This window comes from Ascaphus truei, unplaced genomic scaffold (genome assembly GCF_040206685.1).
Source record: "Ascaphus truei isolate aAscTru1 unplaced genomic scaffold, aAscTru1.hap1 HAP1_SCAFFOLD_561, whole genome shotgun sequence".
Taxonomy (NCBI): domain Eukaryota; kingdom Metazoa; phylum Chordata; class Amphibia; order Anura; family Ascaphidae; genus Ascaphus; species Ascaphus truei.
The window spans coordinates 65366-135000 of record NW_027456893.1 but is presented as its reverse complement, the minus strand read 5'-3'; the positions used below and the strand labels follow the sequence as shown (position 1 = coordinate 135000).

Here is a 69635-nt window from a genome sequence, read left to right as displayed (position 1 = left end):
GTGAGGCGGCGGCGCCGAGGAGCGGGCGCCTCTGATCGTGGGTAGTGTTGCTGGAGGCGCCGGGGAGGCTGGGGTTTGCTGTGAGGGGGAGTGGGGAGGGGTGAGGCGGTGGCACCGAGGAGCGTGCGGTGATACCCGTGGGTAGCGGTGTCAGTGGCTGGTGAGTGTGACCAATGAGAGGTGTGCGGGGCGGGCGGGCCAAGGGAGCAATCTGATTGGCCAGAGGCTGAGTGACAGACCGACGGACCAATCAGATTGCCCCTAGACACAGACATACAATGGTTTAAAAAATATAGATATATATATATATATATATTCATTTTATTTTTTAGCATTTCCAGATATTTCTATTATCATCTGTTTATATTATTTTATATTCATACATTCATTGTTAGAATCGGAGGCCAAGTGAGTCACCCCACCCTGTTTATATTTGCTCATTGCTATTTCATTATCTTAGCGCAAACATTTACAATAGAAGAGGTATTCAAATTTACAGTTTGCTGCACCATTTAATTTGCTGTCTCTTTGTTTCAATTTTTTTATGAGGCATTGATACAACATACAGTGTGAAAAATATATCTTGGCCTAATACAGGGTTTTGTTTTTTATTGACACAGTCTAAACATGCCCCCGGCCCTTCTTCACGGGCCGTAGGGGGTAGCGAGAGGGGGGGGGGGGGGAGGAAACAGAAAAAGAGAGGGGGCAAGAAGGGGGAGAAAGGAGGGGGGAGGGGGATGTCCCATCCTCCTTAGTGTCCCGTATGGAATCTCTCCTTTGTCTCGTTTCTCCTTAGTTATGGGGGGGGGGGAGGGGGTGTGTTTTCGGGCAAGGTTAATTTGCTGTACGAGTCAGCCATGGCTCCCATACTTTGTAGAAGGAAACCGTTGTCCTTTTCAAGAAGGCTGATAGTTTCTCCATGCACATTACCTCTTGGATTCTTTTCTAGACTGTTTGCTTGGGGGGGGGGGGGGAGACACCTTCTTCCATGAGGCGGCCACCGCACATCTAGCCGCCGTGAGTATGAAGGAGATTAATTTCCTTGTTGGGCGGTCAATATTCTCTATTAGCCTGGCCAACAAGTAGGTCAGCGGATCAATGGGTATGGTGAGGTCTGTGACCTCTTTAATTATAGACTGTATGGTTTCCCAGTATTTCTGAATTTCTGGACATGTCCACCAAATGTGTGCCATGTCTCCCTTTTGTCCGCAGCCTCTCCAGCATAGATCGGAGGCCAGGGGGTAGATTTGATTTATTCTGACTGGAGTAAGATACCAGCGGAACAGTATTTTATAAATGTTTTCCTTGATTGTGGTTCATATGGAAGTTCCTGAGGCTGCTTCCCAAATACTTTCCCAGTCCTCTCGGTCTATAACTATGTTCAATTCTGCTGCCCAATGTAGCATGTAATCATGGTTGGGGGCGTCTGATGCCCTTTCCAGTTCCGCATAAATTTGTGTTATAAGACCTTTTTGGTGGGCTGTTTCCCTGCACAGCCGCTCGAAATTAGTGAGAGGGGGAAATTCCAACGTTGGGGATAGTGTTTGAATAAAGTGTCGAATTTGGAGGTACTTGAAGACGTTCAGTCCTGCCATTTCATATTTGTTTTGTAGCCTTTGGTAACTCAGGAACTGCCCAAAGCTCAGAAGGTCGGCAACTGCTCTGATATTTTTAACTGTAAATTGGTCAAATTGTCTCGGCTCACAACCAGGTGGGAATTTGGGATTTTGAATAATTGGGATGAGTTGAGATTTAGAGGTCGTGAGCTTAAATTTAAGTTTGCATTTCGTCCATATCTCCCATGTGTGTTTCATTAGTCCCAATTTGAATTTACTGGTCTGCACATCTTCCCTGCTCAGGGACCAGAGGCATGCTGGCAGTGAAGGCGTGCCGGCGTATTGCGATTCTATATCTAGCCAGCAATATTGGCTCGGGTCTGCGTTCCAAACTACTACCTGTCTCAGCTGGGTGGCTTGGTAATATCTCGTAATGTCTGGGACTCCTAGACCTCCTCTCCCCCCTTGAGGCGAGCAGAACTGCCCTGGTGATTCTAGGTTTCTTACCCTGAGATCTGTTTTTGTTTATTCTTCAGTTCTGAGCTGAGTTCTGGATGTGGATCGGGAGAGTCTGGAAGAAATATAACAATCTGGGGAGTATATTCATTTTAACCGAGATCATTCTACGATCCATGATATTTGGTATCCTCCCCATTTATCAAGATCCTGTTTGATTTTCCGAAATAAGGGCGGTTAATTATGTTGGTACAGAGAATGGTAGTTCCTTGGTATCTTTACTCCCAAATATTTGATACAAGAGGAAATTTATAGCCTGATATTTTCCCGAAGTCTTTGAGTTCTTTTTGGAGATTGGGAAGGGAAATTTGGGGTTTGGAGAGTGTTAAGATGATATCGTCCGCGAATAGAGATATCTTATATTGTGTTTGTCCTATTTCTATTCCTTGGATGTCCCTATTATTTCGAATTGTGGACGCCAGGGGTTCTATGGTGAGTGCAAAGAGGAGAGGGGCTAAAGGGCATCCCTGTTTTGTGCCATTTTTCATATTAAATCTCTGGAGACTGCCCCCTGGTAATTTTACCATTGCTGACGGATCTTGGTAGAGTCTACGGACCCCTTCTAGATATGCGTCTTTAAAGCCGAATTTACGCAAAGTATGGTCTAGGAAGAGCCAATCAATTCTATCGAACGCCTTCTCTGCATCTAGGCTCAAAAGTATTGCTTTGGTTCCTGTGAGGTTGAGATTGTCTATAATATTGATTATCTTACGAGTGTTGTCTGAGGCTTGCCTGCCCGTGACAAATCCTACTTGGTCTATATTTATAAGTCTCGGTAAGATCGGGTTTAGCCTATTTGCCAGTATTTTACTGTATAATTTGAGGTCATTGTTGAGAAGGGAGATTGGACGATAGCTTCCACATTGCATCGGGTCTCTGCCTTCCTTGTGTATGATAGCTAGGTTTGCGAGAGACATCGAGGTGGGGATTGGATTCCCCTCCATAAAATGATTGAACATTTTTAATAGATGCGTGGATAGTATGGGTAGGAATCTCTTGTAGTAAACATTGGTGAAACCATCAGGACCAGGGGACTTAGAGAGTTTGAGCATCTTGACCGCCTCTTCTAGTTCCTCTTTTGATATCTCTGCATTGAGGACTGTATTTTCCTCCTCCGTTAATGTAGGGAGGTGACAACTATCTAAGTATTGTTTTATCGATTCTGATGCTATCGGTTCAGGGCGGCCATTTTTGGATCTTAGGTTATATAAATCAGTATAGTATTTGGTGAACTCTGCTGCTATTTTGCTATCGCTATATTGTATCTCACCAGACCTATTTTTGATCGCCGTTATTTGGGATCTCTTCTGTATTCCTCTCAATCTGCTAGCCAAAAGTCTGTCGGCCTTGTTGCCCTTGTCATAGTATTGCTGATTTGTCCACTTTAGGGCCTTTTCTACATCTTCCAGCTGGGCTTGTTTAAGTTTTGATCTGGCTGCCGTTAAAGTTTTATAGACTCTCTTTGAGGGGTTGGCTTTATGAGCGTGCTCCAGCGTAATAATATTGTCTGTAAGCTCCTTAATCAGTTTTTGTTTGACTTTTTTCCTATGGGATGCAATTGAGATGAATTTACCTCTAATTGCTGCCTTATGGGCCTCCCAAAGGATTGCTGGAGATGAGACTGATCCAGAGTTAAAGAAGAAATAGTCCTTAAGTGAGGTTCTGATCTCTCTCTCTATCTCGGGATGGTTCAGTAATGAGTCGTTTAGTCTCCAAGAGTAGGATGTAGTTTTTTCAAATGGTACTGATAGGGTCAATAGGACCGGGGCATGATCTGACCAGGTTATCGGGCCAATGTCCGAATCGGTGGCTGCCTCTAGGACATTTTTGGTTACCAGGAAGTAGTCTATACGAGAATAGGTCTGGTGAGGCGCTGAGTAAAAAGTGTAGTCCCTCTGGCCCTGATGCTGGGATCTCCATATGTCCACCAATGAGAATTCATTCAGTATTCCCCTAAACCATTTCCCTATGTGTTGGGAGTGGCTGTGCGGGGGTGACCCATTACAGTTGATCTGTCCTCGGTGGGGTTTAGGACCATGTTTAAGTCCCCGCCTATTAGTACCGATGACAGGTAATCCGGGTCGATGCCCTCGAGAACCCTTTTTAGAAATTCCACTTGGTTCTCATTCGGGGCATAAACATTTATCAGGGCAATTGCTGAACCTGCTAGGGAGCCTTATACCACCAAAAATCTACCCTCTGGGTCCACTGTTGTTTTGACATGATTAAATGGAGTGCCTTGTCAGATCAGTATGGCCACTCCCCGTTTTTTACTACTAAATGATGCGAAAAAGCACATTGGAAACACTTTTTTGAATAAATTTGGTGGGTCTTGTGATGTGAAGTGGGTCTCCTGTAGGAATATGATGTCTCCTCCTGATTTTTTCATATCTTGCAGGGCCAGTCTCCTCTTTCTGTTATTTTGCAGGTCTTTGACATTTAGTGATAGTATTTTAATTCGGGCCGTGGTGGCCATAGGTTTTTTTTGTGGTGTAGGACCTTAGGACCCCTCCTTTCCCACTGGGGGGCGGGAGTCTTGATTCGTTTTTTTGGGTGTACGTCGTGCCCCAGCAAACATTTAGGGCGGGTGTATTTTTTTTGTGTATCGAGCCAGGTGTACTGAGGAGGTGGGAGGGGTGGAGAAGGGGAAAAGGGTGGGGTAAAGATCTGCTGGGACAGAATCAGCAGATAAAAGATAGAGGTGATTAGGTCCACTTTAGGGCCTAACAAAAAATTGCCAGGTCCGTGGGCGATTGGCATATTGGCTGGTGTGCCCTTCGGGGGTGCTACCGGCGTCGATGACCGGTGGGCAGCAGAGGGGGCCAGACCCCTTGGTGCCTTTAAGTGACACATTTCCTCCCCTTTCCCTAGGTAGTCTGAGAGTTTCTTGACGTACTCTCTTTGAAAAAGAAGGGGAAAGAGGGGTGGGGGGTGGGGAGGTAGGGGGCATGGGGGGGGGGAGACGGGGAGGGAGGGATGGAGCGGGTAGAGGTGTGGAAGAAAGAAGGGGGAGGTTAGGGGGGGGGGGTAGGGGGGCCCTATGAGGGATGGGCCTTTGTATCTTTAAATCTCCTGTTATTACTGTTTCAACATTTGGTATTGCAGCGTAACACATATCAAACAACCTTAGATGCAGTGCAGCACAGTATAAAACAGGATTACATGCAGTATAGCACAATGTCCAACAACATTACATGTTGTGTAACACAGTATGAGGCAGGATTACATGCAGTGTAGCACTATATCCAACAACATTACATGCAGTGTAACACAATTTCAAACAACATTGCGCCTTTACGGCAACTTAGCCCGTGAACTTGGGGCCAACCACAAGATTAACTAGGGCTACAGTGCCCGCTCAGCGCTCTGAGTCCTGCGTCTCAGTGGATGTCAGAAGCAGTTTCTTTAACTAAACGCTCTGATTTGCCTTGGTGGCTTTCTGGGATGCCCCTCTGGGGTGGGGGGAGGGGGATCCTGAGCGCTTGTGCATAACCCCCTTTGGGTGCTGATAAGGCATGAGGCGCTTTCTCTTCCTAATCGGGAGGGGGGAGAGGGAGGGGGAGGGGGGAGAGAGGGTGGGGGGGAGAGGAGGAAGGGGGAGAAGGAGGGGGGAGAGTGAGGGGGGGGAGAGGAAGGGGGGGGGAGAGGGTGAGGGGGGGAGGGAGAGGGAGGGGGAGAGGAAGGGGGGAGGAAGGGGGAGAGGAAGGGGGGAGGGAGGGGGGAGAGGGAGGGAGAGTGAGGGGGGGGAGTGAGAGGGAGGGAGGGGGGAGAGGGAGGGGGAGGGAGAGTGAGGGAGGGAGAGCGAGGGGGGGGAGAGGGTGGGGGGGAGAGGGAGGGAGAGGGAGGGGGAGAGAGGGAGGGTGGGGGGAGCCCTATAAGCTTATGCCTGCCATATTACACAGTTTTCAGCACAGTCTGAGTTAAAGAAGTGCATAGTCAGGGGACAGAACAGACATGCTCAGTGCATCAAAGTGCAGTACTACAGCCATAACAACTGGGAGCGTACCCCAGGGTGGCAGAACGCAAACTCAGGCTCCATCATGGTCCAGTGCATTCCCGTGTATCTGTCCTTCACAGGACAAACACTACACTTGAAATGAGTCAAAAGGCAGAGAAGCCTACTCACAGCCAGCTGTTTCCACCTTTTGGGTCTCAGTATGAGATTAGGCCTTATAATGTGAAGCTGGGAGTGGTTACAACCAGACCTAAAATTAGTTATGGTGAGTTTTAGGAAGATTTCATTTACCATCTTGATTGTGAATGAAGGATGTAGACCGCTAAATAATGTACCTAGTGTAAAAAGTAGTCTAAACTCCTTTCTTAACAAGCAGAACATGTGCCACAAATATCTAGAACAGGGGTGCGCAAACTGGGGTGATCGCCCCCCAGGGAAGGTTGTGATTTTCTAGGGGGGGGGGGAGGGTGCAACCTTTACAGAGGTCCCGCGCTTCCCCGAAGGCATTTAAATTAAATGACGGGGACTGCGTGAGGCCTCTGTAAATACCCTTACCTTGGCTTCCAACGACATGTCTCTACGGTAGCCCGGCGTCAAATGGGTGAATTTACGTTACCATGGCAATGTGTCGTCACATGACCCCCACGGCATCATTTGACGCAGGAGCCGAGCAGGGTGGGTAGCAGGCAGGGGGGCGCAGACGTAAAAGTTTATGCACCCCTTGTTCCTAATTGCTGTATTGGGGATCGTCACCAATTCTGCATAAAACACACCCCTTTGATTCCATTGCATGTAATGAAAAAGCTGGGGAGAAGGGTCAACATTTGGTCTAAAAAAATGATGGGAAAACCTTTCATTATTTGTTCTGCAAAAACATTTGCTCTTTTGTGGCTGAGCCACTGATTGAGCCACCTGCGCTGAAGCAGGGATATCCTGAAAACCTGAGGACTGGAGTTGGCCACCCCTGATCTAGAAGCTAAGATGCTAGGAACACATACAGTACTATCATAATTATATAGTTGGCATATTTCTCTTCTTCCATTCCCTTACAGTGTTGAAATAAAAACAGAACAGTTTTCTGATCGTGCTGCAATAGGATTTATTGCAAATGCATGAGCACAAGGACACAGAATGATAGGAAGTACAAGGTGCAGGTCCACCCAAAAACCAACTCCGAGCTGAACACATTGTATGAAACAATGGTTAATTATTTCCCCCAAAAAAGAGAAACGTTTTAAGGCTGTATTAAGGTTGTGATTTCCTCTCCCAGAGCGCCCTGATTATCGCATCCTCGCTGTTTATTCGCGCTCCCTTCTAATTGCAGGAAGTGACATCGTCAGACTGGAATGAAAGCATTATTTTATTCTATCTGCCACATCTATCCCAGATGTAGAACTCTCCACTGGGACTTTGGTCCAGTCAGAAAGTCCAGGGAACTTTAGGGGAGGCATGCAGAAATGTCATGTAGGGGATGCCCTTTTAAAAGGAAAGCATTAGCAAAAAACGTTTAGCGTAGGGTTGATTGTACTTTTACGTATCATGGATCATACTCCAAATCAGACATGGTTGTAGCATTTTTGATGAGCATGGTATTTTAAAACTGCACGTTGTTTTTACTGAAAAATATATATTTTTCTTTCAAGACCTCAGACCGGAAATGTAATAACCCTTTACCAATACAAATAATGCATGTTTAACTACTTGATTGGATCTTTAATTACCAGCTTTAACATCACTGATCGTCATTGATCAAGTCCTGTTGCTACACGCGGTGTAGCAAGCGATATGTTACTGCCTGGATATCGATAGTCCATGTACCATCAATGCAACTTAACGACTCATTGACAAAATGATAATGGATTACAGACTGTATGGGGTGGGGAGTAATTGTGCCACTGCTGTGTACGAAGCACAATGAAACTCAGAAGGATAACAACACTTCGGTTCTTCGGTCAAGTGTGTGTGTAGTGTGTATTGCACGTACAGTTTACAGTACAACAAGCGACAGAGAAGCCCAATGCTACATCCAATATGACAAAACATACACAGCTCAATAGCTCTCCTATTTGACACTTATATACATATATATTTTGTGGGGGCTCAGGGGATCCCAAAAAGAGCTTGCTGGGGTTCTGTGTGTTTGCACGTACAGTATAAAGGAAGAAGGAATGGACAAAATACCACCTGAAGCAGAAAAAGGAGACAGATAGTGGAAAGGGACCGCTTGACAATAAGAAAGATTAAGTGAGTGCTGCAAACCTAGTGAGAGATCCCTTTACCAGAAGCAAAAGAGTTTTTAACAAGATTTAGGATGCAGTGTCTGCTTCTCTGAGCCACTGTTCTCCATCTTCAGCCTGCAAGAAGTCATCAATAGAGAGTTAATCACATATACACGGAATTAGATTTCTCAGGAGGCTTTCACCTCAGCCTTTAATAGAGTTAATTTGTATCCAAATGGCTTTAATGCGTATGCACAGGATAAAGGCTCGTCATATGGATGGAAACCGGTATGTCTAGTGTGCTACAAACTATGTATGTAATGGATAGCGTGGGCAAGGCTACTTATAGTTTTCCTATTGTGGACTGGGAAGGTACAAATAGTACATATTTAGGATGACGTGGTAGAGACTTGTGTAACACTTACAATAACAGGTCATAAAAAAATGTTTTATATCATTTGTACTCAATTTAGTAAGGCTGGATTAGACCGACTTTGTTGGCATGGGCTGGTTTCAACTAACTTTGTCTGGATCCATAAAGTTTTATATCCCGTATTCCTTGAGGAAGGAAGGTAGCCTAGCAAACAAAAAGTAGTTTTTTTTTTTTGTGTGCGTACATTGGCAAAGAAAACAAGATTTGCTAAACACATTTATTGGTGGAACAGCTTTGTCCATCCTCTTTCTCCATGATACACACATAGCTGTACAGTGAAGGTCCCATCCAGAAGGCGATGAGAGTATCAGGGAAGAAGAAGGCGGGGGAGAGGTTGCTGGTAAAGTTGCAGCAAAAGGTCTAGGGAAAGCCAACCTTTATAAGCAGAGGCAGGAAATCAAGAGCGCAAATACTCCAAAAAAAAACGTGAAAAAACAAGAGAATATATTTCAATATTGTACAGCAACTTAATCAGTACAGTGACATTTCATAAGTATCTCACTCACAATTGTGAAGATAAATTCAGGCGCTGCGGTTGTTCCGAGACACCAACTCAGGATAGGATTCTTCAAACAGATTTTAAGTTACAGGCAGTCCTCGGTTATCCAACGGAATCCGTTCTGGAAGTAGCGTTGGATAGTGGAACCGTTGTAAAGTGAATCCCATGTTAATCAGTGCCGGGGAGCGTTGGATAACGCATTCAGGCGTCGGATAACGCATTCAGGCGTCGGATAACGGCCCTTAGGGTTGCATTGTAAAGCGTTGGATATGCCATTCGTTGTAATGTGAAACGTTGGATAACGAGGACTACCTGTACATCACGCAGGAGCAGGAATAGATGTCCATATGTAGAGGAACAGAAAAGAGAGGACACAAATAGTGAAGTTTGTTTTTTTATATATAAATATGGGCCATCTATTCCTGCTCCTGAGGGATGTAACTTAAAGTCTGTTTGAAGAATCCTATCCTGAGTTGGTGTCTCGGAACAACCGCAGCGCCTGAATTTATCTTCACAATTGTGAGTGAGATAGTTATGAAGTGTCACTGTACTGATTAATTAGCGGTACAATATTGCACAATATGCTCTTGTTTTTTTGGGGAGTATTTGCGCTCTTGATTTCCTGCTTTAGTGACCTGTTTTGACTTTGGATCGAGTCCTTTATCTGGAGCTGCACTACTTCCATTTGTAATATACTTTTTTTTTACTATATCACAAGTGTGTTCACAGGGTTTTCACATTAACAGTATGTGCGCTGGAACTCTCTTTTGTCCTATTTATATGCAGAGGGAAGGCACAGCTGTGATCTGTTAGCAGCGATTTACATAAAAGAACTGGGAAACCAGGATTGGAAACGCTACTTCCCCACACAATAAACATTTGGCACATGAACAAAGGTACATATAATAAGTACATATTTGCTACGGGGGGCCCTGTAACACATGCAATTTACTCTATAGTAAAATGAGGACAATTAGCATATATGGATATATTTGTATTTATACTTGTATACACACACAAGTGAAGTTTAATTTCCCCAAACAGATGATCTTTATCAAATCAGTCATCGATCTCACATATATTTTCATTAGTTGAAGGTTCCAAACTTCAACCAGTTGCAGAAATAGGTACAGCTGTTTTTTTTATACGTTCAGGATATTAAAAACAGTACCTGTTAAATCGTTACAGTAGGAGGGTTTGACTGCAGCCTCCCGATTGTAATTATTTGAGATTGACCGTAAAGTTTTACAATGCCTGTGATTTTCCGTCCTTCTCATTAAATGTGTCAATGCGTGGAGCTTCCTGCTACTGTTTGTCGCTTTCTGAGTCTGTTTGTTTTCTTTAACAATTGCAATTGTTTATTTATTATCATGTCACGGCAACTGTTTTCTATTAATAAACGTGCTGTGTAACCAGTGAGCGATGTTCACTGTCAGGAAGGCATGAAACAGAACGTTGATTTGCTGATGGGCGCAGTGGTGCTCAAACCAGGTATGTGTATCAACCAACCCTTGGGGAAATCCATCCCTTTCTACGCGTCAGGCTGCCACGTTTACAGGATAAGGTAGAATGTGATGCTCCAAAATTAGAAAGAGTTTCATCTGTAACAGATGTAGCCAGGTCCCCCTCTGCCTGTCGCCCCCGCCCCCCCCCCTCACCTTGCTGGCGATCGCGGGTGCCGCCGAGCCCAATGGCGGACCCGTCGGCGTTTGCAGGAGGGGGGCGCGGATAGGAAAGGAGTGCTGAGGTTGCCGGGGACGCGTGCGGCCGGTTGTTAGGGCAGCGGTCACGTTGTTAGGGCTCCCGGCGCTCCAAGGTGAAGTGCTTGATAAAGTGCTGTTGCACGAAACGCGTAGGTGCGTTTGTGTGGTCCTTTTATTGTCTTTTTAGTCTGCAATAAACCTGACCTCATTGCTATTTTGGAGTTGCTTGCTTTTTTTCCCTCTTCTTCATCTCTCATGTTGGAAGTTGGATTTCCTTGGCTGTGCTCCTCATCAACTGCTGCTATCTATTGCCAAGTTTACAAACTACGTTTGCAAAAATATTTTGCTGAGCATATCCACGGTAGTGGGCACCAAAGGGTTAAGTCCCACCTTCCAGCTGGGCTAGGACAGATTGAATATACCGCGTCACGTGACCAGGTTATTAACATTCTGCAGGGGATACCGGCACCCCATAAAGGGGCCTGTAACTCCTGAAGTAGGGAGTCCTCTGACCTGAAACCAATGCGGTTCAGCTCAGGAGACCCCCTGCACATGTACACTAGTATTAAAACATACATAACAATAAACAATAATTCATTACCGTAGCGGCTATCTGATATGGTAATGAAGCAGCATTAATGTATGTTAAATAATAGTCTGCTTCCTGAGTTACAGGCCCCGGTATGGGGCATTGGGTGCCAGTGCCGCCGCCATCTTTATAGCGTCCAAGAAGCGACGTGGGCTCTATAAAGATGGCGTCCGCACTGGCACCGATGCCCCAAACCAGGGCCTGTAACTCGGGAAGCAGGGGGTCTCTGAGGCAGAAATCAATGCGGTTCAGCTCAGGGGACCCCCTGCTCCTGCACACTATTAATAAAAATACATTAATGCAGCTTCATTACCTTAGCGGATAGCCGCTAAGGCAATGAAGGGGTTAAGGCACATTAGCATGTTTATTGGGGACAATTGCCCCCAATAAACAACACACATCCCCCCCGCCCCCTAACACATGCAGTACTGTAATGGGCAAAATTACTATTATCCACATATGGATAATAATGCATTTGCCCATTTTAAATACATATAAATTACAATAAATACAGTCAAAACATTTAACACTTACGTTTTACAGGCACCCACGATGAAGGCCGTCTTCAACCTCATCTTCATTCTGCCCATGCCCCTACGGTGCTGCAAAACATGCACAACAATTACAATAGCCAATGTAATGTCCCCTAACTCCTTAATCACCATAGCGGTTATTAACCGCTGCAGTCATTAAGGGGTTAACCCACCCATACCCACCACTCGGGAGGCCTACATACCCTCCAACTCTAACCCCCCACCCCGTGAGGCCTAACCACCCTCACCCACTACCCACAAGAGAGGCCTACCTATATACCCTTGGGGCCAATACACCCCCCCCCCAAACACATACAGTACAATAATGTGCAAAATAACTATTATCCAGATATGGATAATATATTATTTGCCCATTATGAAACACATAAAACATCCACAAATCAAAACATGAATTTTTAATCTTAAAACCACCACATTGCATGTTAAAAAAAATCCAGCAGCCATTGCAAATATAAAAAAACCAAACTGCAGCTACACAAATGTCTATGAAATGTCACACAATTGCATTGAGTGTGTACATGATGCAATTAATCAGTGCATCATATAACACTAAGCAAAATATATGTAACACTAAAATACAATATGAACAATGTCCCCTAACCACCAATGCCATCCTGAAAATCAATTAGAAACTAACCAACATCAATACAATTAGCATCAATCAATTAATCCATTTCCTCAAACAATTAAAATACAATACAAATCAATTATACAATTCCCTATTCAATTGCTAAAGCCAAACCATTGCCAAAACAATTCTAATTTAAAGTAACCATCATCATTCTAATCTTACTACCATAAAGAAGCCATTTGCTAAATACAAATTACATTATTCACAACAATGACAAAATAAAGATGCTAAATACATTATCCATACATGAAAAGAACCTAAACATGAGCCAAACAATCAATTATTATCCCTGTATATCTATCCATACAGATAGATAAACATAACATACAGGGGCAATAATACAGCATCAAAAACAATGCATTTACATACAAAATTCACATACAATACACCCATTCAGTGTCCGTGAATGTATTATATACATAGATACATTAACGGGCATTAAATGGGAGTGAAAAAATAAAAGACATGCATGAAAAATCATAAAAACCTGTAAAAGTAAAAATAATAAACTTTTCTTTTGTTTACTCACCATTAGATGCCCACTCACCCAAATCCAAGCGACCCGGAAGCACAGGAACCAATCCACAGGTAACCATAAAATAATAAAACCATAAGAAATCCACGTCTGTGTCTTCTTTCTTCTTTGGAGTCTTCTGGGGTCTTCTTCCATCTTCTTTCGGCTTCTTCCGTCTTCTTAGGCCACGCCCTTCTTCTTTTCTTAGGAGGGGAGATGTTCCCTCCTCGGCGACTAGCTTCAAATGAGGCGACATAGGCTTTTATGGGCCTATGACGTCACATTTTGGTCAAATGTTTCCCACGGTCCTGATTGGGCCGTGAAAAACATGTGATTTGGCTGATGGAAAAAAAAATGATGACGTCATTTAAAGGCAATGAAAGCACAGCCAATCAGAATGGCTTTGCTTCAATTGCCTTTAAGATGACGTCATTAAAAGAAACATGGCCGGTCTCACATGGTACGGTAGCCAATCAGAGCGTGGGAAATACATCCCAACTCTGATTGGCACTAGTACCATGTGACAGGCTTTCAACGACGTCACATCCGTTCTCCCCCAAGCCTCTGTCACATGGTCTACTAGAGCCAATCAGAGATGGGATGGAGTTCCCACGCTCTGATTGGCTATCGTACCATGTGAGACCAAAGAAGAATATAGTATTAAAAAGGCGCCGGCAGTTAAAGGATATATTCACCAACAGGAAGAACCGAAATGGATTCCAGGCTGTAGAGATGTGCTTAAAAGAAATATAAAAAAACACAAAACATAGTGTAATACTGTAAATGTAAAAGACAAACAACATATATTATACACAACTACTACATTAATATATATCAGCTGAGATCATAGGTGATTAGAATTGTTAAAAACATTTAATAAAATTGATTAAAAACACTGGACATAAAAAACATATACAAATCATATAAACAAAAATTATGAATAATATCATATATTAGGACAATCGGTATGGGACCGGTATTCAGCTTCACCAGATGAACTGCCCACTCACCGGACGAAAAATAAAAGCAGGCGGTGGATATATCTGAGAGTATCCCCTCTCTTTTCAGCTCACACAGCTACTGCACCGGATCAGGGCCAGGATGATGGTTGCACACGCCAGGCTGCGTGTGTTTACTCTCCCTTGGCGCTCATTTCTCCTTGCAGCTGGTGGCAGATTCACCGCAGCAGATTCGTGCTGATCTTACAATGAGTTTGAGCCGATAAACAGCAGATTCGTCTCGGCACTGGGAACAGCTCAGGCGTAGCGATCTGGGTCCTACCAAATTAACCCTACGCGTTTCGTAGTTTTTCCAGTTTGTCTGCCATTTCTTGTATATCATTTTTTACAGTGTCAACTACAATTGGAACTTCATCATCAGAAAATATACGATTGATATCAATATTTCTACTTACTCTTTGTGCAAATAGCAGAGACATAGTGTTATACAGAAAGCTGCTAACCTAAGGGGGAAACAACAGATACAAACACAGGGTAGGTAGCGCTAACTATATAAGAAAAAATTAACCCTTATATGAGAAATAACCCTCACATAGGGGGCTGCCTAAATACTAAAACTGACCCCCTGGTCAGATAACAGTGACAAAAGAAGAATATAGTATTAAAAAGGCGCCGGCAGGTAAAGGATATATTCACCAACAGGAAGAACCGAAATGGGTTCCAGGCTGTAGAGATGTGCTTAAAAGAAATATAAAAAAATATATAAAAAAATATAAAAAAACACAAAACATAGTGTAATACTGTAAATGTAAAAGACAAACAACATATATTATACACAACTACTAAATTAATATATATCAGCTGAGATCATAGGTGATTAGAATTGTTAAAAACATTTAATTAAATTGATTAAAAACACTGGACATAAAAAACATATTCAAATCATATAAACAAAAATTATGAATAATATCATATATTAGGACAATCGGTATGGGACCGGTATTCAGCTTCACCAGATGAACTGCCCACTCACCGGACGAAAAATAAAAGCAGGCGGTGGATATATCTGAGAGTATCCCCTCTCTTTTCAGCTCACACGGCTACTGCACCGGATCAGGGCCAGGATGATGGTTGCACACGCCAGGCTGCGTGTGTTTACTCTCCCTTGGCGCTCATTTCTCCTTGCAGCTGGTGGCAGATTCACCGCAGCAGATTCGTGCTGATCTTACAATGAGTTTGAGCCGATAAACAGCAGATTCGTCTCGGCACTGGGAACAGCTCAGGCGTAGCGATCTGGGTCCCACCAAATTAACCCTACGCGTTTCGAGAGCGAGCTGCTCTCTTCCTCAGGGGTTCTACAAATGTGTCCCATAATGTCCTCTTTTATAGGAGTCCAATTGAGTCCAATAATCACCTTAATTAAATTGCTGCACATGCGCATTGGGTAATATGTGGAAAGCAATGTCCATTTGTCAGCACATGCGCAGTGCTGCTTAATAGCAGAAAATAAAAATACAAAGTTAAAGTAACGATCTCAGCTGATTAACTAACATATAACAACAACTAATGTGATGAGTGTATTGACAAATGTATGTGCTATAAATAAATGTACTATAGATGAATAATATGATAAATTAAAAAATCTAATCTAAGCTATGTTATTGTGATGTGTATATATGAACTAAATATGAGAATAAATTTATTTATATCTTGTAGTTGATGGTTAGACTTAATTCTGTGATATGTGTATATAACTAAACTAGTGAATGAATTAACGTGATATGATTTATACTTATTAATATACTTAACAAATATTAATACTAAGTGTAATGCCTATATTTTTATGTAATTGATTTTGTTTTAAATATGTGACTTTGGATAAGTGTATAATAAAAAGGTGATTATATTACTGTTAAACCTTTAAACCAAGTGAATAAAGTGCTTTAATAAGTGTCAAATATTTACTTGTTTTAATAAAGTGGTTTGTGCTTACAAAGTGTGTTTTGTGTTACATACATTTAACATTTACATATTTAAGCACTTAGACAATAATCCATATTAAAATTATCTGGAATCCAAAATTTATGTATTAAAAATTATTATAATAAAAGAACTTTTATAATAAAAGAACAAATTGGACAAATGACATCTTGAATTAATTTACAAAAAAGGATTTTAAGTCGAAGTCAACGTTGAGGCCTAGTGGGGATAGGGTCCGTAGTTCGTATATCCAATAGGACTCACGTCTCCCCAGTAGGCTCACAGCGTTTCCTCCTCTCCAATTTGGAACGATGGTTTCAATTGCCATACATTTCAAACCAGTGGGATCTTGATTGTGCACTTGCTGAAAATGATGCGATACGTTGTGCGTTGTTAACCCTCTCTTAATATTATATATATGTTCATATAGGCGTCTTTGGACAGGTCTAGTTGTCATACCCACATATTGCAGACCGCATGGACATTCCAATAGATAAACTACAAATGAACTTTTACAAATGATGTGTTGTTGAATTATATAATTTTTGGATGTGTTGTTTGATGTGTAGTTAGATGTTCTTATACTATATTTGCACGCAGTACACCTATGACATGGGAAATATCCTTTATTTACTGCACCGACACACTTTATTCGAGCAAATACCCGGTATGTACCTGGCAGATACCTGGAATAAGCCACTACTAACCTCTGACAAGCCCCGTTGCATTTGCCTTCCCAGCCTGGGTTCATGCCTGGCTGATGGGCGGCTGATCTGTTAAATGATAATGATTAGGATTTAATAGGCTGCAATGCTTCGCGTGTCTACCAGATGGCATAAATTCATGAATTGTAATGCAGTTTATATATATATACTGTGCAGTATTGCAGCCAGCGGGAATAAAATGCTTCAATCCCTGCTTGGAAAATAACTCAATGTACTCGGGCAGAAAACAGTCACAAACCTCAATACACCCGGGTATACCCGAATTCGTGGGACTAGCCAAGCTCGAATAAAGTGTGTCGCCAGTGTATGACAGTATTACGTAACTTGGTTTGTAAAGATGGGCAGCTAGGAGCTAATTTGCGTCCGATGTTAGGTGCTCCAGTAAATACAATCTGAGGATGTTCTGGCAAAATGCCCTCAAGTTCTTTATCTTTTTTTAGAATAGGCCAGTATTTTTTAAATATTTTCCTTATATTTGGTGCCATCTGATTGTATTGTGTTATAAAACTAAGATTAGCAGATTTATTTATAACCTTTTTTTTATACTGCAAAAGATTAGATCTTTCCATTGCTGCCACTTCAGTTATCGTTTTGTCAAGATCTTTAGATGAATATTCTCTTTCCAGAAATTTTTTCTTTAAATCTTTAGCTTGATTATGGAATGTTTCGACGCATGAACTATTTCTTTTTAATCTAATAAATTGTCCTTTGGGTATATTTTTAACCCAAGATGGGTTATGGTGACTGCGTGCATGTAGGTAATTATTTGCCTGAACTGGTTTAAAGTAAGTGCTAGTTTCTATTTGGTCATTAATAGCCGAAATGAGTAAATCCAGATATTCTATAGATGTCGGACTAGAATTAAAAGTGAATGTCAAATTATATGTGTTATTATTCATGTACTGTTTAAATTTTTCTAAGTGCTCTAAAGTGCCTGACCATATAAAAATAATATCATCTATGTAGCGCCGCCACAGGACCAAATTCGCTCCAAAAGGGCAACTGGACCATATATGATGTTCTTCCCAGCTGCCCATAAATAGATTTGCGTAACTGGGAGCGAATTTGGTACCCATGGCGGTGCCACATACCTGTAAATAATATTGTGTATTAAAATTAAAAAAATTGTGATTAAGAATGAATTGAATACCAGAAATTATAAATGATTTTTGTTCTATTGAAACTGTCGGATCCTTATCTAATGTTTCAGAAATAGCTTTACATCCATGTGCATGGTTTATAACAGTGTATAAAGAATTAACGTCGGCTGTGACAAAATAATAATGTGACTTCCATTGGATGTCCTTGAGGGTCTGCAATATGTGGGTTGTGTCCCTTACATAAGAGGGCAACTGCACAACGTATGGTTGGAGTTTATTATCAATATACTGGGATAAGTGTGAAGTTAAAGATTGTATACCCGATATTATCGGTCGGCCGGGGGGAAATTGCAAATTTTTATGAATCTTGGGTATAATATAAAACAAAGGAATTCGTGGATATACATTATAAAGAAAATCAAACTCCTGTTTTGTGATTATTTGTTGATCTAAACCTTTTGTCAAAAACTTACAAAGTGATTGTTGATATTGAATGGTGGGGTCAGAGGAGAGGGGTTGGTAGGTGGACATGTCTCCCAGAATCCTAAGAGATTCTTCGATATAATATGATTTGTCCATAATAACCAAACCCCCCCCTTATCAGCAGGTTTTATAATAATCGCATCATTTTCCTCAAGTGCACGTAGGGTGTTTTTATCATCTACACTGAGGTTATCATGTTTAATTTTAAAATTACGGCTTTGAACTTCAATATCATCAGTGACCATTTGGGCAAATGTGTCCACAAAAGGACCACTCACAAATTTGGGGAAGAACGTTGATGGATTTTTGAATATTTTATTCTTTGAGGATGCGGCAGAAATGGGTAGTTGACTATTTCCATCTGTTCTGGTTAACGCATCCCTAAGAAAATATTTCTTGAGGCATAGCTTTCGTACATAGCGTTGGATATCTATGTACAACTTAAAGCTATCAGGGCCTGTTACTGGAGCAAAAGATAATCCTTTAGATAATACATTTTTCTCTTTTGCTGTAACAAGATATTTACTAATATTAAATATGTTATTATGTGTGGATTTTGATTTTAATGTTTTGCTACCTTTTCCATTCTTTCGCCCTCCTCTCGTTCCTCTAAGGTGTTTTTTCATTTTTTGTTGTGTGCGTCCCTTGTGGGCCCGTCTCTCCCCAATAAGTCCCTTATTGCTTCTTTGGCATTTTTGGTATCCTTGGACTGTCTCCAATCTAAAAAAGAGAACGTTGCTCTCTCTTCTTCACGACCAGAGGCAGTAGGGTGACGTTCTCTATCTAAATCAATTAGAGGCTGGTATTTATTATGGTGATTATATTGATCAAAAATATTATCCATATCCCTTTCTAATTGATTTTGGGAGCTAGTGGGTGGAGCTTGTACATTAGGTCTAGATGTTTGTCTAACCAAATTGGGCCTAGGTTGTGTATGTGGTTTCCTTTGTGGTTTGGGTGACACAAATTGCACTGGCTCGTTAACAGTAGTTCTATTACTAGGAATAATTTTCCTGTAAGTGGATGGAATTTTGTGGGAATAATCTTTTGTGTATTTATCTTTGTTAGATTTAGATCTTTCAAAATCTTGTTTAGATTTTTTCCAACTTCTATAACAACCAGTAGCATAATCAATTTTGTCACGTTGAAACTTTATTTGTTTAGAAGTAATAGTTTCATTTTGTAATTTGTCCATTTTGTTCTTGATTCTAGATTCTAACATGGGTAACTCACTGTGGTCTTTATATTTTTCAAAATATCCTTTCATGTCATTAATTTCCTTATCTAATGTTTCAAGGCATACTTTACGTTTGGATATCAAAAGACGCATTAGTTCAAATGAACAATTGTCAAGGATGCGATTCCATTCAAGAATGAATGATTCACTTTGGAAATCGCTTGTGGGTTTTTTAAATAATCTAAGCCCACGTGGAATGCGTTTTTGTTCCACATATTTTTCTATTGTAATAGCATTCCACAGTTGCTTATTCTCATTGATGAGAAGTTTTTCCAGTTTGTCTGCCATTTCTTGTATATCATTTTGTACAGTGTCAACTACAATTGGAACTTCATCATCAGAAAATATACGATTGATATCAATATTTCTACTTACTCTTTGTGCAAATAGCAGAGACTTAGTGTTATACAGAAAGCTGCTAACCTAATGGGGAAACAACAGATACAAACACAGGGTAGGTAGCGCTAACTATATAAGAAAAAATTAACCCTTATATGAGAAATAACCCTCACATAGGGGGCTACCTAAATACTAAAACTGACCCCCTGGTCAGATAACAGTGACAAAAGAAGAATATAGTATTAAAAAGGCGCCGGCAGGTAAAGGATTTTTGTTTGCGTTGCTTAGTGCATCGGGTTGAGCCAAAAAGCACGATCGAAGAGCACTTTGCGGTCTAAAAGTGACTTAACGGAGCTTAGTGCATAGCCCCCTGAGTCTTTGCTTTTATCAAACATATATATATATATATATATATATATATATACACAGTGTTCGACTTATAATTATAACCACACGCCCGTGGCGAGTGGATTTAGGCCGCTGGCGAGCCATGCTGCGGCTCTATCAATTCCCCTGGTCGTGCCCAATTTGTTTTTGTTTTGTTTTTTTAATAAATAAATAAATAACCCTCCTCCCTGATTGGGTTAACGCGGGGAAGAGGGCCGGCAGGCAGCTCTGGGTTAGCCCCTTCCCCCGATCTCCTCCCCCTCCTGCCCCTGATCTCCTCCACCTCCTGCCCCTGATACCCTCCCCCCCTGCCTCCGATCGCTGCCCGGGGGTGTCCGCCTCTGAAGGGGGTCCGCTTCCGTTCCGGGGGGGGCGTGCTGCGGCGTCGGCCGCTTTGGGGGGGGGGGGGGGCGTGCTGTGGCATCGTCGTCCGCTTCGGTGGATGGGGGGGTGCTGTGGCGTCGGCCGATCGGGGGGGGGGTGGCGTGCTGCGGCATCGGCGTTGGTGTCCGCTTCGGGGGGGGGGGGGTTGCTGTGCTGTGGCAGTGTCCGCGTCTGGAGGGGGGGCGGCCCCTTGCAGAGGCCCTCCTGCCGTGCGGAGGCCCCCGCTGCCATGTGCGACCCCCCCTGCCGCGTGGAGGGCCCACTGCCGTGCGGAGGCCCCACTGCTGCCATGTGCGACCCCCTGCCTTGCGGGTGTGTGTGTGTGTGTGTGTGTGTGACTGACTGGGTGACTGTGTGTGTGTGTGTGTCTGTGAGTGTGTGTCTGTGAGTGTGTGTGTGTGTCTGTGAGTGTGTGTGTCTGTGTGTGTGTCTGTGAGTGTGTGTGTGTGTGTGTCTGTGTGTGTGTCTGTGAGTGTGTGTCATCACCTTGATAAAGGTCCCGCACGCGGACTGAAACGTTGGAATGATGTCTTGTTAACACAATGTATTCTTTTGACAACCATTTGTAGCGCTGCCTCTGATATTCGTCATCATACGGTATCATATTGCCTATTTATACCATACAGGATTTGCACCCACCCTATTGATTTCCCAGACGGAGTGCCTATTGTTCTTTATTATATGCTATATATATATACAGAACGGTATCATCTATTTTTTTTTTATTTTTTTGATTATATATATATATATTTTTTTTTTTATGCTTTACTGTGGAGGGTTTTTGTCACTTTTTTTACCCACCATAACCTTAATAATTGTGGTGATTACCTAGTCTATAGTCTCAAACCAGCTTAGCCCTTACAACCAACCTCACACTGATGATACCCATCAAGGTTGAAACATGTCTGTGAGTGGGTTTAATGCCTTTGCATCTCATCCCAGCCTCTGTCTAAAAGCTGTGTTTAAAACAGCATGCATTGGCTTGAGGATTTGCTTGTGTAATACGAGCTTGAGACAAAATGTGGCACTGAGTGCTCATTTGCATGTCATTTCCCAGAATCACTTGCTGCAGTGGAAGCGCTGTATGCTGGGCAATAATGGGGAAAGACAGGGTTGCAGACTTGTCTAAGACATGCAAATGAACATACAGTAATATTTACAGTTGCTATATACTGTATATATATATATATATATATATATATATACATATATATACTGTATATATATATATATATATATATATATATATATATATATATATATATATATATATATATATATATAATGTATCCTCCTACAGGTGCAAGTCTGTAATCTGTCCTAACCCAATTTGAGGATGAGATTTAACCCTTTGGTGCCCACTGCCATGGAATATTACTCAGGAAAAGAAAATTACAGTAAGATTGTGAAGCAATTTTCTATTTTCTTTAAATATACAGCTCAACCCCGTTATAACGCGATCCGTTACAACGCGAATCTGCTTATAACGCGATGCAAGCGTGGCTCCCAATGTTTATATTTATGAATACTTTACAATACGATTATTAGGATCTTAAATACTTTACTGTACAGTGCATACAATTGTACATTATTTCTAACGCGATCCGCTTATATCGCGATGTGATTCTTTGGACTCCAAGCACAGCGTTATAAGGGGGTTGAGCTGTAGTTGCCTAGTGTGGAATAAAAAATATATTAATTACCCTAAACATGACACTGCCATTTGTTCATTTTGGTCCTATACTGTACTGTAATAATCCACCCTCCACTGCATTTCCTTCCCCGGCACTCTTCTTACCTCTTTGCAATGCGGGTTGGGTATTTTCCATGGTGGGGACAAGAAGGCATTCAACTTGTGCATTGTGTACCGGTTTGTTAAGATGTGGGTACAGACAGCAGTCACAGTGTGTGGTTTAACCAGTTACAGTGAACTATGAGTTAATAATATAAAAGGAGGGAATAGCACTTATAGTACTTATTACAGTTGTGTTGATCTTCTGTCGATCTTTTGTGGTGGGGTGCCTGTTGACTGACCTCTTGCTTCCTTTGTGGTCCACAGCATACAATTGACAATAAGATTAGTCACTGCGCTCCCCTGAAGAGTGCGGTGACTAATCTTATTATCACTTAATTATGAGTTAATATAATATGTAGTAATTATAGCTTAGTATAACAACGAGAATGACTTGGTATGAAAATGACAGCGAGTCAGCATTAAAGTTGATGGGCAAGATGATGGAGGCTCCGTGTTAATAAGAAAGACTTGATAGACCAGAATAATATATCCAACAATTAACCCCTTGCTGCGGCTTGAAATGCATCGCTTTGCACAGGTTAAACCATTTCCATTGTAAGCCTTTATGACAGTGAATAACACATCTTCACTTACATCATCATATAGATCTACTATATCTGCTCATCCACATGTGTGGGGTATAATGCAAGTGGGTCGCAAGTAAGATGAATTTATAACGAGTAACCTGTAGTGCGTAGAATTTAATAGTGCTTAAGCGCCTGTTTGAAGCTGTAAACTTGAAGTCATTTATAAGACTTCGGAAGGTGGACAACTTAATAAAGCCAGGCTGGTGCTGGGAAAGCTGAGACTAACACCAGGGACTAAAATGGTTTTGGCAAAATTACATGGTCAGAAATTTGGAAAAGAATTAAGAACTCACAGGGGAGACGTCTCTTCAATCAAGATATGATCACAGACTTCTGTGCATCGGCTGTTGAGGAGAATTGTGTCGTGCGTCAAGTGTTGGTGCTCATGTAGGATGGGGGTTAAGACATCAAAGGTAAAAAAAAGCATTGATTGTATGTTGTTTAATTGTGTATTTATTTTTTAGGTTGCCCATTGACTGCCAATGTATTTTTATCTTTGCTGATTTTGGACTATAGATAAGCACAGTGACAAGCAATGCATTTTTTGGCAAATGTTTGTTTTTATTTAATTGTTATGTATTGTATTTTGTGATTTGTGTTATAGGTTGTCCATTCTTTGTCAGTGTGGCAATCCATGCCCATATATTGTGGGCATGGTTTACCACACACAATCAATGGCTTTATTGTGAAATGCTTGTTTTCTTTAAATGTCATGTGTTTTATTTTGTGCCTGTATTTTTTTATACCTTGCCCATTCATTGCCATAGTGGCAAATCATGCCCATGTTATATGGGTATGGTCTACCACTTTGCCAATCAATGGGTTTATTGGATTTTTTTGTTTCAGTGCTTGTTTTTTTTTTATTGGTAGATTGCCCATTCATTGCTATAGTGGCAAACCATGGTTTACCACTGTGCCAATCAGTGGGTAGCAGGGGGGAGTGGGGTAGGGGTAGTTGCCCCGGGGAGGGTGGTTAGGCATCTCGGGTGGGTAGCGGGGGAGGGGGTTAATCCCTTAATTACAATAGCGGTTACTAACCGCTAAGGTGATTAAGGGGTTAGTGTCCATTAGTTTGTTTTTTGATTGTAATGATGCTGCCCACGGAAGACAAGGATGAGGAGAACAGTGATGAGAATGGGCTTCATCTTGGCAGGGGTACGTGCAGCTTTTATTTACTTTATGCTGGCTGGATAATGTTTTATTTTGTAATGGGCAATGGCACTATTATCCAGATCTGGATAATAGTTATTTTGCCCATTACTGTACTGTATGTGTTAGAGGGGGGGGGGGGGTTGTTGTGGGTAGAGAGGGTGGGTAGTTGGGTGCCCATTCATTGTTATTGGGGTTATCTTTGCTCCCATTGAGGGCATAGGTAACCACACTGGAAATCAATGGGTATATTGGCTATTATTGTGTCTTAATGTTTATTGTGTATAGTGGGGGTGGGTGATGGTGGTATTTGGCCCATGGTGGGTGTTTATGCCTACCGGGTGGGTAGCGGGGGGGTTGGGGGGGGGGTTTAACCCCTTCATTACAGTAGCGGTAGTAACCTCTGAGGTAATGGAGGGGTTAACTTCTCCCGCAACCCTCCCGCAAGGCCTAAACACGCACTATGGCCAAGTATCACCTTCACCCACTCCCGCTACGCACAATAAACCGGGCACTTTGTATTTAACCCCTTCATTGTTTTAGCGGTTAGCCGCTAAGGTAATGACGCTTCCTGAAAATGTATTTTTATTGCATTGGATTGAAGCCGGGGGTCTCCGGAGCTGGTATTAATGTGCATCAGCTCCGGAGACTCCCGGCTTCCATCCGATGCAGTAAAAATACATTTCTTTTTCTAAGTCCTACTCACAAATCCCAGCTCGCCACACTTGGGGTGGCGAGATGAAATTGGCGCGTAGCTCGCTAGGTGGGAGCCACGATGATCTCGTCGGAGCTACTAGAATAGGGTCATTTTATTTTAAAAAAATGCGAGTTTTAGCTCTTTTTGAGCTCCCGCTTGGTGTGTTTGAGCCACAGGGCTACCGCTCGGGGAGATGCACTTCCCGTACGAGTTAGGCAGGTAATCGGGGCTTTCTGAATAGCAAACTTGCCGTATCGTACAGGAAGTGCTCAAAAAGCTTGATGAGTTATTTATCGAAGCTACTAGAATAGGCTCCATAGAGTGAGAGACTGAGGGGTCACTTGGGACCTCTTTTTTTTCTCCTTTAAAGTTTAACCCATTGCTTTGCGATGTGCTGCTGGCCCTTTGGCTGAAACGCAATTACATGTAACATAACACGTTTCAAAGTAGTCTCCAACAAGCTCTGCTCCTTTGCTGAACTGTATTCTGCGTTCTTGTTTTTGAAGGCACAAGACCGCTGCTTTTACAAATGCTCTTCAACTCCTGTCTACAACCCGCAGTGCAAGCTGACATCAAAGCTGTATTTAACACCACCATCATCATTCAAGTCCAAAGCCGAATCTTTGGGAGTTCTTCTGCTATAACAAGGAACAGTAATCCAGCTGGAAACGTTGCCAGAATATGTTCCTATATTTTTGTAGATATATATATATTATTGGGGAATAAAAACTGCTTTTATGTATAACAGCGTATGCGTTATGGATGTAGAATGAGTCACCCTAATGATCGCCGCTGACCATGGCATCAAAGGGTTAAGTGTATTCTTTCATAATGTTCTTAGAACCGTTTAATGAAACAATCTGAAGTTTTCTTGACATTGTTACAATGCATTTGCTTTGTACAGATACAGTATAATGGGCAGTAGATTTCTTGTTACCTGGTCAAAATCATTACTTACATTTAGGGCCTCATGCAGAGAACAGCGCTAATAGCAATCTCGCCATTTTCCGGCGAAAATCGCGCTAAAAACAGCCGAAAATGGCGAGATTTGAAAAAAGCGCCATTTTTTTTTTTTCCCCTTGAAATTCGCCGCGCGGCTGGAGAGTTTCTAATCTCTCCAGTTTTTTTTCCTGCCGTATGCAGAGAGCCGCGAGCGCCATCTAGTGGCTGTTCGCGCCAAAAAAATGGCGCGATTTTCAACATTTTTCCTCTCCACCAAGCAGCTGGCGCTCCGCGGCCGGTGGAGAGGAAAAAAAAAAAAAAACGCGATTTTTTCCCCACTAGTTTCAACAGCGCTTATAGCGCTGGTTGAAACTCTCCATATGCAGAAAGGCTTGTAAATGCAGTTTTCTGCCCTTTCTGCATATGGAGAAAAAAACTCTCCAAAAAAGCTAAAAATTTTCCCCCTCTCCAATTCTAAAATTCGCTGCTCTCTGCATGAGGCCCTATATGAGTAAGCCACAACCTCTCTGACATTCAATACTTACAGTATAATTCCACTCTACATTCTGTTAATCCTATATTTTTATTTTCTGGATTTTTTAAGCTTTTTTTGTTCTGTTAGCTTTAAATGTGTAAAACGCTTTGAGTCCCATTGGGTCAAAAGAGCTATATAAAAAAAGTTATTATTATTATAATTACTACTATTTGTATGCTTCCTCTATGTGTAAAAGGTCTGTTTGTTCAAGATATCACATCTCTCAGGCTATATGCGATGATGCAGGATGAATACTGATAATAAGTGGCATAGTAGTTAAGATAGTCACTGCCATGCAATGTTCTAAAGGCAGATTTGTTGAACTGCAAGAAGCATGTGATTTCTTAGCCTCGATCCACTCTTCCTGGCTGCAGCCTTTGACTACCAAAAATGTTCATCGTTTTTTGGCCTCTGCTGGGCCAAATGACACAGCATCAAACATTAACGAGTGTGGTAGCCTCGGAGAGTACACCTCCGACAGTGCAAATGTTAAGTATGTTCAGCCCTGATGGATAACATTGGGGGGGAAAGCACTCCAAATGTAAAAACGTTATTATGGAGATGGAGAGGGGGAGGGGGATGGAGATGGAGAGGGGGAGGGGGAGGGGGAGGGGGAGGGGGATGGAGAGGGAGAGGGAGTGGCTCAGTGAGTAAAGACACAGACTGGCATCAAGAGCCTAAAGCAGGGGAACCTGGCTCAATTCCTGGTGTCAGCTCCCTGTGACCTTGAGCAAGTCACCTTATCTCCCTGTGCCTCAGGCACCAAAAACATAGATTGTAAGCTCCATGGGGCAGGGACCTGTGCTTGCAAAATGTCTCTGTAAAGTGCTACATAAAACTAGCAGCGCTATGCAAAAACATGCTATTATTATTATTAGATAGAGAGACCTTAGTTGCAACAAAATATGTTTGAATGACTTTTATATACCATAATTGGAATTTGAGATTTTGTTCTCAGCTCTGCATCATTCCATTTTTTTTTACCCTTTCTCCTGTCAGTGGGGAAGGAGATGATGACGCCCGGACTTTGGCTCGAAGGGCGGTTGTGAAATTTCTCATGGGGCTGTGATGCAAAAGCCTGAGCCAGCGTGTGCAAAGCTAAGCATTCAATGGCAAGAAAATACTATACAAGCCCATTCATGTAATGCGCCGATCCACACACTGATAGGACTCAACTTCTCCGAACGATGCATTTCAGATGGACGGCTGGATGCACTTAGGTGGTAATAGAGAAGAGCAAATAAAATGATACATATGTAACCCATATTCCCCCCCCCCCCCCAATCGCAGATAGGGTGTATATGAGGGGATCTATATGCATTACCCAGTGTGGTGCTTTACCTGTTAGGCTCACAGGAGGCCTAAGCCTCCGCCACGGAGAGCCTGGGGCACGTATGACACAATATGAATAAACTCGTACTTGGTGCAGCGCTTCCACCTGCGATGGCTCCCACCAGAGGGGGAGTGGTTCCTCGCAGGACACTATATATATCACTCCACACACAGTATAACATATCAGAAAAGATTGAACAATTCAAGTGCACAATCTGCAGTAAGTTAGCGGGACTGGAGAGATGGTGGATTTTTTAAGCATACTTTTGAACGGATGCCATGCTAAGAAGGAGGAGTGTAATAAGACACGTGGGTGAAAGTATTTGACCTGATATAACAGAACCGGTGCTTGAGATGTGATGTTGTTGGCGGGTTACAAAGTGAAAGGGATTCATATAAATGTTTAAAACATTAAATATGACATATACCTTTTCAAAATGAGTTTCCATTGGCTAAAACAAGGGTTAGTGGACTGGATCTGAAGCAGTTATACTGAGAGAAAATATACTTTTCTGCTAAAGGGGCAGTAGATTTATTTATTTATTTATTTATAAAATATTTTACCAGGAAGTAATACATTGAGAGTTACCTCTCGTTTTCAAGTATGTCCTGGGCACAGAGTAAGACAAATAATACATGGTTACAAGTACAGTTACATAAATGAACAAGGTATACATTATATACAAGACATTGCATGCACAGTTAAAGAAAATATATATTATGAGCGTATGAAACAGTTACAGACCAGATTAAAGTGTGAGATAGCCTTAGATTTGAAAGAACTTAAGCTGGTGGTGGATGTGAGAGTCTCTGGTAAGTTGTTCCAGTTTTGGGGTGCACGGAAGGAGAAGGAGGAACGTCCGGATACTTTGTTGAGCCTTGGGACCATGAATAGTCTTTTGGAGTCTGATCTCAGATGATAGGTGCTGCATGTGGTAGGGGTGAGGAGCTTGTTCAGGTAGCTGGGTAGCTTGCCCAGAAAGTATTTGAGGGTGAGACAGGAAAGGTGAACTTTGCGCCTAGACTCTAGTGATGACCAATCTAGTTCTTTGAGCATTTCGCAGTGATGTGTGTTGTAGTTGCATTGGAGAACAAAACGACAAATTGAATTGTAGAGGATGTCAAGTTTGCTAAGGTGGGTTTGAGGAGCCGAGCCATATACTATGTCTCCATAGTCAATAATTGGCATTAGCATCTGCTATGTGATACGCTTTCTGACCAGGAGACTTAGGGAGGATTTGTTCCTGTAAAGTACCCCTAGTTTGGCATAGGTCTTGCCAAGATGCATTGAGCAAACCCCGAGCATCAGTTAGAGGCAAAACAGAATATTTACAATATGTTTCTTACATTGCACAGTATACAGAGTGCTGTATAAAGGACTTTGCAGGCACAATGAGTCCCTCCTAATAGGACTGACAAAGTAATGTTGCTGCTTGAGACACAGGGAGATAAAGGGGCTTGCTCACAGTCACAAAGAGTTGCATTGTACATTTCCATGTTACTACAGTACGTGATAAAAGTGCAGATATACACTTCACTGACATTTAACTCTTACTGTGCTGACATTGCAACCATGTGACCATGCCGGTAGCGATCACATACAGTAGCCGCCACCTGCCTCCTGATGACACAGATATAGGTGGAAGCCCTTCTTTTCCATTCAGATCACATTCACAATTCCCAGAGAGCTGTAAATGGGATCTCCCAGAGAAATGGGCAAAATACGCCATAGTGCCAGCCCCTTTTGACAACCTTAATGTTGATGTGGATGCTGTGCTGTATAAAGGTAAACCAGGCAAGAGCATACTAAGGCAGGGGGGGCCAAAAATATACAATACTTAGGAGCCGGACATCATTTTTAGGAGCCATCGTTTTGTTAGGCGGTTGGGAGGGCTCTGTGTCGCTGTGTGAATCAGTGTGTATCTGTAACAGTGTGGCACACACACACAATGACACAAACTGACTAGCTCTGCCCCAGCCCTCGCACGCCCTCTGCCACCTGCTATTCGGTTTGACCCCCACTCAGCCTCACCGCTGCTGCCGGTCCCAGTATTCCAGATTCGGCTTTGATGACGGTCGGGAGCGCGGTTTTTGGTCGCAGCGATGATTGACAGGTCTGTCATCACTGCGTGTAACAGAGGCGCCAGGGGAAATCTCTTAGGCACCCAGGCGTCCCAGTTCCCGGGATTTTTCCATCCCTGTAAACTAAGGGATATGCTTGTGGATAAAATAATACACTTCTCCTGCACTGATATTAAAAACAATGAACAGGGGATAAAGAGATGCATGGCAATGCATTGAAGCTACAGTAAGCGATGGAGAAAGACCCTCCCAGTAAAAAAAGGGGGTGCACATGGTCAGGGGGATTGTTAGACCTCTGGTCAGGCAGGGGTTAATATTTAAATGCAGAGGGGGGAGGTGGATACACTGGTGTGTATATATATTTTTAATAAAGCCATTTCACCCCATTTTTTTTGTTGCGGTAGTTCTTTAAGAGGGGCGTATGGAGGCTCCACTTGGCCATGAAAATACCTATCTTTCATAGCAATTTTACAGCTGAAACAAATGTGAGACTTTATATGAGTGCTACATATTGTAACTAATGTATACATACTGTAGCTGCTGCTCCATTATTTGCGTGGCATAAGAAAATGTCATCACTCATTTTCTCTCTCTCGCATCTCACATTTGGAAGATTAGTGCTCTACACACTTTATTCTAGTGTTTCATTAGTCCTTCTTCTTATGGCTCAGCACTCGCTGTGAGTTCAGTAAAACAAAGAAAAAGTCACCTGAAAGTCATGTTATACCGGACACGAAACGCGTCAGAGGTTTCTTTGGCCCTTTTTACTCTGCATATGCCACGACATTAATAAATAGGTTTTTTTTTGCTGTAGCCCGGTTATTGCAGGGCACTGTGATTTTTCCACTTCTGTGGATAATTTTTCTCAGAAACTGGAAGAACCTGCTTGATACACTGACGCACAGACGCAAGATGAAAATAACACTGCATCAATTTTGTACCACGTTTGCCTTTATACTGTACCTAGCCCCATTGGTTTGTTGCTTCCCCGTTAGATCCTACAGACACACACACACCATATGCTTGAAAAAAAGCTGCAGGTACAGCCGAAACGTTGGTCCTTTCCGCTGAATACATTATTTTGCCATCAAAATCCGCAGCGCCCTTTCTTTCTGTTCTATGGGTCTTGATCTCAAGGACAGCTGCAGGGCTGACCGTGGGGAAGCAGCACCGGTATTTATACAAAATTAATAAGAACTGTTTATATAATTTAGGAGTGTAACAACATTTCTGATTCCTCATGAGTCACCCATAGAACATAATGTGATTGGCTTTGCCTGATTGAGAGCGTGTCATGCAGTAGGGCAATGGAAGAACTGAATGCTGCTTCTCAAAACTAAATGTCCAACTTTTATTTATATTAAGTCCAAGCCACTTCCACTTTCAGGTCTACAGTGGCGGCCTCGTGCGGCCGTTTCAGCGCGATATTTAAAACCGCAGGCAGATGCGGCAGGTTCCGGCCGTTTTAGGCGCCGCGGGCGGTTTCATTGTTTTAGCGCTATTAGCGCTATTAGCGCTGTCTTACCATGAATGCGGCTGAACGCGGCAAAGTGCGTGACATTCGGAAAACATCCCCGAAAAAATTCGGGGATGTAGGAGAATAAAAGGGGCCGCCACAGTACATCTCTGAAATGCCGTAACCCAGGGGTGGCCAACTCCAGTCCTCTAGTGCCACCAACAGGTCAGGTTCTAAGGATTTCCCTGCTTCAGCACAGGTGGCTCAATCAGTGGGTCTGTCAATGACTGAGCCTCTGATTGAGCCACCAGTGTTGAAGCGGGGACTGATTGAGTCACCTGTGCTGAAGCAGGGATATCGTTAAAACCTGACCTGTTGGTGGCCCTTGAGGACTGCAGTTGCCTACCCCTGCCTTAACCCCTTCCCTGCTGCCCAAACATCTCTCCCCATAACTTGTTCCATTTTACAAAATTAATTTCTGGACGTTTTCTTTAGTCCAGTTATAAAAAAAAAGACTTTTTTACAAAAAGGTGCGTGTGCTATTAACATTTGTATTTATCTGTCTATTTGTTAATGTTGTAGGGCAGTAAATAGTTGGAGATGCACATTTCTGTCACATTTCAGTGATACCCCACAATGTGCATCTTTCCAGGTCAGTAAGGCCAAGGTGAAACCTTTCTCCCCTATCCCCACTTCCCAATACATTGCACGGATACTTTATAATCGTTTAAAAAAGGCATTCGTCTCAAAGACATTGATACATAGCAATGTACTATTTTCAAAAGGTACCAAAGGAAAAGGCATATTGTTGCCAACAAAAAAAAGGGGGTAGAAAGGAGAGAATTTTTGTTTACAAAGCATTTTTCACAAAGCTTGACACCTATTGCTGTGATTTATACCTAATTTGGCGAACTCCAGTTCGCAAGGGTCACCAACAGGTCAGGTTCTTAGAATATCCCAGCTTCAGCACAGGTGGCTCAACCAGTCGTTGGCTGAGCCACTAACTGAGCCACCTGTGCTGAAGCAGATATATCCTAAAAACCTGACCTGTTGGTGGCCCTTGAGGACGGGAGTGGGTCACCCCTGATTATAGGTTGTGCTCAAATGTATTTTAACGCTGATTTTGCATAAGATTTGAAAGATAGAAGCAGAGCAACGACCTTGTAAACCTCACAGCTCACTGACACATGCTTCTTTATTTTCAGGCCAATAACCAAACATTGTGCAGTACAGATACCCTTGGTGTTAATCTTTTAACACAACTGATAGAAGAAGCAGAGGTCCCAAAATGGGGCCGGCGCGCCCATAATGGCCTGTGCCTCCAGGGGGTACTTAAAGTGCCTTCCTTTCCTTCCCCCCACCACGAGGCTTGGTGGATTTGCACGCGAATCAACAAGGGGAGGGGCTAATGGGGCGGGCTATTTAAACCCTGCGCTTGCAAGAGCTACTCACTGATTCTGTTTTCTTCTCTCCCTGCAGGTACCTGTGAGCGTGTTCCCCGACCGACCGCAGCATGGATCCCATCAGCACGAGGCCGATGAGCAGCATCCAGGCTCCTGCACGCGATCGCAGGACATCCCGTCCGGCGGCCCCACGGAGGCAGTGGCCCGGGGAGGAAGCACAGCAGTCGCAGCCCTCTCTCAGCCGGAGAAGGAAGCAGGCTGCCAGGCAGGCTGGCTCCGCCCCCCAGCCTCACTCCGGTGCCTGCTCGCAGCAGAGCAGGGAGGGGAGGGCTGCTCTACCCCCCCTCATGGGAGAACACATTCAGCAGCACCCTGCCGCTCCAGTCCCCACTCCCCATGCTGCCCTGGTCACCTCTCCCCATGCTGCCCTGGTCACCTCTCCCCATGCTGCCCTGGTCACCTCTCCCCATGCTGCCCTGGTCACTCATCCCCATGCTGCCCTGGCCACCCATCCCCATGCTGCCCTGGTCACCCATCCCCATGCTGCCCTGGTCACCCATCCCCATGCTGCCCTGATACCCTCTCCCCATGCTGCCCTGATACCCTCTCCCCATGCTGCCCTGATACCCTCTCCCCATGCTGCACTGATACCCCCTCCCCATGCTGCACTGATCCCCTCTCCCCATGCTGCCCCGGTCACCTCTACCCATGCTGCCCTGTTCACCCCTCCCACTACACAGTACATCCCCCCCATGCTACCCACACCATCCCCCCTCCTGCTGACCAGACCACCCCCCCATGGCTGGGCCGAGCCAACCCACCGCCGCCGCGTTCATGGTGCCTTACCCCCACGCGCCTTACCCCCACGCGCCTTACCCCCACGCGCCCTACGCCCACGCGCCTTACGCCCACGCGCCTTACGCCCAAGCGTCCCAAGCCCCCCTGTACACACCAGCATATTATACGCACTGCGCCGTATGCACCTGCCCCCTACGTGCCATACCCACCGGCGCCGCTAGCACAGGCACCCGCACAACATGCCCCCGCGCCTTATGCGCCGGCACCAGCCTTGGATTCAGCAACAGCAGTCCCACTGCCCCTGGCTGCGGGTTGCCCCCCAGTGTCCCGGGCCCCTCCCCCGGTGGATGCGACGGCGCTGGGAAGCGTCGCCGATCCGGGGAGCAGCAACAGAAGTCGTGCAGCGGCCAAAAGACCCAGGACCGGTCACCCAGGTGCACAAGCCGCAGGATCAGGTGAGCATGAAAATGCAGCATTGGAAAGTAATGAGGATGATGTTGATGTTAGTGATGGGGGGTCGGTTAGGTCAGGGTCGGACTGTGAGTCCCAGGGGTCAGACAGCGAGGATAGTGAGAGCGCAAGAGCGAGCAGCGAGGCAGACGCAAGCAGCGGCGCAGACAGCGACGAGACCACAGAGGTAAAGCACATAAGGAAACAGGTAGAGGCGTTGAGCAAGGCGGTAAAGCGGAGCAGGACAGATGAGGGAAAACGCAAAGCGCGCAAAAACAAAGCGGCGGCTTCCACCCACAGTGGGGAGGATTCGTTTGCAGTAGAGACTAGAGCCCTGTACACACACCTGCCCAGGAGAACACAGAGAGACATAGGTAACAGGAAGTATGTGGATATGTTTAAGCTGTCTGTAAAGGGGCGAGCAGAGAGGAAACGCGCGCGAGAGGCGGGCGAGAAAGGGCAGGTAGTGAGGAGTAATGCGAACTGGATTATGGGTTTCATTGTGTTCTGGGACTGTTTCCTTTCAAAATATCCCAAGGAATTGCATAATGTGATGAAATACATGAGTGTGATACAGAACATACATGACGAACACGAGGGGTCAGCGTGGCAGGATTATGACGAGCAGTTCAGGCATAGGTGGCAGGGGGATACACGGTTGAGTTTGGGGAAGATGGACATGGAATTGTGGATGAAGTTAGTGGGACGGGGGAAGCAGGGGGGCGACGCCCCCTTTCCCAAGGGTCCAGGCGATCGGCCTGGGAGTGATTCAACAAGCAGGGGCAATAAAAGGGAGTGTTGGGCGTTTAATGATAAACACTGCAAGCTGGGGGCGGGTTGCAAGTTTAGACATGTGTGTAGCCGGTGCGGGGGTAGCCACCCCGTCAAGAAGTGCTTCAAAGGCCCTGGGCAACCGCAGCCAGGGGAGAGTGAAGGTGCTAACACCGGTCAGCCTTAGCGATGTGGGCCGTTGGCTAAAGGGGTACCCCGACCGGGAGAAGGTGGGTTTTTCTTGGAGGAGGGTTGAGAAGGAGTTTTTTCACATACCAGTGGGGGGGGGGGGGGGGGGGTGAGTTAAAGGAGATAAAATTGGGATGTATGGTGGGCCCATTCACATCCCCCCCCCCCTATTGCTCAGTTAATTATTTCCCCGGGTGCAAAAAAAATTAAAAAAAATATTATATTCAGGCTAATACAACACCTGTCATACCCAAGGGGGGTATGAGGCCATAGACCCAAGTTACGCCGGATACAATACCAATCAGTCGACACTGCCATAAGGGATAATTAAGACATACAGTATGGGGAGGGAGCACTATTGGTAAAATTCACATACAGTAGAAGCAGCCTTTTCGGCTGTTACTCTGGGCCCCCAGCAGCTTCAGAGGCACAATCAAATGCTTAAAAGGGGTACATTAGGGCCCGGCAGGCGAGTAATTAGATAATCTACTAACATGTTTTCGGTCTTCACAGCGGGGGCCCCTCGATATTTTATTAATAACATGCGTAGGCCTTTGCAAGCGATCAGCAGTCAGGGTTTAGGGTCACAGCTTGGGGTGTGGGGTGAGTCCCCAGTAAGTGGCCTTAATGGGTCCTCCGGGTGGTGGAACTGTCAGGCCAGTCATCATAGGGACACCGTGAATACCCGAAATGGGGCTCCATCCGATGCGGATGGGCCACCAGGTAACGGTCCCCCTGAAAAGATTGTGCGGGCTGGAGGCGCCGACGCAGGCGGTCGGGCGCTGTACCCCTGGCACCAATCTTAGGCAGCTGGGCTCTATCCTATGTGGGTAGGCCCAGGCGGCTCTAATAAGGGGGACCTAGGGGCCGTGGAAAGTGTCTCTCGCGGTGGAGAGTGTCTCTCCCAGTGAACGGTAGACGGGGCCGTGGAGAGTGTCTCTCGCGGCGGAGAGTGTCTCTCCTGGTGGACGGTAGATTAGGGCGGGTGGAGGAGGGCTCCCCCCGCCGGAAGATACCAAGAATAGGGATGACAAGGGACTAAGTTTATGGCTGACAGTTATTTGCAGGTATTGTTAAAACAATAAAGCTGTGACCATTTTTACTTCCACAAAACTGTGTCGTCTCAGTTTGTTAGGGGGGTGTAAGTAAACCACGCAGTAGGCACACTAAGCCGTTAAAAGCAGCTGCATTCTTTTGCAGGCAGCAGAGGAGTGCGATTATGCGGACAGAAAATACAAGGCAGAAAAGCAAGAAAAAGCCGAGCAAATAGGATATCCTGGTTACTTTCACTCAGACAACCATTGAAACTGAAGGCAAATAGAGACCGTTTGACCCATCTATTATCTACAGATCAGCTTTCAAGACATCACATGTGACTTCTACAGAGGATATAATTAAACTCTCCCTAATACACTCCAGAGGACAAAATATGCAAAAAGTTTTATTCACACATGATCGACATTTCGGTCATTAACTTAGATCTTTGCCAAGTCTTGGCCGAAACGTCAATCATGCAGGAATAAATCTTTTTGCATATTTTTCTAACAAGTCCTCGGAGTGACGTTTTTTCCCCGCGTTTGGGAGGGGTTCTTTATTGCTGTGCACACCTGATTTGTGACGAACATGGCACCGGAGGCGAATTCTACCCGTCATGTGGGCGAATCTCCTTTGCCATCCACTTCTGCAGAAGAGACTGGTGAATCGTGAGGTCCTGAAAGCTCTAGCTTGTTGGTGCATTAAATGGTATCGCCACCTGCAGAACAGTGGGAAATATGCAAATGGAAATATGGAAGTAGAATTTTTAGGGATAAAAAAAATGGTGCAATGTAAAACATTTGATGCAAAAAGACACTTTCTTCATGTACTGTATGGTAGGTTCCACATAATTGTGTTTAAGATTTTTTTTGCAACAAATATATAAGCATAGCTTCTTTTTTTTTTTACAGGCCTAATATAATTATGGCAACTCATCCTTGCTAACATTGAAACCGTAGGCCCTACTTGATCTAGGCTCTTAATACATATTTCCTAATATCATTGGATTCCATTTTCCCAATACTTACACGCCACTGATATTTTTATATTATCTTTTGGGTCTGTCCCATGTGCATCGTCTCGTATGGTGCTAAAGTGGTGTGATAGGGATTTAAACATTACCGCTCTGTTCCCATAGTGTAGAATTAACACGTTTTGGTTTTTCCTTTGCTGCTCCCTATATTGTTAAATGCTTAGACACATATTCAGGACTTTGTGTGCGTGGCCACCTCCAGCACTCCAAGCACCATCTTTCAGTTAGTCTTGCATGCTAGAATCCTGCCTTCCATTCATTCATCCATCTTTATCACTGTACTCTTCATCATTGTCATTTCATTGCTCTGAGTATATGTCCTGCTTGTCCATTAGAGATCATCAGGTGGCTTTTCAGCCACTGTCAGATGTTATGTTATGACATCTACTTTTTCATTTGTTGTTTAAGATAGGGACCCATGTTAAAATGGAATAGAAGCAGAAGGTGATGCTGTGTGCTCATTTGCTCATTTGTAATTACCCAGAATCCCTGACCGCAGTGGGAGCACTGTATGCTAAGAGATGATGGGGAAAGACAGAGTTACAGACCAGTCTGAGACATGTGAATGTGCTCACAAGTGATATTTTTATTTGCAGTACATTGTTTAAGAAACAAACTCTTTTTATCAGCCTTTTTAAACAAGATATTGGGCAACGTATGAAGCCAAAAGGTTTGATTCTAGATACAAAACAAAAAAAATATGTTGCCAAAGGATTGCTGAAAGAAGAGAGGTTTAGGCCACCTCGGGACTAGTACATTTGTGATGACATTTTAACAATCTCAAATTAAAAGCAAACACAAAAGGTGCTAAACCAGCAAAAGGATAGAAAGGGAGTTATTTATCTCTGAAGAATAATACTGGTACAAAAACAGCATATTCATCTATGAAACTAATCCCATTGAAAGCATAGTGATCTCTTTGTTAAATGAAGTGCAACTTTATGGCAGTCTTTCAGCAGGGACACTTTGATAATCAACGCACAAAATATCTTTTTACAGTGATACTTTGAAATGTCTGTTCAACATGCCCCTCAGAGTTATTACAGTGTCAAAATGAGCTAGATACCTATCACCTGTACTATTCTGACTGGTTTGATTTGGCAGGGAAACCTTTTAACGCACTGACGTCAGTTTTCAACATACAGTAAGTGTTTAGACTTCCGTCTAATTACTTCGTAGCCAAAAACGTCAACGAGAAACTCATTCTAACCTTGTGAAATACACCTTTTTCTAACACCACTGTATATATACTACGACACTGCGTATCTTCTAGTGTCAGAGGACCTGATGAAAGTCCATATGGGACCTGAAACATTGTTCCTCCTCTGTTCTTGGCTGTTACAATAAATGAAGAATTGCAGTATGAACTTGTGAGTAGCGGTGTACTCTGTACCTCTGTCCCAGAGGAGACCTGCATATTGAAGAATTTGTTTACAGGTCTTAAACTACTGCGCATCAGAAGCGCGGGGCAGAAAAAAAGGATTTGGAATGATACGGCTTTATTTTGATTTTATTGTTACCACATAAGAATAAGACATTAGGTACCAGTCATACACACATAACTCCTAATGTTTATATTTTTAAGACAGACTTTAAAGCTGCAGTTCAAGCAGTATCCTGCATGTGGTTTTTTTTTTTTTTAAATAAATCACTTCTGTATTAAGAAAAAATACTTTTAGCATTTTCTGTTTTAAAAACAACAACTCTGAAAGACCAATTTTCTTGTATTCTATTTTAATAAGCATGTTGTTCCTATAGCAACCATTTGCTAAGGCACAGCCCCTTGATGTCCTGTCACAAGCCCTGGCACACCCCTTTGTGAGCCCTGCCCTCCCTCTTGCACATGTCAGTGGAGTGCTCATGAATATTCATAAGCATTTCACTCCCACTGAAAAAGGGGGCGTTTATCAGACACCAACTTGTAATGATGTCACCAATCTTCACTGATCAATCAAACGAGAACGGATTGACCTGCAGCTTTGATCTTCAGTAGGTAAATTGGTATTACACACATTTAACTATTGAAGTAAAAAAACAACACTTTAAAAAAGAAAAACGGCAGCTTGAACTGCAGCTGTAAAACACTTTTTTTGTAGTGTAGACTTCACATGCTACAGTGAAGGGCTCATATAATGCACTCTAATCCCCACTATATGCCATTGGGAAGTCGAAGGCACTTGCCTCCCTTTTAATGCACCTGTTATAGCTGCACAAAGTATGATGTGTTGTTGGGGGCTAGACTTTTATAAACACCTGAATTAAATAGTGTGCTATGCTCTGCTTTTTATTATAGTATATGGGTGAGACTGGCTAAATCAATGGTATCTTCCAAAGTGACATTCCTCCCCCCCCCAAATGGGAAATTACAGGAAAATTGAAAATATGTGTAGCCCCCTGTAAACAGCATGGGCTATATATCTTTCTCCTACTGTGGTAAGTCCTGTTAAGGGCAGGCGCCAGTAGTAATCATGGGTTATTCCCCCTTCAAGCCCTGCCTTGATTGATAGATTCAAGCCCCTGACTCTGCTGCAGGCCTGAGACAGAGGGGCGGTTCTGCTGACATCATGAGGGGTGGGGCTGACTAAACTTAGTTGCAGTTCCTGTCTGTGTGCAGTTCAGTTAGTGTTGGAGTGTCTGACTGGACAGTCAGACAGGGAAGTTAGCTAGGTTCCTGTGGAGTAGGGCCTAGTTAGCAATAGGTGGACCAGTGCCCCTCACCCTGCTTAGTGGGTGAGGGAAGAACTAGCCCCACCCTCAGCGCCCTGGGCTGAGGGTGGCGGCAGGGAGCAAAGACCCCACAGACCATCCAGTCGGAGTACACACTTGGAGGGAAGGAGAGGAGGAAAGGCCTGTACAAGGGTAAGGCCTGTATAAGGGTCCTACCCCATATCCCTGGGAGTTATAGAGGATGGAGGCGCTGCACCACCACTAAAGACAATGAGGCAACTACCCCAGAAGCCTGGTCCTGTGTCCCCAACAACATCGAGGGAAGCTCAGGCCCTCCTGTTCCTCACAGGTACGCACCACCCACGCACATGTAATCCGCCCTCACACACCCTAGATATAACATATGTGTCTGGGGGGGGGGGAATATGGGTTACATTTGGAGGCGCTGCTGAGAGCCAGAACAGGACAGGCTTACAGCGAAGCGGAACGGGAAGAGTGATGTGCACTCTCCGTGCAAGTGCTGAGGAAAGTAGGGCATATCAGACCGGGGGTAGTCAGGGGAGTGTGGACCGCCACTCCCGCACAGTATGCCCTGGGTGCCCTAAGCGGGTGGCGTAAGATGGGTGCCTAGCTATAGCTGTCCTAGTCCCTTGAGGCAGATAGTGTGAGGCAACTGGGGGTGTTAGCCTGCTAACGTGTCCAGGGACCATGGCCCAAGGCCCACACTATGAGTGGCCAAAAGTAGGGATGCCCGTACTTAGGGAGATGTCCGGTACACTAGCCAGCACCCACATAAAACGCCCCACAGAGCACTTGCCGGAACAGTCACTGAGTACAGTGCACCGAGAAAGAGTTCTGCCTAGCCTGGGGTATGCCACCTCATACTAGTGGGCAACAGAGAAAGCATGCAGAGAGATGCAGAGAGTGTCAGTGAGTACAGTCAGTGTCTAGGGACGAGTTACACCGTAGACACTGAGAGTAGTACACATTTACATGTGGTGGGCTCATCGAAGATGGCGGCCGTCACTACATGTGCTCCGCGGAGCAAAGAAGGATCCAAAATGGCGACAAACGTGCCATCAGCGGCCCAGCACTTAGCAGCCGAACTAAAATTGTGATTCCCGCCAATCCTGGAGCACGCATGTGCCTCGTGCAAAGAGACTGTACGAGAAATGTGGCGGGAGATGTGCAGGGGTTTGGCGCCAAACCCAAATCCCCTGCAAGAGGAGCGGAGCGGCGCGAAAGCCGAAAGCCCACCCACCTGTGCTGTGACTGGCTAACAAACCAGGCCACGTCACACTGAAAGAAGGAGGGCCCCGCCTCTGGATTCCACCAGAGGGAGGGGGCACAAGGAGAGCCAATCAGAAGCATCCTCCCCAGCAAAGGGAGGGACAGGAAGTGAGAGCGAGGAGCTTCACTTCTGCCTGGCATTCGAGGAGCAAGGAGCTGAAACATTGAACTGTTCCACCCCTGAGCGAACTATGGCTGAACTGAGCACCACGATCTACCAGCTACCAGGAAGCTTACTGGTAGTGGAGGTGGAGGGCCAATACCAATACCCACTGGCGTTATCGCCCAGGAACCCGGTGACCCCCCTGAGGAGGAGCCGATTGTGATATCGTCCGAGGAAGAAGTTGGCGTACCATCGCTGGCGATGCGCCTACCGGCGAACCACCCTAGCGGTAACACAGAGGAGCAGACGAGTCCGGACACCTTCTGATGGCGAGCGCTGGTGCGGCCTGAGGCCCGTAGAAGTCCCTCGGCCGTGGTGACTCCCAGTGCGGTGGAGATGGCGTCCGAGATGACTCCGAGATGACTCCAAGATCACCAGCCGGCAGCGGAGCGGTAAGGAGACACCCCCACCCCCTTACTCCCGCCAGGCGAAGACGGAACCTGCAGAGGACGAGAAGGAGAGGCTTGCGGCCTACTGGCCCGTCCGCAGACCGGATGGTCCACCACCACCCGTTCCGGTCTTCGACGCACTTCCGGTGCGTGACCACGGAGCGGATGGAGATTCCGCGGGCACCGGCGATGACATCATTTCCGGGTCCAATGTGAAACGGGGCCCGGGAGCGCTGTACTCCCACGGAGGGTAGCCGTGGCCACCCTGAAGAGCCGAGGCCCATCTAGAGAAGCAAGAAGTATGGCGGAGAAAGCACCCAAGAAAGTGTCCCTTGGTCGCGGTATTACCCGCTTGCTGGACACTGACTTGAACATTGCCCCAGCCCTAACCCCTAGCTCCATCGCCCCGGCCACTGCCCCTGCCCCGTCATGAGTGTTGCCACTGGGACCTAGCGGGGATAAATAGAGCAAGTACCCCAAATATTCCATAGATGTGCGGGACTGGGAATTGAGCGATGAGGGGTCTGATGGGGAAATACATTATGCCAATGTGATACGTGTGCCTAACCCTGTGCCGTTTTCTCCTGCAGCAAGAGGGGGGGCCCGAGAGTCCCACACTCCAGCAGAGGCTGGGTCTGTCCGTAAGGTGGTTCACAAGATGAACCCTACCATTTACATCAATGCCAAAGGGAGGAGAGATTGCTTGCGCTCTACAGAGGCGGGGACGTCCGGTGTCTCATCCCAAGCAGAGCCAGAGGTAGAGAACACTAGCCATTCCACAGAGTACGAGCACTGTGACAAGTGGTGGGCACCCCTGTTCACTGGGTACCACGAAGGTATGGACCGTACGCGGTTACTGCTCATTAAAAACAACATAGTTGATTATTGGTGGGCGGCAGGTGCCTTTACTCCCCAGGAGGTGGAGGACGAGATAGATCGCAGGTACCGGGAGATAGAGCAGAAAATCATTCTGCCCAAGGGCCCCAGTATATTATATGACGAGATTGCTCCTGTAGAACCAGAGTTTTGGGTACTGCCAAGCAGGGCGGGTAACCGTAAGCTCACTAAGTTGAGCCGAGCCGACAGAGCCATAGTGGCTAGGTATAGGCAGTCACATGGATACGAATACCCCTATGTGCCCGAACCCATAATGCGGGAAATAGAGGAGAGCAGAGATAGTTGGCTCCGAGAAGCCGTGCAAGAATACCTTCGGACCAAGTTTGGTAAGGCAGGTTACCATAAAGAGGACAGGATCAGTGAGTTGGTTCGGATCTGGAGTATAGGGCAGTGCATCTACATGCACAGTGTCATATATCGGCCAGAGCGTGGGTCGGTACAGTCCTTCTTTGTGACCATTACGGACCACAATGGAAGGAAAGTAAGGAAACCTGATCCGAAGGATTACTATTAGGGTTCTCCACGTTGGGAGTAACCGGTGTTTTTTTCGTATTACTACCTCATGTGAGCATATGTTATGACTACAAACTGCATGATATGTGTTTTGTTTCCCAGGTTGTTCACCGCAGGATGGTACTGCTAAAGTTAGGTCCAAGTGGGGACCATTGGATTCCACCAGAGGGAGAGTGTAGCCCCCTGTAAACAGCACGGGCTATATATCTTTCTCCTACTGTGGTAAGTCCTGTTAAGGGCAGGCGCCAGTAGTAATCATGGGTTATTCCCCCTTCAAGCCCTGCCTTGATTGATAGATGCAAGCCCCTGACTCTGCTGCAGGCCTGAGACAGAGGGGCGGTTCTGCTGACATCATGAGGGGTGGGGCTGACTAAACTTAGTTGCAGTTCCTTTCTGTGTGCAGTTCAGTTAGTGTTGGAGTGTCTGACTGGACAGTCAGACAGGGAAGTTAGCTAGGTTCCTGTGGAGTAGGGCCTAGTTAGCAATAGGTGGACCAGTGCCCCTCACCCTGCTTAGGGGGTGAGGGAAGAGCTAGCCCCACCCTGAGTGCCCTGGGCTGAGGGTGGCGGCAGGGAGCAAAGACCCCACAGACTATCCTGTCGGAGTACACACTTGGAGGGAAGGAGAGGAGGAAAGGCCTGTACAGATTGGAGGGTCTTGTGTATTGCTGCTGCTGTGTGCTGCCACTGCTGCTGTGTGTGAGCTACAAGAATAAAGAGACATTGCTGATTTTACCAGAGACTCTGTGTGATTCTGGAGCATCCACCCTGGGACCAGGGTTATTTCTTCTATAAGGGTCCTACCCCATATCCCTGGGAGTTATAGAGGATGGAGGCGCTGCACCATCACTAAAGACAATGAGGCAACTACCCCAGAAGCCTGGTCCTGTGTCCCCAACAACATCGCGGGAAGCTCAGGCCCTCCTGTTCCTCACAGGTACGCACCACCCACGCACATGTAATCCGCCCTCACACACCCAAGATATAACATATGTGTCTGGGGGGGGGGGGAATATGGGTTACATATGCTAAAGCAAATTTGTAGGTGGCATTTCTGGGGCTCAACAATTGCCAACGTAACAAAACATTTTAAGCAAAAGTACACTAAGAAGACACCTTTTCTCCATGTCTATGAAGTTTGGGATAAGTGTATTTAGCTTTTTTCTTTGGAACAGGAAACAAAAACTATAATATTTCACATTTTTACATTTTTTTTTTAGATCCCAAGCACAAAATATTCCATGTGCCATTCTCACTAAAACTCCCAAGTTTTTACATGATTTTACCCATGTTTCTAAGTATCTGCAAACTGGTTTAAACATAAACGCAGGTGACCTATAACAATAAGATAACATCAAACATAAAAAATATATAACATATTTGCCTTAATGTACGTACATCCATCATAGATTTGCCAATCACTACTTATTCCAAGAAGTGACGCTCCTAAGGAAAGTAAGTATACTTCTTTCACAGAGCTTAAGGTTTAGAGGGATTAAAGAAAATGAAGGGTACATTAGTTGGTGAGGCAATAATTTGACACACCTCTTCATTATTTAAGATTACAAAGAAAGCATTTCACTTGTTGAATATTTTTTTTTTTTTTTTTTTAGAATAACAGAATAGTAAAGAGAATGATGTAATGATATTAAAAAGTGAATAGCTGTTGTCGGCACTCTTTTGTGGGGTAACCGTTTTTAAACATCAACAAGAAACTCGTTTGAGTGATTTTGAAACTTTTAGGAGAGGTTTGATCACTAATATAGAATAGACACATGCTGTTTTTGACGCATTTCGTTACTTTAAGATGAATTATTTAGTGTAGTTTAGATATCAATTCATTTTTTATTTGCTTAGGGTGCTGGCATCTTGTTCCCTATTCAGAACCAGATACACAAGGGGTGCTAAGTTTTCACTTTAAGTCTCAATCAATTGAATGGAAGTTAAGACATGTTAAAGCTTAGCGCCCCTTACTGAATCTGGGCCTAAAACTGCCGTGCGGCTTGAAGTGTAATACAAGGCTATGGGCATTATTTTAAAGCCCAGTGTAATACAACTTTCACATGTAAAATGTGTGCATAACTGCAGTGCTGTCACAGACCTGCGATTCTGCCTTTGATGTGAACTATTTCTAATGTTCCTGCTACATATCGAAACACCTATTCATGTTCTTGTTCCTGCTGTACCACAAAGCTAATTTATTGCAAAGTTAATGAGCGATCTGACAATTTGAAGCCCTGCGAGGGCATATTCTGATTAAATGTTCCTGTGCGTGTTTGTCTTTGCAAAAGGTGTTTGATAAAGTGGAAAGACAATGAGGAAAATGTCGGACTATTTTACCAAAGTTTAATAAAGACTTAGAGAAAGACTTGTTACAATGTTACAAAGCAAACACACAAAATACAATAATGCTCAGCAGCAATTCACCCCAAATTATTATTATTATTTTTTTAATGTTAGAGGAGGGTATTTTGCAGAGTTTAACCAGCAGATGCCCCCAGCTCCAGAAACCCCCGTCCCAGTTGCAGGTAAAATTGACTTTAGCATTTTTGTTGTTTGCTTTAAAAAAAGACATACATGGATTGCAGCCAGGGTCACCAACAGAAAATTGTCACATCCTCTCTTGGTGACGTTGCAACTCTCTAGTGGGGGTTCCCACAGGTTGGGGGATTGAGGATTTTCTTTAAAGGACCCCCCAGATGGTCTCTGAGGGAGGTCATGGTGCAGGTAATTAAAAAAATATATACCCACCAAAACATTTTACAGCAGTGCGACCGCTGCTTTCACTCTCATTTATTATTTTCACGTGAATAGGCTTTAAGGTGTCTTCTGGCGCCGGGAGGTGTCTTAGGAAATAGCACTGCTTAATAAAAATGTCCCTAAATATAAAAAGGAATACTAGTTAGTTGGTTAGTTTTTACATATTCTCAGCTTAAGACCACAGGCCCCTAGTAATGATGCTGTGAAGCTAGTGGTGCACATGGATTCTGCAGCCCCATTCAAAAGAATAGGAGTAATAGCTTCTCCAGTCTGGAAAAGCAGCTTCAAACCATGCTTAATAAGGCCAGACTGTCCCACTATGTAACCAGCAAGGATCAGGGTGCTTGTTTTTCTTTTTTTGTATTAAGGTTTTATTATTTCAATAGTTATTGCATCTGAAATATTGTTCTCTACTTTTCACATTTTATTACCATGCTTTTGTATTCTATTTATTTATTTATTTATGGTTTTAGTATGATTTCTGTAATTTGATATATGACATGTGCTGGATGTTTGCCTAAATGGATGGATATATATATATATATATATATACAGTGCTTGACAAATCACCCAAAAATCTACTCGCCGAACCAAAAAATCTACTCGCCACCTAGTCCCGCCTCTAGTCCCGCCCCCAACCCCGCCTCTAATCCCGCCCCCAGCCCCGCATTTAAAAAAAACCATAAATGAAATAAATTTAATACATTTCTAGTAAGAACATTCGTTTTTGACATAAGTTTATTTATTGTATTACATTATACTACAATTAGTCCTTGTTTTGTGTGTGTGTATGTGTGTGTATAAATGTCGAATCTAGAAAAAAAAGCCAGATGTGAATGACTAGTTTCCTGCACCCCTTAACTAGTGCCTGGATGCCCCCGCTTCAGAATGTTTAAAGCAGCAATCCCACCTGGGATCTTACCTGATCCGCAGACCCTCAATGTCCAGGTACCTCATTCCCACAATGTTATACATTGGAGGGGATGTGTTCCCTACCTGTCTTCTGGGTTACGGGGGATTCCAATGTCTTCTGTGTGAAGCTTGAGTCAGATCTGGAAGAAAGCAGTATAGGTTATTTCGGTGTAGTATAGGCAGTTAAGATATACAGGGTAAATAAAATATCCAGATCCAGATTGTGAGACAGAGAGAGGGTGAGACAGAGAGAGGGTGAGACAGAGAGAGGGCGAGACAGAGAGAGGGTGAGACAGAGAGAGGGTGAGACAGAGAGAGAGAGAGAGGGTGAGAGAGAGACGGAGAGAGGGTGAGAGAGAGACGGAGAGAGGGTGAGAGAGAGACGGAGAGAGGGTGAGAGAGAGACGGAGAGAGGGTGAGAGAGAGACGGAGAGAGGGTGAGAGAGAGACGGAGAGAGGGTGAGAGAGAGACGGAGAGAGGGTGAGAGAGAGACGGAGAGAGGGTGAGAGAGGACGGAGAGAGGGTGAGAGAGAGACCGAGAGAGGGTGAGAGAGAGACGGAGAGAGGGTGAGAGAGAGGGTGAGAGGGAGAGAGAGAGGGAGAGACAGAGGGAGAGAGAGAGGGTGAGAGACGGAGAGAGGGTGACTGTGGGGGGATGGGGTGACTGGGTGGGGTGATGGGAGACTGGGTGGGGTGATGGGGTGACTGGGTGGGGTGATGGGGTGACTGGGTGGGGTGATGGGGTGACTGGGTGGGTGATTGGGTGGGGTGACTGGGTGGGTGATTGGGTGGGGTGACTGGGTGGGTGATTGGGTGGGGATTACTGACTGACTGGGTGGGGATTACTGACTGTCTGACTGGGTGGGGTGACTGGGCAGGGGGGTGGGATGACTGACTGGGTGGGGGGTGACTGACTGGGTGGGGGGGTATGACTGACTGACTGGGTGGGGGGGTTATGACTGACTGGGTGGGGGGGGTTATGACTGACTGGGTGGGGGGGTATGTTTGACTTGGTGGGGGGGGTATGATTGACTGGGTGGGGGGGTATGACTGGGTGGGGGTATGACTGACTGGGTGGGGGGGGTTATGACTGACTGGGTGGGGGGGGTTATGACTGACTGGGTGGGGGGGTATGTTTGACTTGGTGGGGGGGGGTATGATTGACTGGGTGGGGGGGTATGACTGGGTGGGGGGTATGACTGACTGGGTGGGGGGGTTATGACTGACTGGGTGGGGGGGTATGACTGACTGGGTGGGGGGGTATGACTGACTGGGTGGGGGGTATGACTGACTGGGTGGGGGGTATGACTGACTGAGGGGGTATGACTGACTGGGTGGGGGGGTATGACTTACTGGGTGGGGGGGTATGACTGACTGGGGGGGTATGACTAACTGGGTGGGGGGGTATGTTTGACTTGGTGGGGGGGGGTATGATTGACTGGGTGGGCGGGGTATGACTGACTGGGTGGGGGGTATGACTGACTGGGTGGGGGGGGTTATGACTGACTGGTTGGGGGGGTATGACTGACTGGGTGGGGGGGTATGACTGACTGGGTGGGGGGTATGACTGACTGAGGGGGTATGACTGACTGGGTGGGGGGGGTATGACTTACTGGGTGGGGGGGTATGACTGACTGGGGGGGTATGACTGACTGGGTGGGGGGGAGTATGACTGACTGGGTGGGGGGGAGTATGACTGACTGGGTGGGGTGGGGGGATGACTGACTGGGTGGGATGGGGGGATGACTGGGTGGGATGGGGGGATGACTGACTGGGTGGGATGGGGGGATGACTGACTGAGTGGGGTGGGGGGATGACTGACTGGGTGGGGGGATGACTGACTGGGTGGGGTGATGACTGGGTGGGGGGGTTATGACTGACTGGGTGGGGGGTATGACTGACTGGGTGGGGGGTATGACTGACTGGGTGGGGGGTATGACTGACTGGGTGGGGGGGGGTATGACTGACTGGGTGGGGGGGGGTATGACTTACTGGGTGGGGGGGTATGACTGACTGGGGGGGTATGACTGACTGGGTGGGGGGGAGTATGACTGACTGGGTGGGGGGGAGTATGACTGACTGGGTGGGGTGGGGGGATGACTGACTGGGTGGGATGGGGGGATGACTGGGTGGGATGGGGGGATGACTGACTGGGTGGGATGGGGGGATGACTGACTGAGTGGGGTGGGGGGATGACTGACTGGGTGGGGTGATGACTGGGTGGGGTGGGGGGATGACTGACTGGGTGGGGTGGGGGGATGACTGACTGGGTGGGGTGGGGGGTACCTTTGGTGTCCTACACGTTCTCTCTCTTACACACACACACACACACACACACACACACACACACACACACACACCACTCTCTCTCATACATACACACACACACTCTCTTACACACACACTCTGTGGAACCGGAGGGCAAGCGGGACAGGGGGGGGAAATCCCCTGCCCCGCGCGAGCAGCCACGGGGACAGGAGCGGAGACCAAAGGGGAAGCAGGTTTGGGGGGGGGAACATTCCCCGCTGTCATCTCCTGCCCCACGCGAGCAGCCACGGGGACAGGAGTGGAACCGGAGGGCAAGCGGGACCGGGGAGTGGGTGGGGGGGAAATCCCCTGCCGTCATCTCCTGCCCCGCGCGAGCAGCCACGGGGACAGGAGCGGAGACTGAGGGGATGAGAAGGGAAGCGCGAGCAGGAGACAGGGACCGCGCACGCGAGGAGCAGCCATTACTTACCCCTGCAGAGAAGGGCTCCATTCCGCGTCACGACCGCGTCACGGCCAATCAGCCAGGAAAATATTTTGTTTTGTTATTTATTTATTTTTTTAAATTTGTGGGGGGGTGGGGAAGCGGAGACAGCCACGGGGACCGAGGGGAACACCCCTGCTGGCATCGGGAGCAGCCACTGGCACTGGGGGAAAGCGGGGACCGTAGGGCAACCGGGACGGGGGAACATCGCCCACTGTCATCTCCTGCCCCGCGCGAGCAGCCACAGGGACAGGAGCAGAACCGGAGGGCAAGCGGGGCAGGGGAGATGGGGGGAGAAATCCCCTGCTGTCATCTCTTGCCCGACAGGAGCGGAGACTGGAGGGGATGAGGAGGGAAGCGCGGGCAGGAGACGGAGACGGACCGCGCGCGCGAGGAGAAGCCATTACCCCTGCAGAGAAGGGCTCCATTCCGCGTCACGACCAATTGGCCAATCAGCCAGGAGGATATTTTTTTTGTTATTTTTTTTTTTTAATTTTTTTAAAATTTGCGCAGAGCAGGGGGGAAAAGTAGCTGGCCACGGGCCAATTTCCGTTCGCACCTGGCGAGTGGGCGACCGGGTTTGTCGAGCACTGTATATATATATATATATATATATATATATATATATATATATATATATATATATATATATACAGTATATATATATATATATATATATATATATATATACACACACACACACACACACACACACACACACACACACACACATATACATATTTGTTTTCCTGTGGAGGGTTTTTGTCACTTTTTTTACTCACCATAACTTAACTCAGTATTATGGTTTAGCCTATCCCATAGCCTCTCTTGCATTCCCAGTAAAATCAACCCCACACTGATGAGACCCATCAAGGTCGAAACAGCTGTCTGTGGGTGGTTTTCTGGGTATGCACCTTAACCCTGGCTGTGCTCAAAGCTGTGACCATGCAGCAAGCTTAAGCCTATAGGGAACCATGTTAAAAATGGTTATTGAGGCAAAAAGTGACACTGTGTGCTCATTTGCATGTCATTTCCCAGAATCCCTTGCTGCAGTGGAAGTGCTGTATGCTGGGTGATAATGGGGAAAGGCGGGGTTGCAGACCTGCCTAAGACATGCAGATGAGCATACAGTTATATTTGCATATTTGCTTTCCTGTGGAGGGTTTTTGTCACTTTTTTTACTCACCATAACTTAACTCAGTATTATGGTTTAGCCTATCCCATAGCCTCTCTTGCATTCCCAGTAAAATCAACCCCACACTGATGAGACCCATCAAGGTCGAAACAGCTGTCTGTGGGTGGTTTTCTGGGTATGCACCTTAAACCTGGCTGTGCTCAAAGCTGTGACCATGCAGCAAGCTTAAGCCTATAGGGAACCATGTTAAAAATGGTTATTGAGGCAAAAAGTGACACTGTGTGCTCATTTGCATGTCATTTCCCAGAATCCCTTGCTGCAGTGGAAGTGCTGTATGCTGTGTGACCTGCCTAAGACATGCAGATGAGCATACAGGTGTGTGTGTGTGTGTGTGTGTGTGTGTGTGTGTGTGTGTGTGTGTGTGTGTGTGTGTGTGTGTGTGTGTGTGTGTGTGTGTGTATATATATTAAATCCTTATACAATGACTAAATAAGAAAAGGTGTTTGAATTCCCCTTTAGCTGCCACAAGGGTATGGAAAATAATGAACTTCTTATCAGCCATTCTCTGCTCATTCAACGGAATAAATCACTTACTGTAATTTATCCTGCCTCGTCTAACTATCTTAGTGAGGGACATACAGTACCACTGCTCCCTGCCTCTTCTAACTTTCTTAGTGAGGGATATACAGTACCACTGCTCCCTGCCTCTTCTAACTATCTTAGTGAGGGACATACAGTATCCACTGCTCCCTGCCTCTTCTAACTATCTTAGTGAGGGATATACAGTATCCACTGCTCCCTGCCTCTTCTAACTATCTTAGTGAGGGATATACAGTATCCACTGCTCCCTGCCTCTTCTAACTATCTTAGTGAGGGACATACAGTACCACTGCTCCCTGCCTCTTCTAACTATCTTAGTGAGGGATATACAGTATCCACTGCTCCCTGCCTCTTCTAACTATCTTAGTGAGGGACATACAGTACCACTGCTCCCTGCCTCTTCTAACTATCTTAGTGAGGGATATACAGTATCCACTGCTCCCTGCCTCTTCTAACTATCTTAGTGAGGGACATACAGTACCACTGCTCCCTGCCTCTTCTAACTATCTTAGTGAGGGATATACAGTATCCACTGCTCCCTGCCTCTTCTAACTATCTTAGTGAGGGATATACAGTATCCACTGCTCCCTGCCTCTTCTAACTATCTTAGTGAGGGATATACAGAATCCACTGCTCCCTGCCTCTTCTAACTATCTTAGTGAGGGATATACAGTACCACTGCTCCCTGCCTCTTCTAACTATCTTAGTGAGGGACATACAGTACCACTGCTCCCTGCCGCTTCCGTTCTACAGAAGGACACTTAATTAGCATGTTCTCACTATGCTAGCTATACTACACAAGAGGGAACTTGCCTATTATATTACAGTAGTGCCAATAATTATTCACCCACCTGTTACAGCCCTGCCCTAATAATGTACCATATCTCACCTTCTGTAACCATTCCACATGGCTCAGCCCCAGTAACTACCGTAGGAGGAGAACATGCATACCTCTGCTTCCTATCCCACTGCAGGACGCCCTTCACTTCCCATGTCCTGCAGTAGCTCCCTCGCTTCTATTGCACAGAGAGGGGCACTTACCTCACTCATTGCCCTTGCGGAGATCGCCTACAGGTTTAGAAAGTCTCATACTCGGGAGTGTCAAGCATCTTGACGTAAGCAATCGTTCTCTCTCCCTCTCTCCCTCTCCCCCCCCCCCCCTCTCTCCCCTTCTCCCCCCCTCTCTCCCTCTCTCCCTCTCTCCCCTTTCTCTCCCTCTCTCTCCCTCTCTCTCCCCTTTCTCTCCCTCTCTGTACAGGGGAGTGATCATCACAATTTGTGTGTGTCAAGAAAGCTTCCCTTCTCCGCCCACTTGTGGCAAACAGCCTTTAGTCTGGTGAGATTCGGTCTCTGATAGCAAAGCATGCTCAGTTTTGTGCAGCCTCTCTCTCCGCGCAGCCAGAGAAGGATGTGTGATCTGCTCTGAACACTTCCTTCTGTCTTCTCCCAGCTACCACAATGCTTGAAGCACCTGCACGTCTGCAGACTTTCTGACATCTCACTGTTCTCATTTGTCTTTGCTGGGTTTAGTTCACCAACAAGGTCCTTGCAGTGCCTGCCACTGAGATGCTACAATGGGCTGCCTGCTTGGGCACTCTTCTTCTCTTGCTCCTCTGGTCATGTAAGATGTGGTTCAGCAATAGTTTCTGGGCAACTGTCTCTGCAAAGAGTGTGGATGGTCTGCAAGGGTGTAAGTTGATCTACAAGCCTTCTGCTTTGGCCAACTACCTGGTGAGACATTGCCGGACATTCAATGGGTTTTCCAATGTCAAGTGGCTATGGAGGACCTTCCCTACCCTGCAGACCTTGATGGGTATCCTGGGTCCGGTGGACAGAGGGGTTCATTTTGTAAGAGAGTACCTGCAGCTGAGCGATGACGGGCTTGTGGCTCTGGATTGGGCTGTGAAGCCCGGGCAGCATCAGAGGAGAAGGAGGGACTCTAGTAACTCCACCGTGCCCATCTTACTGGTCATCCCAAACTCATTTGGCAAGATCACCAGGAACACCAGCAAGGTAATTTAGACCATAAGCTAAGTATTGAGAGGGCGATAGATGACAGAGTTGTGCAGTTATTGGGAATCTTTCAAGTTAAGATGAATAGAACATTTATGTATTATTTATCAGAAGGCGAATCAATGCTGTTATCAATAGCATTTTCTATTACAGTATTTTCAGTATTGTTGTGATCAATTATTAGCAGTATTATTGACTGCTGTTAACATACAGTAGTAGGAAGAAAACATAGCATAGTGTCAGCATTTATATAGAGAGCACTTGTTATTCTGAATATTGCCGTCCAATACTATCAGTGTTAGCAATATTAGGACTTGTAATACATTTTTATCAGTATTCTGGGTGATAATTGTAAAATATTTTATTATTGATGATGATGATGATGATGATGATGATGATGATGATGATGATGGTGATGGTGATGACATTATTAAGCAGTAAGTGCAGAACTGGAATTTAATACAATTGAAAGTTCATACTTCTGTATGTCATGATGAGACTCAAACTCATGGGACTGCTAAACCTCAACCAAAGATATGTCTGGATGTGAGAAATTCTTCCTTCTTTTCTAGGTTTGTTTCTGAATTTAGAGTTACACTGCGAGTGGGCCAGTTATATTGGAAGTATGTTAACTTCAGCTGCTGGGTGATTGCAGGTCATTCTGGCAGTAAAGAGGGTCAATCATTAGTTGCACTAATTATAATAATTAGTGTTCCTAAGTGGTACTTTGCACGTTTATTTTTAGTAAGACAATAATAATAGTTATACTGTATGAATTCTGATTAGATTCCAGACTACACAGTTTAAGGAGTTTTAAATTCAGAGAGGCTTGTACAAGAGCTTAATATAGGTTTGTACTTCACATAATTATTCACATTGTGTGAGCTAACCTCTTTAAGACATGTATTGCTTGTTATGACGGTGTCAAGTCACTTTATCCATCCTATGCCCGGCTTTCCAAAATGTGATTGTATGCTCTTTGGGTTAGAGATTGCATTGCTGCCACCTTTATCATTCCACTATGTATATGGCAATCAGTGCACCGTTGTTGCTGGAACAATACTGTACCCTTCTCCTTTACGAATGTATCCTGTTTAGAGTCATCCTGTCACAATAGTAACCACCCATTCTGCTCCTGAGTCCTGTGCACAATGCATAATGTGGATGTGTAGACTTTCCTATGTGACAATAACTGGAAATGTGGCGACTGATTTGGGTTATTGTCATAAAGAGACAATGCGGTCACAAAAGGACTAAACAAGCTTTCAGAGCCAAGTTGTCAGAGCCTTCATTTAGAGAGCAGAAACCCCAAGAACATTATTTATTTGTTGTTGTTATTACTATTATTATTATTAATAAGTAATTTTAGGACCACAGATTTACGTTGGAGACAAACAACACCCAAATCCTTTCTCAGGTTACTTTTCCCAAACAAGAAAGTGCAGGGGGGAAGACTGTCTTCATTGCACAATATGCTAATTGCTTTTAATTAGTGGGTAATGTTTTGTCCTAACATGAACTTTGCTGTATTATGTTACTGTTTGAGCAGGGGAAACTGCCTTAACCCCCTTGTTCATCCTCGGGATTAGACTACACTAACGGGTTAAACCACCCAAGGATTTATTCGTCTATACCATGGATGGGTGGCCACCTCCAGTGCTCAAGGGCCACCAACAGGTCAGGTTTTCAGGATATCCCTGCTTCAGCACAGGTGACTCAATCAGTGGCTGAATCATAATGGTGGAGCAACCTGTGCTGAAGCAGGGATATACTGAAAACCTGACCTGTTGGTGACCCTTGAGCACTAGGGATGGCTACCCCTGCTCCATTCTGTAATTGCAAATAGTACTATTTCAGGCCTGTGCAGTCTTATTTAGCACCATTAACACCATTTGTTGCAATGCCATTCAGTTTTATCTGATGGATTATTTCCCCAATAAGATACATGTATACCCTCGAGTCCCTTTTTTCAATCTTCCCTCTAACGCTACTGTTATCCTGGACGGCATTTACACTCTGAATGTTTCACAATTCTGAAGAGAACAATACGAAATGCATCATGCATGTTATTCATTTGCCTATTTCCAGATGTGCCACTTGGCCCTTCTTCATGGCTACCAAGCTGTGATCTTTAATCGCCGTTGCCAAAACGGTTGCCCTCTCAGCACAGCCAAGCTGCAGTCTTACGGGGACCCCAACGACCTCCGGGAAGCCGTTCGCTATATCCGCCACTGCCAGCCCTCCTCTCGGCTCTTTGCTGCAGGCGAAGGCACCGGCTCTGGGCTTCTCCTGTCCTACCTCGGAGAATGTGGCTCTTCCAGCTACATCACGGCAGCAGGCTGCATCTCCCCGCTGTTCCGCCTGCAAGACTGGTTCGAAGCCGGCTGCCCTTGGCTGTGGCGGACAATACTTCTGTTCTACCAGAAGCTGCATCTGAGCAGGTAATAGCAGTGTGACTTGCAGGACAGCGTGGGTGTGGCACTTTTGTTCTTGCACATACAGATGCAGCGGCCGTTATTCGAACACTTCACGCGGTGTATACCCCGGAATACCCATGTCATGGCGCGTGATTTATTCCAACCTTACTTCCTTAAGACGCGAGTGCAGAAAATGGCATTTTAGTGTTCTGGTTTTTAAACACCTGAAATTGACACAGTAGCACAGTACTGTACACATTACAATTCATTCATTTCATTGCATTTCATTGCACACAAAGAAACAGAATCCATGAAATTCCAACTAAGCAACCGCGATAATCACGTGTGCCTGAGGCGACTGGCCTTGTTAATGCCACGTGGAGTACAACAGCGCACACGAAAACGGCTCCGTGATTTGTTCGAATAACGGCCGCTGCATCTGTACTGTACAAGGGTGTGGGCTTGATCCCTGCTTCAGAGAATAAACTATTTATGAGTCTCTCTGATGCTGCTCCAGTTTGCAGCCAAGTAACTCACTTTCACGTGGAAATGCTTGATAATCCCACGTTGCTTTTTTTTAAAACTGCTGCAGAATGTGTTATTACCAAGATTTCACCGCAGAGGTGGCTGCATGCGTAAAAAAGGGCAACCGTGAAAGCGCGTGATGGGATTGGCACTATAGAAACACAGACGTGCTGTAGATTGCTGCAATATACAACGTTCGGCACATGATTCCCATGCTCAGAAAACTTTCCCAGAGATGTTGTACTGCGCGAGCAGTTGCAGCTACAAACGATCTCCTCTTCGACTGAGACTTTTTATGGTCTGGAGAGATCATGTAAAACCACTTCACTGAGGAAGTTTCCTGCTGATCCTATAAAAGGCTCAACAACAAATATTAATATATAAATAGAATGGTGCTGCTCCCCAAGACCAGTACCGTAGCGGTGCTGCAGTTATTGTGAATCTACATACAGTATATCCACATGTGCTAAGAACCGCCTCAAGTACAACATGCAGGCGAAGAACTGGTTTATCATTCAGTCCCAATCACTTTATATTGTAGAACTTCTGCCTGATAACCTCCCCCCCTCCCCCTCAGGTAGTAATAAACCCTGTATCTTCTGATAACAGCGGCATGTACTGTATATTCTGTGATATAGTAATAGTTAATTTTTCATACTGTATATATTTTTTTCTTTCTACATTTCTTCCTCGACCTGTAGGGAACTTTGTGATGTTACATCTTATTTCTTAAATTCAGTTGAACATTTATTGAGTGTCTTGGTATTTTTTGGACTGTTTATTGCTCATTCTTCCTGATATACAGTGATATAACAAATTATAAATGCTCTTCGGAGTATGACACTCAAGACCTTTGTAAATGTTGAAGGGTTTTATTCTTAGCACTTCAGCTTTTGTTTAACCAATAAATGTTTTCATATCTTACACCCACCCCTCCCTGATTGAAACGACTGTTCACTCTGATTAGCTCACTGTCCCGAGATGTAGAATGGCACAATCTGGATCCAGAACATCTCCCGCACCAGCTCATCCTCTTTGAAATTATTAGCCTCTGAATCCTTTCTCTTCCTTCCCTTTTAACCTCAGTCACAGTGTGAGAGTTCAGCCACACATTTGTTTTGCATTGCTCAACCCAGGGCCATGGAGAAGGAGGGCACAACAAGACTTGGTGTCCTGGGCCTGGTGAGTGAAGGTACCTAGGAGTCCAGGCCTATGGAATATATATTTTTGGTGATGGTAAATTGGGTGCAGATGTTTTATCCAGGTTTTGCATCACAGAGATTGATATATAACCCCCCCACCCCCCCTAATTCTTCCATTGTTTCTTTTTCTCATTTGATACACCTGGTGCAATATTTACTTCGCCTGAAGAGTTGCATCAGGTTTGCATCAAAGAAATGTTGATGCATGACCCCTTTCCTTTTCTGAATCTGAAGACCTCTCTTCATTGGTTGATTTGATCTATATCTATATTTTTGAAACCATTGTATGTCCATATCTAGAGGCAATCTGATTGGTCCGTCGGTCTGTCACTCAGCCTCCGGACAATCAGATTGCTCCCTTGGCCCGCCCGCCCCCGCACACCTCTCATTGGTCACACTCACCAGCCACTGACACCGCTACCCACGGGCATCGGCGCGCACGCTCCTCGGTGCCACCGCCTCACCTCTCCCGACTCCCCCTCACAGCAAACCCCAGCCTCCCCTGGCGCCTGCAGCAACACTACCCACGAGCAGAGGCGCCCGCTCCTCGGCGCCGTTGCCTCACCTGCAGGAGGGACCCCCCACATGCCTTCTGCAGCTCTCCGGGCTCAGCTCTCCATGCAGCGCCCCCCCTCTCTCCCTCCACATGCCCTCTGTGCTCTCCGTGCAGCTCCCCCCCCCTCTCTCCCTCCATATGCCCTCTGTGCTCTCCATCCGGCTCCCGTCCGATCCCCGCCCCTCCCTAGCAGATGACTTGAGCTGGGGTGCGACTCCCCCGGGCTGCAGGAGGAAGCTGCTGCCGGCTGTATGCTGTAAGGTAAGCAGCTCCCCCCCACACACATTTCCTCCTCTCCGGCCTCATCCCTCCGTCCCTCCTCCAACACACACATATACACACACATGTAGACACACACACATGTAGACACACACACACATGTAGACACACACACACATGTAGACAGACACACAAATGTAGACACACACACACATGTAGACACACACACACACACACACACACACACATGTAGACACACACACACATGTAGACACACACACATGTAGACACACACACACACACATACACATACACACACACACACATTTAGACACACACACACACACACACACACACACATATGTAGACTCACACATATGTAGACACACACACATGTAGACACACACACACATACGTAGACACACACACATACGTAGACACACACACACATGTAGACACACATGTAGACACACACACAGACACACACTTAGACACACACATACACACACACACACACACACACACACACACACACACACACACACACACACACGTAGACACACACATACACACACACACACACACACATATGTAGACACACACACATATGTAGACACACACACACATATGTAGACACACACACACATATGTAGACACACACACACATGTAGACACACACACGTAGACACACACACACACACACATGTACACACACGTACACACATACTCACACACACTTAGACACACACACATACACACACACACACACACACACACATGTAGACACACACACACACACATATGTAGACACACACACACGTAGACACACACACACATAGACACACACACACGTAGACACACACACACATGTATACACATACATACGTATACACACACACACGTATACATACATACACACACGTGTACACACACACACACACACGTGTATACACACACGTGTATACACACATGTGTATACACACACACACACGTGTATGCACACACGCACACACACATTATATATATTGTGACAGAAACCAGGGGATGGTAATAAATTCCGTATATAGGGCTCCCAGGATACTAGACAGTTTCTATCCTGTTTGGCCTGGGAGTGCAGCCTTATAATACATACACTCCATCCCACAGTTTGGCAAGCGCTGGAACTGAGGGATGAGAGATCCAGACCAGAGTTTGTCTGCTGCCTGATTTCTGTCACCTGTCATGCTAATTAGGAATCAGGTATGAAAGACTGATTTCCTGTTTGCTCTGGTGTCCCCACAAGAGCCAGGAGGCTGGAAGGCTGCTGAACTACAGAGGGGAGAAGCCTCTTCCCCAAACAGGTTCAATCTTTCTGTTCATTTGTGTAAGACTGCAAAAGTACCGTGTTCTGATGTTGGAAGTGGAAAAGCCACTTCCAACCCTGAGTCAGGGATATCTAAGTTAAGTTATCGCTCAGGTGAGCAGCTTTTGTTTTGATCTGTTTTCTGTTGTATGCACTGTGGCAGTCTCAGTGCCTGGGACTGAATAAACCAGGCATAGCCTGTTTAAAGGAACAGTACGTGACGCCTCATCATTTAACCTACCCTAAAAGACCGTGTTCTAAACAGTCCCGGACAAACGACGGAGCCACGGAGTAAGCCGTTTGTCACATATGGTGGAGAATGCGGGCAGAGCACTAGGGGGTCTGCGGGTTGAAGAACTTTGAAAGAAAAAAAAAAAAAAAGTTTTTTTTCATCCTCTGCAAACAAGATGGAAGACGTGGTGGGTGCGCTGGTACGCAATGTCGCTGCCCAGAAAGACGCGAATGAAACCCAGCAACAGCTGTTAATAGCCCAGCAAGAAACTAATGCAAACCAGCAGCAGACGAATGCAGCCCAGCAACAGCTGCTAATAGCCCAGCAAGAGATTAATGCAAACCAGCAACAGGCGAATGCAAACCAGCAACAGGCGAATGCAAACCAGCAACAGACGAATGAAGCCCTGCAAAACGCGAATGCAAACCAGCAAGAGACAAACCGCTTGCTGAGAGAGGAGCAACAGCGGTTCGCTCAGGGCTTACAGCAGGAACTCGAGATCCTGAGGGGGACTATCAGTAACCTTCCACTGGCAGCGGCAGCCCCAGTTCCGAAAATGACCAGGGCAAGCCACTACCTTCAGAAGATGGGACCCTCGGATGATGTGGAAGCCTATCTTCTCACGTTTGAACGCACGGCACAGAGAGAGGGATGGCCAGAAGCTGAGTGGGCTGGTCTAATCGCACCCTTCCTAAGCGGCGAACCCCAGAAGGCTTACTTTGATCTAGAGCCAGCCGAAGCTAACGTCTATGCAAAATTGAAGTTCGAGATCCTCGCCCGCCTCGGCGTAACCACGGCTGTTCGTGCCCAAAGGTTTCACGCATGGTCCTTCACGATGGATAAAGCCACCCGAAGCCAGATGTATGACCTCATCCACCTCGCCCGGAAGTGGCTACAACCCGAGATCAACTCAGCAAGCCACATCGTGGAACGGTTGGTCATGGACCAGTTCTTGAGGAAACTTCCCTCTGCCTTACGCCGTTGGGTCAGTCGGAGTGACCCCCACAATGCGGATGAGCTTGTGGCCCTCGTAGAAAGGTACAATGCAGCAGAAGAGCACCCGCAACCCACAGTCGTGGAGCAACCCCACTACCCGAGGTTCCAGGACTCTTCCAGAGACGGTAAAAGGGTACCGGGGTTAAGGGGCGCTGAAGAGCGGCGACCACCTTCACGCAGCACCAGCAACAGTGGTTCGCACACTAAGGGCAATAGCCAACATGGGGAGCCGGGAAAAGGCTCTAAGTGGGACACAGACTATGTACCTAAATGTGTAAATTGTCATGAGAGGGGCCACACAGCAAAAATCTGCCCACTAAATGATGAGCCCATGCAATGCAACAGCGTGGAACCTTATTCGCTGTTGTCCCAATGTATGGGCCCTAGCCCAGAGGACCCCTTGAATAACCATCTGTGGGCATTTGTAAAGGTTAATGGTAAGAGGGTTCGGGCACTTCTTGACTCTGGGAGCATGGTCACACTAGTGTCCGAATACCTCTTGCCCATTAAGAAGAAACAGGGAAACAGTTCACAAAGAGTGGCAATTTGTTGTATACATGGGGATAATCATGAATATTCCACTGTTGATGTTTTTTTTGAAACAGAGTTTGGTTCTTTAGATTTCAAGGTGGGTATTGTACCCAAACTGGCACATGATGTGTTAATAGGGACCAACTTTCCCCATTTTCTACAAATGTGGTCCCCCGCTCAGAATAGCGCCCAGAGTTCAATAGCGGACCATAACGAAGTATTAGAAGAAACAAATCCTTTCCCTTTTTCAGAAATGGAGGTTGACGAGGGCCCAAATAAGAAGGGGGAAAAGGAGGAGTGCTGTAAAATTCCCTTCCCCATCACTACTTTGGTAGGGAATACCCCAAATCAAGATGTTGAGCAGACACTTACCACCCCAGAACCGGATAAGACCCTCGCTGACCTAGAGGTCAGTCCTGGGAGTTTTAAGAAGGCCCAGTGGGAGGACCCCACATTAGCGGTAGCAAGGGGAAATATACGGGACCAGAATAGTACTCCTGGCCAACCAGATAGGTCACTTGCTTACCCCTACTTCGAGGTAGAGAACGACCTAGTATATCGGGTTGATAAAAGGAAATCAGTTACAACTAAACAATTGTTGGTACCACGGACATTCCGTAACGTAGTATTACACCTCGCACATAGTCATCCATTGGGGGGACACCTAGGGGTGGAAAAGACAAAAGAAAAGGTTCTCCGAAGCTTCTATTGGCCTGGGGTTCTGGCAGAAATTACGAATTATTGTTCCTCATGCCCAGAATGTCAGATCACCGCCCCGTTCAAGGCATACCGCAGCCCATTGGTACCCCTTCCCATAATAGAGGTACCATTTGACCGGATTGCTATGGATCTAGTAGGACCCCTAATAAAGTCTGCTAGGGGACATCAGCATATATTGGTAATATTAGATTATGCCACCCGATATCCGGAGGCAGGTTCCCCTCACAGAAAGGGCAAAAGAAAAGACAGCCTTCTCAACCCCAGACGGCCTCTTTCAGTATAAGGTGTTGCCTTTTGGCTTACATGGAGCTCCCGCCACATTCCAAAGAATGATGGATAAAATTTTAAAACCACATGCTCGGTATGCTGCCGCCTACCTGGATGATGTGGTAATCCATAGTGAAGATTGGCAATCCCACCTTCCAAAGGTCCAAGCTGTGCTTGACGCAGTCCGGTCTGCTGGACTAACTGCTAACCCCGCTAAATGCACTATTGGTCTGGAGGAGGCCAAGTATCTGGGATATTCTATTGGCAGAGGTTTACTCAAACCCCAAACACTCAAAGTGGAGGCGATACAAAATTGGCCAAGGCCAGTTACAAAAAAACAAGTAAGGACCTTTTTGGGGTTAATTGGGTACTATAGAAGGTTTATTCCCAATTTTGCAACTAAGGCAACCCCACTAACTGATCTCACAAAAGCAAGAGGACCGCTAATGGTAAAGTGGTCCCCCGAAACCGAACAGGCCTTTAGAAGCCTGAAAGAAGCTCTCTGTGCCCAACCAGTGTTGGTCACACCTGACTTCTCCAAAGAGTTCGTAGTCCAAACCGACGCATCTGAGGTAGGGCTGGGGGCGGTACTCTCCCAGGAGTCTCAAGGTGAGGAGCACCCCATCCTTTATTTAAGTAGGAAACTAAATCCCCAGGAGAAAAATTACTCCATAGTAGAGAAAGAGTGTCTCGCAATAAAGTGGGCTGTAGAGACGCTCAAATACTACCTGTTGGGGAGAAAATTCCGGTTGGTCACAGATCATGCACCCCTTACCTGGATGTGTCAAAACAGGGAAAAGAATGCTAGAGTGACCAGGTGGTTCCTAAGCCTACAACCCTTTAAATTTTCTGTGGAACACAGGTCAGGGCACAAACATGGCAATGCTGACGGGTTGTCAAGGATGCACTCCCTAATATCCATGGTCGCTCATCCCTCGAGGTCTGAGCTGGGGGGGAGGATATGTGACAGAAACCAGGGGATGGTAATAAATTCCGTATATAGGGCTCCCAGGATACTAGACAGTTTCTATCCTGTTTGGAATGGGAGTGCAGCCTTATAATACATACACTCCATCCCACAGTTTGGCAAGCGCTGGAACTGAGGGATGAGAGATCCAGACCAGAGTTTGTCTGCTGCCTGATTTCTGTCACCTGTCATGCTAATTAGGAATCAGGTATGAAAGACTGATTTCCTGTTTGCTCTGGTCTCCCCACAAGAGCCAGGAGGCTGGAAGGCTGCTGAACTACAGAGGGGAGAAGCCTCTTCCCCAAACAGGTTCAATCTTTCTGTTCATTTGTGTAAGACTGCAAAAGTACCGTGTTCTGATGTTGGAAGTGGAAAAGCCACTTCCAACCCTGAGTCAGGGATATCTAAGTTAAGTTATCGCTCAGGTGAGCAGCTTTTGTTTTGATCTGTTTTCTGTTGTATGCACTGTGGCAGTCTCAGTGCCTGGGACTGAATAAACCAGGCATAGCCCGTTTAAAGGAACAGTACGTGACGCCTCATCATTTAACCTACCCTAAAAGACCGTGTTCTAAACAGTCCCGGACAAACGACGGAGCCCCGGAGTAAGCCGTTTGTCACAATATATATATATATATATATATATATATATATATACACACACACACACGTAGACACACACACACACACACACGTAGACACACACACGTAGACACACACACGTATACACACACACACGTATACACGCACACACGTATACACGCACACAAGTATACACACACACGTATACACACATACACACACACACATGTACACACACACACGTGTACACACACACATGTGCGCGCACACACATGTACACACACACAAACGTGTGCGCACACACACACGTGTATACACACACACGTGTATACACACACATGTATACACACGCACATGTATATACACGCACACACGTGTATGCACACACAAACACGTGTATGCACACATACACACACACATTATATATATATATATATATATATATATATATATATATATATATACACACACACACACACACACACACACACACACACACACACACTATCCCCAGCACCACCACATCAGCACACCGGTATCCTCGGCCCCCCGCCATTCCCAGCCTCCATCAACACCATCACCCACACATCAGCACCTTCGCACCTTGCCACACCCACATCAGCACCCCCACATCCGCATCCCCACATCAACACACCAAACCCTCCCAAATCAGCACCCCGATACAATCACCATCAGTACAGCCACAGCAGCAGTACCACCGCACACCGCCATGGGCCGCGTGGACCACTCCTCACCCAACCACCCAAATGCCACCCCCACACCACAAACATCCCGGGCAACGCCGGGGCTCTCAGCTAGTAGTATTATAAAAATAGAACCGCTTTGAGTGAATACATTGTTGTTAAAATTATTGTTAAATTAAAATATTTGCAATGACAAGTTTAGGTTTGCTTACTTGGTTCCAAAAATTGCCTTATGTTCCATTTCTATTCCAATTGTACACTTGGTCTAAAACAGTTTTGATGTAGAATAATAATTTTAAATAACTACTACTGTATTAGTAAAGCCGAGAACAGCATTTCTGGAATTGCTGCACCATCTTTCCTCGGTTATGTATAAGCTCACTGGTTTCCAACCTTTTTTTTGGTTAAGGAACCCTATAATTATACTGTAAAATTCTGCAGAACCCCAATAATAACTAATAAAGCGTCTGAGATCAGATGCATTGTAAGGAACCCCAACCCTCTCTAATAGCGCGTCTGAGATCAGATGCATTGTAAGGAACCCCAACCCTCTCTAATAATGTGTCTTAGATCAGATGCATTGTTAAATTCTTCTGTATTTGGTACACTTCTCAAATGACCTGAAAATTGCAGGGAACCCTTTAGGGACACCTGCGGAACCCTGGTTGAAAAACACTGTATACATTCCTGACTATTAAATGTATTTTACATTATGAGACTGATGTTAGAAAAGGCATTACATGTGTTGGTAGGTGTGACTGCACTCTGAACCCATTCAGCGCCAGAGAGGCCAGCAATGCATAGCAAAGCAGCAAAGGGTTAACACTTTGAGCAGACGTCTCACCTTACTGCGTTTCAATTGTACTCGTGTATGGCCACTAGTATTCAAAGTTTGATGGTACTGGGGTGTTTGAAGTACTGTACTAATACAGGCATCCCTTGATCTATGGCAACTCGATATACGGAATTTCGCTACAAAGGAATTGATCAATTAGGGAAGAAATTCAATATATAGAATGTTACATTCACATTTACGCAATTTTGAATTTCTACATTTTTTTTTAAAGGAAACATACAATGCACGTTCTGTCGTTTGTCCTAGCACCGTTCCTACTGCTGTGGGTTGTTTGCACGCACTTTTCATATTGAACGGGTTTCCCCGCACTCTTCACTTTGACAATTATTATTAATATTTTAGCATACAATTATCGATTTCAGAATTAATGTGTGCTTAAAAGGTTTGCGCCATTCTTACGTGTGATGTTACTATGTCTTGGGGCTGAATCTGTTTCCGTAGGAATGCATCTCCAGTTATATAAACGGAAGGCAATGGGAAATAGGCTTCGATATACGGAATTGCGGTTTACGGACACACTTTAGGGAACGTTATCTGTTCCGTATATCGAGGGATTCCTGCACTTTTATTTTTGTTTACATTTTGTGAGTACCTCCACTGTTTGCATTTACAAACCTACATGTCCACCTACTTTTGATAAAAAAATGTTTTTATAAATATTCTCTGCTTTTTTGGTTTCTAGATCACAAATATTGTATAACCCTTACTAAAATTAGTGCCAAACAGTTTGGTACCATTTGAAACAGGACAACTTTTTTTTATTATTACCACTAGACATGGGCTCTGACACTTCTTCTTCTTTTTTTTTTTTAAATATAGGTATGCTACAGCACTGGGACAGATTATAAATACTGACAGACTTTTTGGAAGCAGAACCCTAAAGGAGCTAGAGGAGACCTTGTTTTGTCATACCAAAGTTTCCAATGGCCTAACCTGGGATTCCTACTGGGAAAGAAATGACCCACTTAGAGACATTGATGAAGTGGCTATACCAGTCCTGTGCATCTGCAGCCAAGACGACCCCATTCGTGGGGACCCGCATAACACTGTGCCCTTTGAGCTGTTTGAGACTAACCCCCACTTCTTCCTGTTGCTGACCCATTATGGTGGTCACTGTGGCTTCATTAAAGATGACCTGTCTAACACAGTGTGGACTCACAGTGTTCTGCTGGACTTCTTTAAGTCCACTGTAGACTTCTTTGCCATGGAAGAAAGGCTAAAGGGTCTGTCCCGGAGAAAAGGAGCCAACTCTATCTCGGTGAAAAGAACAGCCCAGGACAGAACCTCATGTAAAAGGGAACACTGCTGCCCCCATAATATCCATGAAATCTATAACTGGCAACGATCCTACACCAGATGACAGGAGCAGTGGGTTCCAGGCCCTGGAAATTGCTGGTAAAAGGTTGTCATCACAATACAATGTGAAAGGACTAGAAGATGTGGACATTCTCATATGGATATATAGAGGTAGCCTATTGCGCCATCTTGTGTAATAGGATATATCAGGAAATACTGTGCCAACGATATCAATGAATCCAATGGAAAGCGTGATATTAAGTTATGTATACAATACTATGGAAAGTGATGTGTCCAGACATTAATGTAGACAATAGCACCGTTACACTGAGTTTATCCTTGTCATGCTGTGACAGCGTATGGATGAGAAATTCATTTCCCCTTTTAAATCCAAATAGAATTTCCCAGTTCAAAATAATGTAAGATACAGTGCTACTTCTGCCAGTTCTGCCGGCCAGTATCATTGTGTACACAAATATTACAAGGTCAGGTACTCCGATTATACTTTTACTCTTCATCTATTGTAATGACAAGCCTACTCTACACTACTTTGGTTTTAAAATGGTGTGCCTAAGAGCTATCATTAGACACTGTTAATCCGCTGATCTGAACAGAATGAAATTAATTTGAGTAGAACACATTGTGGTACATAGAGAGCTGGACATCAGGGGGATAACGAATAGCTGGGTAGAAAGCCAAGATGATCATTTAGGTATTTTCCATTATGTTTGATGGCTCTAAAAGCTTCCAATTTTAGAGACATTGATGTAACCAGCTGAACCCACTGGTTGCTATTATTTTATGAACCAATGCTTTTAACTGCTACAGTGCAAGAGGTGAAATTACCATCTTTGCAGTAAATTACCTTTCAAGGGGTTGCTTAGCACTTTAACACTGAAGGTTTTAAAGTAGCAGTCACTTCAAAAGAAATTGATTCTAAGTATAAACCCTATGTTCTTATAACTATGCATTGAGACTTCCACATTACTGAGTGAGACAGACCCTCAATGAGTGAACCTATCTTCCAATGAATAAGACTCACGGCAATGAGTGAACCTAACCTCCAATGAGTTACACAACGCCTCAATGTGTGAACCTACCCTCCAATGAGTAAGACAGCCCCTCAATGAGTGTACCTGACCTCCAATGAGTTAGACAGCCCCCCAATGAGTGAACCTACCCTCCAATGAGTAAGACAGCCACTCAATGAGTGAACCTACTCTCCAATGAGTTAGACAGACCCTCAATGAGTGAACCTAACCTCCAATGAGTAAAGAAAAAAATGGGGAATAAACCCCAATGAATCTGATGCTAACAAAACCATGTGTAGGTAATTGGCAATACCTGCAACCAATGCCAAAGTCCACAAGGGAAGGGGTCTCACTGTAAGTGTATTAAGGTAATGAGTATTATAAAAGGGGTAGCGTATAGGGACTAAATACCGAAACGGGGGCTAGAATGCAGATCAAGTGCTAGAGGTACAAAGTGACATGTCCACGGACACGCCATTTGTAAGCTCAAAATGAATTACCCAGACTGCTGCCCTTACCCTACCGGTGTCCTCGCTACCCCCGCAGCCGGTCTGTGCTCGTCAATGGTGAAGACGCCGTCTCAATGCTGAGGGATCGGCTGCACGACGGCTGTATCCCAGCATGCAATGCGCTCCGGCGCGTCCCAAGATTCAAACGGGTGGCGCCGCCGCTTGCGCTGGAAGAGTAAATGAGTATCTCCTTGCTGCAATAGTGTGGCCCCTGCATGCTCCATCCAGTGTAGATATAGGTGAAGTCAATGTTGTAGATAGTCACTGCTCCCTTGAACTGCGCCAAGCTTTAGAATATAAAATCAGCTTTATTGAAACAAAATGCTGAACATCACAGACAGGAACACTCTGACGCGTTTCATCCCGACATGGGACTTTATCAAAGAGTCACAGCCCCTCAATGAGTGAACCTACCCTCCAATAGTAAGATACACCCTCAATGAGTGATCCTAGCCTCCAATGAGTAATACAGCCCCTCAATGAGCGAACCTACTCCAAGGAGTAAGACAGACTGTCAATTAGTCAACATAACCTCCAGTGAGTAAGACAGCCCCTCAATGAGTGAACCCACCTTCCAATGAGTAAGACAGCCCATCAATGAATGAGCCTACTCCAATGAGTAAGACAGACTGTCAATGAGTCAACCTAACCTTCAGTGAGTAAGACAGACCCTTAATGAGTGAACCTAACTTCCAATGAGTTATACAGCTCCTCAATGAGTGAACCTACCCTCCAATGATTAAGACAGACCCTCAATGAGTGAACCTACCCTCTAATTAGTAAGACAGCCCCTCAATGAGTCAACCTAAACTCCAATGAGTAAAACAGCCCCTCAATGAGTCAACCTAGCCTCCAATGAGTAAGACTGGAACACAATGATTGAACCTAACCTCCAATAAGTAAGACTGGGCCACAATGAGTTAAACGGCTCTACCGATAAATGAGGCTGCCGAGACTGCTCTACCAATGAGTGAGATTTCCCTCTAGTTCATGAGACTTGACAAGACAGATTGTTGTGGTGTGTGGAGAATAATTGTGCTTCTCGTGCCCATATTGCCCCAAAACATTAGTTGTAAAAGGCAACATGACTAAGCTGCCAGCTGCTAAATAAACTTACAATAATGTAAATTGAATGTAGGAGGGATGCAGAATGTGTGTTTTCTGAAGGGTGTCTGATGGATGTGTGGGGTCTGCAGGGTGTCTGATGGAAGTGTGGGTCTGAAGGATGTATGATGCATGTGCGGTGTCTGCAGAGTGTCTGATGGATGTGTGGGGTCTGCATGGTGCCTGATGGATGTGTGGTGTCTGCAGAGTGTCTGATAGATGTGTGGGGTTTGCAGGGTGTCTGATGGATGTGTGGGTTTTGCAGGGTGTCTGATGGATGTGTGGGTTTTGCAGGGTGTCTGATGGATGTGTGGGTTTTGCAGGGTGTCTGATGGATGTGTGGTGTCTGCAGAGTGTCTGGTGGTTGTGTGGGTTCTGCACGGTGTCTGATAGATGTGTGGGGTCTGCAGGGTGTCTGATGGATATGTGGCGTTTAGAGGGTGTCTGATGGATGTGTGGGGTTTGCAGGGTGTCTGA

General features: G+C 45.3%; 1 protein-coding gene across 1 annotated transcript; it reads left to right on the top strand.

Annotated features, from left to right (window-relative positions):
* Positions 1 to 52105: 52105 nt before the first annotated feature.
* On the top strand, positions 52106 to 69187 carry LOC142485351 (protein ABHD15-like). The gene is made up of 4 exons (XM_075584386.1): positions 52106 to 52207; positions 52623 to 53105; positions 55194 to 55546; positions 66038 to 69187. The coding sequence occupies exons 2-4, from the start codon at positions 52659 to 52661 to the stop codon at positions 66576 to 66578; spliced, it is 1341 nt and encodes a 446-aa protein (XP_075440501.1). The 5' UTR covers positions 52106 to 52207; positions 52623 to 52658; the 3' UTR covers positions 66579 to 69187.
* Positions 69188 to 69635: the final 448 nt, after the last annotated feature.

What these genes read in the sequence shown, in the direction of transcription:
- LOC142485351 (XM_075584386.1), top strand. Translation starts at nt 52,659, where the DNA reads ATGCTACAATGGGCTGCCTGCTTGGGCACTCTTCTTCTCTTGCTCCTC. An exon ending in TCACCAGGAACACCAGCAAG is followed by an intron (nt 53,106 to 55,193) that starts GTAATTTAGACC and finishes GCCTATTTCCAG; the next exon opens with ATGTGCCACTTGGCCCTTCT. An exon ending in CAGAAGCTGCATCTGAGCAG is followed by an intron (nt 55,547 to 66,037) that starts GTAATAGCAGTG and finishes TTTTAAATATAG; the next exon opens with GTATGCTACAGCACTGGGAC.